This window comes from Camelus dromedarius, chromosome X (genome assembly GCF_036321535.1).
Source record: "Camelus dromedarius isolate mCamDro1 chromosome X, mCamDro1.pat, whole genome shotgun sequence".
NCBI classification, from domain to species: domain Eukaryota; kingdom Metazoa; phylum Chordata; class Mammalia; order Artiodactyla; family Camelidae; genus Camelus; species Camelus dromedarius.
The window spans coordinates 18775904-18836851 of NC_087472.1; the positions used below are offsets into that span (position 1 = coordinate 18775904).

The following is a 60948-nucleotide window of genomic DNA, read 5'->3' on the forward strand; positions in this document are numbered from 1 at the left end:
TCTAGAGTAACTGAAAAAGTCTTCTGAGGAGCCCCGCTCAGGCAATCCAGGTCCCTCTCTTACCCTCTGAACACCCCAGCCTGTGGTGGGAAGGCCAAGGAGGTCACTGACCCACTGCTGGTGTCTCCAGCGCTGTCTGGCCAGAGATGGTGAGCCTTCCCCTAGGAATGGCATGCCATCTGCTTTCTAGCAGGTTTTGGCCCTCAGCCTTTGCCAGGGCCCCTGGGGGCCCTGGCCCCTCTTTTCCAGGGCCCAGGACTTTGCAGAAATATGCAACTTATCGTGTGCCTCATCTGTGAAATGGAATAATAAAAATAATAACACTCACCTCACAGTACATGAGTTAATTCATGTCAGTTGCTTTGCTGTGATGATGAATATTTCTCAGAGCCTGAGACTGAGCCTCAGCAACGATCTAGACACCAGCTTGGGTCTCAAGCTCTCTGCCTTCTGCTCCCTCTCTGGGTCTCCACGTGTCTACTTGAAAAATGAAACAGGAATCACTCCATCTTTTCCATGGGCTAGGAGTGTCTCAGAATGAAGACCTCTGGAGGGTCTGTGGAGCTGGGTGGGCAGTGGGGGAGACCAGTTATCTTCCAGTGACTAATGAACAACAGTTTGCCTGATGTCTCGGGATAAGGGGCTGTGGTCTGCCTGTGACATCAAGATACCCTCCAGAGGCTTCCCACCTAGACCTTCTGCTTTAGCCCCACTTCCTGGCCTCCTTTGAGAGACACACATTTGGGAGGCCCAAGGTGGCCACCTTCTGCCTTCTGTTCAGCCAAGGGGTCCACCTGCTGCAGAATAGCCCCGTCAAACCCAGATTCCTTGCGACACTGGGTTCCACCAGGCATCACTTATCATTCATGTTTCCAACCCGACCACCTGGCCAATGACCTCCTCAGGCAGGGGAAGAATTTCTCAGTCTCTGATGAAGGGCATTTGTCCTGGTTTGAGTGGGAAGTATGAACCCAGCCTTGTTGCTACCCAGCTGCCCCAATGTGGTTTATCAGAGAGCGAACACTAGAATCACACCCAGCATGGGGAGATGCTCAGACAGGGGGACTGAGCCTGAGGGACCAGCACACCCACACTTCCCATGTAGCTCATGTTCATCCTAGGTATGTGCTCGCTGAGAGGTAGGGGGGTGAGATCGCTGCACTGAATAGTCGTTTTTATCTCTTTTTTTGTTCTGAGCACTTTTATGTGAATTCCTGCAAGTTAAATGCCATGTGATACATACTTACCATCAGGGCCAACCTCCAGGTTTGTGGGTGCTGTGTTAAGGGGCTCCAGCCTCCAGTGGGGGGGGGCTCAGACCACCACAGTCTAGAGCAGGGGTAAGAAAACTTTTTCTATAAAGGGCCAAATAGTACATTTTTTAGATTTTACAGCCTCAAGGTCTCTGTCACAGCCATTCAACGCTGCTTTTGCCACCAGAGACAGAAGCAGCCCGAGACAACATGTACAGAAGTGAGCATGACTGTGTTCCAATAAAACTTTTTTTGCAAAAACAGATGATGGGCTGGATTTGACCCTTGGGCCATAGTTTGCCAATCCCTGAGCACAACTGAGACAGAATTTTACAAGACTTATCCAGAGGTGAATTACACATTCGGGCCATAGTTTGCCAACCTCTGAGTACAACTGAGATAGAATCCTGTAAGATTTATCCAGAAGTGAATTACACATTGGTCACAAATATAAGGTCATTGAGAGTCTTCGTGGACATCTTAAATGGGCCTATGTGGCTGGGTAGGTGGGTGGGGCATCTGGCTTGGGTTCCTCAACAGTCTGTCCTGTGCCTGTCCCCACAGAGTTGGCCATCCTGGCATTCAGGGTCTCCTAGACTGTGGCTGGATTAAGTCTGAATCTCAACCAGGGCCACTGCACATAGGTAACTGTCCCTTGACTGTGCCAAACCGTTTGTGTTAACTCACTGCCTGATGCCAAGCACATCGCCAGCCAACCCTGGGCCACCCCTGGCCCTGCCTAAGGAGAGAAGGGACTTGAGTCTTGCCGGGTTAGGATTGTGCTGCCATTCATGGAAGACACAGGAAGAGAAGGTTTTGGGGGAGGACAATGAGTTCGGTTTGGGCTATGTGGATTTTAAGATGACTGCGGGACATCCCGGGGGAGGGATTCCAGCAGGTAATTTTCTACAAGCATTCACATACCTGAATTCAACTCTACTCACGCTGCCAAAGAAAGAGAGAAAACGACAAAGGAAAGAATTCTAGTGAGGCCGCCTACCCTTCGGCCAAGTGAGCACGTGCTCTGGAATGGATGTGAGACTAATAAATGGGTCTAGTGGGTCGGCTGTTTCTTCAGTGGGTCTCAGTTCTTCCACGCCTGTCCTGGTGGGACCATCTCCATGGGCTGAGTATGGGCCATGTATTTACAGACGCCACTGTACTTGGGGTGCGTGTGTGCATGAGCATGCCATGCTTCCTGGGAACATTATTTCACTTTGGGAGTATTTAAGAGATTGTCTGGGTATATTCAATTTTTGCCTAAAGGAACTGACATTCGAATGTAGACCTGAATGGGATATGACACCAGTGTAAATCGAAGTAGAAGATGGCGAGAGCCACACTGCTTCAGAGAGAGTTTTGAGATTCACTAGTGCGCATGTGGCAGACAGAGGCCACTCTGTGGGGTTTACTGAGTGGGAGTAATATGCTGAGTGAGTGGGGTTTGCAGAGCGAGAATACAGAGTAAGAAGAGAAGCATCCTGAGCCGAGGCTGAGGACCTAGGGTGCGCTGTCATTTAGCAGGAGGTCCGGGGATGCAATGCAGCCTGAGACAGACTGATGGGTGAGGTGGGAGGAGAACAGGAGTTTGGGTCCTAGCAGCCTGGGGGAAGGAGTGTTCCCGAAGAAGGGGTGGAATGCTGCTGAAAGGTCGGAGAAGGTGAGGGTTGAGAAATGACCTTTGGCTTTGGCAGCATGGAGGTTGCTGGTGACCTTGGTGAGAGCAGTGTCAGAGGGTCAGGCCAGGAATGGGTCAAGGGGTGAGTGGAGGTGAGAAAGTGGGCATGGGAAGTGAAGATGACTCAAGAAGTGTGCCCATGGGGGGCAGGGGACAGATGGTAGAACAGAAAGGTTTCTATCCTTCAGCTGTGACTCCTTTGTATCAGGTAGTATGGTTCCGGGGGTGAGCTAAGGAATTCTGCCCACTGTTGCCAGCCCCTGGGCGCCTTGCCCACCAGGGCTGCTGTAACACAGTACCCCAGAGTGGGTGGGTTAAACAACAGAAACTTATTCTCTAGCAGTTCTAGGGGGCCAGAAGATCAAGGTCAAGTTTGGCACGGTTGGTTCCTACTGCGGAGCATCTGTTCCAGGCTCTCCCTGGCTTCTGGTGGTCTGCCAGCTGTCTCTGGCCTTCCCTGTCATGGCTGTGTCTAAATTTCCCCTTTTTAGAAGGACATCAGACATGTGTGATGATGGCCCACTCTGCTTCAATATGACCTCATCTCACCTAACTAATTACGTCTGCAATGACTCTGTTTCCAAATAAGGTCACATTTACAGGTACTTGGGGTTAGGATGCTAACATGAGAATATGTGGAGGAGGGAACCCACAATTCAACCTATAACCAGCCCTTAGATCTCTTTTCTTTCCACTTCCTCTCCAGTCGTCTGGCCCGGGATCATCCAGTTTCTCCCTGTGCATGTCTGCGTCTCCCCCTCCTCCAGTGGCCTTGTCACCTCCACCCTCCCTGCCAGCTGACCCCTCTCCAGAGACGATCTCACTCCTTGGCTTTCAGAGGCAAAATCACCTCCCTACTCACAGTGAAAATATCTAAATAACTTGGAAGAGGGATGGTGAAGGGGGCAAGAGGGGAAAATGCGATTTAATGCCACCTGGTTTTCAGCAAAAGTTCGGGCTGAAACCTCTAGGGACTTTAGATGATGACAATCCAATCTTGAAAAAATGTTTTTGTTTTTGTGGATTTTTCAGGCCAGAAGGAAAAGATTGTAAGGAAAATAGCCATCAAATGCCTCAAAATGGAAAGAAATGCTCATGAAAGCAGAAAAGTTACTGCAGCTTTAAACACCCAGTTCACAGCTGGCAAGCATCATTCTCCTCTGCCATCTACTGGCCACTTAAAGAAGCCTTGCTCTTTGGAGCCGGTGCCACCGTTAGAGGTAGAGGAGTGGTCCAGGATTGCTGAATGGCCCTTGCTGGTGTCTTTGTATGTGCATGTGGCTTAGAGCGACAGGTCTCAGTGGAGCCCCGAGGCCCACAGTCAAGATGGGACCTTGGCCGGCTGGGGCACGCCAAGCTACCCTGTGGCGTTCTGGTCTGAAGTGGCAGAAGCCAGAGGGGAGATGGCTGCAGATGCGAAGGACAGTGCAAGCCTGGGCTGCCGGGGAGCGGCGGGCAGTGGGCCTGGCTCCGCGCCCGCCAGGCCCTCTCCAGCCGCCTACGTGCCGCAGCCAGACACTGTGTCCGTTCATTCCAACACACAGATGTTTCTTTCTTTTATGAACTAATGTTTTCTTTAATCTCTTTCTGATATAAAAAGCAATGCAGGCTCATTGTAAAACATTTAGAAAACCAAGCAAATATAAAAGGAAAGCATTGAGGTTGGCCCCAGAGGGTGTCTTGGAGGGCTGTACCGTAATCTCCAGAAGCACCCCAGAGCCCCTCTGAAAGCACACGCAGTTTAAGGACAAGCTCTGCTTGCTGTGCAAAGACAGCTTGCAGCTTCAAGAGAAAGTCCCTAGCCTCCCTTTGAGTGACTTCTAAAGCTTCCTTCATAGATGTTCTGGAGCCCCCCCTGCCCACAGTGCCACCACTGCTGTCTACTGGACACAGCGTTGACCGTCACCATTTTTGTGCCTATGTGTTTATCTTTTTAAAATTTATTTGTATTGTGCTGTAATTAACATATAACTATATTAGTTTTAGGTGTACAAGATAATGATTCACTATCTGTATATATTGTGAAATGATCACCAGAAGAAGTCTAGTTAACACCCTTACCGCACAGCATTGTAAGTTTTTCCCTAGTGATAAATACTTTAAAGACCTCTTCTCTTAGCAGCTTTCAAATATGCAATACAGTGTTGTTAATGATAGCCAGCCCGCATACCTTACATGTCTTAGCTTTATGTATTATCTTTATATCTGATTTATTAAATTTTATGACATTTGGTACATACCTACTTATATCTTGTTTTCCACTCAATGTTACATCTTATTTTTCCCTGTCACCATTCCTCAGCAACATTATTTGTAAAGGCTGCATAATATTTTATCCATACCAATCTGCAATGTGTTGACTCAGCTTCCGGTATGGAAGGCTATGTAGACAGTTTCCAGTTTTTTGTCCTAATGAATGATGCTAGGCTGAGCCTCCGTAGACCTACACCTTTGTGCTCCTCTAGGATCATTTCCTAGCAGCAGAATTACCACTATGAATGCTTCCAGGCTCTCGATACCCATTGCCATATTGCTTCGAGCATGGTGATAACTCATTTACCCTTTGACAAGCGGCAGACACGCCTGCATTCCCCTCACCTTTGCCAACACCAAAGTTTAAGATGACACAGACTACCGGGTGCCAGGCAATAGGCTATGTGCTGGAGACACCATAGTAAGTGAATTTTTAAAAAGATTGTGGTCTCTGCCTCCGCAGAGTTCCTGAGTTGGTGGGAGAGAGTGACCTTGATCAAATAATAAATGTGTAATTAGGAGCTGTGGTGATTGCACTGGATGAGAGGAGAGGGTGTGAGGAGAGCCGAGCACAGGAGGAGTTGGCTCTGTGGGGAGTAGGAGCCGAGAGCAGTCAAGGACAGAAGCCCCACATGGCTGAAGCCAAGAGAATGGGGGTGGCAGGATGTGGGTCTGAGTGTCACTGGAGTCAGTGACACTCAGACCCCTGGGACCTTGTGGGTCCCAGGAAGAATTCCAGAGAGCCACCGAAGGGTTTTAAGCAGGGAGGGTGGTGTGGTCAAATTTGCCTTTTGAGAATCACTAATTTTCATTAAAATTTTTGAAATTGTGGTGAAAAATCTGACATAAAATTTACCACTGCTGGTTCTTTTTTTTTTTTTTTTGCCCTTTTGAATGGTTGATTTTTAAATGCACGATTCAGTAGTGTGCAATAGGTCCCCAAAATGTTTTCATCTGCAAAACTGAAGCTCTGTCCCCATTAAACAACTTCCCATTCCCCCTCCCCCAGCCCGCCGGCAACCACCATTCTGCTTTCCATGTCTATAATCTGACAACTGTCAGTGTCTCGTATAAATCTAATTATGCAGTATTTGTTTTTATGCTTGGCTTACTTCACCTGGAAGAATGTCCTCAAAGTTTGTTCATATTGTACCATGTGTCAGAATTTCCTCATTTTGAAGGCTGAATAATATTCCACTGCACGCATATACTATACTTTGCTTCTCCGTTCATCTGTCAATGGACACTTGGGTTGCTTCTATGTTTTGGCTATTGTGACTGACAGGTGTGCAAATACCTGTTTAAGTCCATTTTCAATTCTTTTGGATCTATACCCAGAAGTGGCATTTTGAAATTTTGGAGGACCTTTGAGAATCACTTTTAGGAAGCAAATTCAGCAAGGCTGGTTTTATTGCCCTACAAAACAATAGAAAATACTACTGGATGGCTGCTAAAAGCTATTATCTTCTTGGACTACATTAATATAATTTACTAAGTACATACACACACACACATGAACTCCTCTAAAGTTAACAGAACTCAATGTGAACAATTAAATGTATATACATTTCATATTTCAGGAACACCTATCATATCCAGACTTATGTATTTAAGTGCTTTGAGGGACAATAGTTGTTAACCAAATATTGTTGAGCATTTGCTCTCTGTGAGGCATTGTGGGGAAACCCAAAATATGCCTAGCTTAGTTTGGGGGAACCCCCCACTCTCATGAAACTTCTGGTCCCAGAGTGGCAACAACACCCTTTGGTGTGCAGTGTGTTAAAATAGTTGTATAAAGGGAAAGTTCTAAGAGTTCATAGGAGGCAGTAGTCCTGGGGAAAGGCTTCCAGGTGGAGGTGACATTGGGTTTGATAGGGTTTGGGCGGGTGGAGTGGTAGGGGCTAGAGGTTCCAGGTGGATGGTACAGACCGAGCCAAAGAGAAGACTATCTGTGAGTTTAGGGGAGGGGAGAGCATGAGAAGGTCAAGAGTGGGAGATCCTGCAGGAGAGACTGAGAGCTTTAATGCCAGACTGAAGCATTGGCACTTTGGTGGTAAGTGGTGGTGAGGGGCCGGAGGGGTTTTGACTTAGGGAATGACATCAAAGCAGTGTGTTGGGAAGATAAGCCTGGGTGTGATGTGTGTAGGATGGACTGAAAGGGAGAGATATTGGCCGCTGACAAATTAGACAGAAAGGGGTTAAGAGGGCTACCCGAAGCCTGAGGTGATGAGGGTTTGAATTCAATGGTGGGGCATGGGAGGTGGGCAGCGGAAAGGCAGGGGGTGGGGGTGTGCTGGATGGAGGGGATTGTGAGTGACTTGACCTTGGCCCCTTTTCTGTGGATATCCCATCACACCTTTTCCCTTTCCCTCACTTCCCCTTCCTGGACGTCCTTCCTTCCCTTTCCTTTCTCCTTCCCTCTTCCTTTTTTTTTTTTTTTTGTTAAATATTATATATACATCTTATGATGACCAGTCTTACTCATTTTGGTTTCCTTCTGAACCTTGCATTGTGGCCTACACTTAGCAAGTGTTTGATTAACACATGTTGGCTTGTCGTTGGTGACTGATTAGAAGTGGGGCAGGAGCCAAAGATAACCAAGGGCTCAAGCCTGGGTGCTGGGAGAGAGGGGGATGCCAGGAGAAGCTGGTCAGGGTCAAAGCCAGGTTGAATCTGAGCTACTGGCAGGTTATCCAGCCGATTTGAAACCTTGGGATATAGCTAGAAGAGAGAGGAATTTTAAGGCACATCCTCACCTTCACCCTCAGTGCAGCTGGGGAGATAGTGGCTGTGTTTAAGAGCACAAATTTTGGTCTGGGATCATATTCTGGCCCACCACTAGCTGAGTACCAAGTTAGGTAGTCTCCCTGAGCCTCAGTTTTTTTCACCTATGAAAGCAGTGTCAATTAGTAGTCTATCAAGTGGTTGTCAAGGCTAAAGGCGAGGTTAAATGTATTTGTACAACTGGGAAAAATGATAGCTACAGGTATTCATTATTATTACTATTATTAAGGGTAGGAGAAGGAGCATGAGTCATGTGACTCCATCCACAGCTTCCTGCTGCAGAGTGAATAAAAGGCAGCCTCCTGCCCCGGGCTCCTACGCGATCAGGTCCCTCCCTGCCTACCTCTCATCCAGCACCAACCTGCACTGTGCTCTGCCTGGCTGTCTGCAAACTCAGCTTTGCTGCCTCAGGGCCTTTGCGTTTGCTCTTTCCTTTGCTTTGAATGTTTCTTTGCTAGATCTTGTGTGGCTAGCTTTTCTCGTGTCTGGGGGTTGGTGTATATACTGTGTAATCATCATTCAAATCAAAATCCAGCATCTTGTGGCTTCCTGAGATTTAAGTCTTAGCTCAAACATCACCTCCTCAAAGTGACCATCCCTGACCAAGTCTCCTTGCCGCACCCTCTGGCACGTCGCCCTGCTTTATTCTCTCCAGAGCACTTGTCATGACCTCCAGTTACCTGTGCACCGTTTATTCTTATGTCTACCCCCCCCCACCGCCCCGACCTCCTAGTGAAAGCTCCGTGACAGCAGCCACTGGACCGTGTTGACTTAATATCCTCAGCATCTTGAACAGCACCCAGTGCACAGGAGACGCAATAAATTCTTGTTGAATGAATGGCTGATGTTTAAGATGCAAAAGGAGAGGTGATGGCGGTGGGGACAAGTCCGGGGAAGGTAGGAAGAGGGAAAGCTGGAGACATTTTGATATGCAGGGTAGGGCTCTGAGAGGGCTGCTTCGGCTGACCGCTTTGACATTTTCACAAAGTAACGGGTGCAGGCACCTGCTGAAAGCTGATGGCAGCAGAAGAGGGGTCTGGGCCTTGAGGCTGGTGGAGGGTTTTGGAATAATTATGCTAGCTGCCATTTATCTAGCATGGCTCCAAGCCCTTTAAACTTATTAGCTGATGTCATCTCATGACAATCCTATGAGGACAGGCATTCTTATTACTTCCATTTTAAAATGTGGAAACTGAGGTCCAGAGAGGTCAATTAACTTTTTCCCAAGGTCAGACATCTAGGACATGGCAGATCTGGAGTTTGAACCCTGGCAGTCTGTCTGTTGGAAACTGTGTGAAGCACCATTGCAATTTCCTGCCTCCCTGGTCCCTGAGGCATGGGTCTATGAAGGGACAGCACAAGATGAGGAGGAGGATTGTGTAATGAGTGGTACATAACAGGCCCTGCGGCAGTCTGTCAGCCAGCATGCTGTGCCAGGAAGCCCAGGAATGGGAGCAAAGAGAGTGAGTGGGACGGGGAGGGGGATGACTCCAGGTTAGGGACGACAAAGACAGAGGCTGAGGCATTCTGAAGTGTGTGAGGAAGGGGGTTTCTGGGCAGAGAGAACAGCATATGCAAAGGCCCTGAGGTGGGGAAAAGCATAGCTCGCTGGGAGGAGTGAAAGTTCAGTGTCAGAGTATAGTGGCAGTGGGCGGGGAAGAGGGACTGGTCGGCATTTGAAGAGTCCAAGGCAGAGCCCAGGCGTTGGTATTTTATTAAGTACCCCAGGTTATGCAGCCAGGGATAAAACTCACTGATTTAGTGTTTTTCTTTTTTTAATGGAGGCACCGGGGATTGAACCCAGGACTTCATGCATGCTAAGCATGCTTGCTACCACTTAGCTATACCCTCCCCCCAAGAAACAGTGATTATGACTGGTTTTCAGGTAATGCCGGTTTGGGGCCAACACGTTGAGAAACGCGCTCCAGATGATTCTAATCAGTACCAAGGCTGAGAAGCACTCATCTGAACTGAAGATGGGGCACAGGACCACGGCTTTGAAGTGTGAGCAAGGAACAGGCAAGGCCCTCGTCTCCTCCAAGGGGACCGGGCACGGGAGCAGCTTCCACAGCACAGAGGCAAGGCAGAGGCAGCACTGGTTGGGAAAGAATCAATTCAGGTGAGGAGCAGCGAAGGTGGCAACTGGAGGGGGGATTTATCTGTGGAGCAGGCAGAAAAAGGAGGACTAGGGCGTAGGAATGAGCAAAAGGAGGCTGACGGGGTTCTTGAGGCTCAAGGTTCGACTGCAGCCGGGTGTCACCTGCTGGTGTTGGCACCTCATTATTCATCCTTTAATTTACACTTCCCCCGCTACTCCCAAAATGATTTGTGGCCAAACTCTGAAATATAGAAGTATGGAAAGTGGTGCGATGGTGTCTGTGGTTGGGGGAAGGAGGGCGGTGGAGCAGGCTGAGCACGGGGTCTGATTTTACCTGGCTGATGAGGTTGCTAACATCAGATGGGAGCCTTAAAGCCTTCGGCAGTGTGGCCAAGACCACGCCATACTGTATGGTGGACAGCAGGGTGTCAGGGGGCAGGGACAGGTTAACATCTACACGATGCGTCAGGTCCCATGAGCCCCACTTCGTTTCTTTCTCATTTAATAATGCAGGACCTGGGGAAGCCTGGATTTTCTTCTTGAATGCACTGGGAAGTCACTGAAGGGTTTTTAAGACGGCAGTGATGAGACTGACGTAGTTGTCATATACGATCAGCGCTATGCCCACTCCACTTTGTAGGCCAGGAGACTAGAGGTTAGCCAGTCCCAGATCACACACAAGGAGGCGGTGGCAGAACCTAGATCTAAAACCAGGCCTCTCTGACATAAGGCAGTTGTGGCAAAATGTTAACAGTTGGTGAGCTCAGGTTAAGGGTATAGGGTGTTTGCTGTATCTTTCTTTCAAAATTTTGTAATAAAAAGTTGGAAAAACAAACTAGGTCTAACGGCAAAGCTTAAGCTCTTTTCTCCACTGTGCCATGCCGTATCACTAACCCGAGTGACATTAAGTCACTCGTTCCCTCTGAGCCCAACTCTGTGCATCAGAACAATGGGATTGGATTAGAGCACCACTCCAGTTCTCTCCCTAACACTGTACGATGGTGTCGCTGTGGCGGTGTGTGGCTTCAGATGACTAGCCTACACCAAGAGCCAGGTCTCCAACTTGTCCTGCGGCCACGAAGGCCCTCAGGGTTGTCCTGTTACAGCAGCGGGGGACAGTTTCTAACCTCAAGGAAGGGGGCTGAGGCCGCTCTGTCACGCTGCCTGCTGCTGTGTAAACACGGTTGCCATCGGTCTCGTCCACTGCGGGGAATCAGGCGCAAAAGGAAATACCTTCCTCTGCCAAGGCTTTGGGTGGGGCTAGAAAAACGGCTCACGACAACACTGAATCAGCACATGCATCAGGGTCAAGCTCACAGTCAGAGGGAACTGGAAGAGGGCCCCGGATGGGAAGAACCCTCCAGCCGAGGCCTCATCCATCTCAAAGGGAAAGGGATTAGAACGCCCAAATTCACACTAGAGGCCGGCAGGGGAGCAGAGGCACCATGCCGAAATGAGGGGTTTCCTCTTAAAGCGTTAGAGTTCAGATGAGAGCCCCCCAAATGTACTAAATTTACGGACTTTGTCACCCCAAGAGGTAATACAAATTCAAAACTGATTTTTCAAAAGTTGCAAAATGAATGACGTGAAAACATTCTTTGGGAGGCAAGGCTAGCATTGAGGCTGTGTTGGCAGGGGCGACTGGGTTCTCCCGAAATGTGTCCAGCAGAGTCTGTCAGATTTCTAGGGCTGCAGCGATCATGGATCTGACCCAGTGTGACATTTATGTGCATTAAGAATCAACATCTTTTCTCCTAACAGTGTTATTTTCTTGTCTGAATCCCCAGGGCTAAAATAAGGATCCTTGGCTGGCCTCCAAAAGCCTTGGGACTTGTTTATTAGCCTTTGAAAACATGTGGCTACTCCTCTCCAAGGGCAAAATACTGAAATTCTTCTGACAGTTCCCTGTGAGGCAGGACAAGACAGCATAGGCGGAGCTGTGGGGACCGCGGCAGTCAAGTGGGTCCCCGTTACACAAGCCCCCTCCTAGGTTCTTCCTAGGATCAGTCACACTTTGAGTTTTCACACAACATACATTTATTCAGAAAAAAATCTGCAATAAATTATAATAAAAAAAAGATGACACGAAATACAGAATCCCACTAGCAGCTTTGCTTAGTGACCAAGACATTTTGGGGAAATATAACAATTACAGAAAAAGAATCAGGAAACAGTGAAAGGGAGACTAACGCCACATCACCACATGGGGCTGAACCATTCTTCCCTAAAATGACAGATGCAGAGTCCTTCCCTACCAGTTGGAGCTGAACTCCTGCCTTCAGAGGAGCTATGAAATGGTACATCAGAGGTACTCAGGACTTAGAGGTTGGGGTGCTGGAGGAGGCACAGGAGGGAAGCAGATTTCATATGTCCGCTCTATTTCTTGTCTCCCTCCCCTAGAGATTGTCTAAAACCCTCAACCCTCTGTACATCTCAGGACCAGAGCTGGAAAAGAGGTTGAGGCAGCAAACCAACCGAGTGCACCTGCCTTAAGAAGAGCGAGCTAGGGTGCTGCCCACAGCCCCCACTAAGCTCCCAGGTGGCAACAGACTGGAAAATGTGTCCAGGACAGGCATTTCCCTGTGTCTGTGTTACAGACTTGCCCAGCTTCTATCATCGGCCTCTCCTGTGATCCCTTTCCAGCCTAGTGGAGACGACAAAAGTGTTCTTCTCAGTCTGCCATTAACTAAGCTCAGCCTCCTGCCCCCGACGTATTACATCGGCAGCTATTTGGCACCAATAACTTGACTCCTACTTCCATAACTCCCAAACAGGAAAGGATTTGACCAGAATATCACAGGATACATATCTTTTCTTACCCCCAAAGAGCTCAATGCATAAGAGATGGGGGAATTGGAGAACTGGTTACTCAGTGGTGGTGTTTCCCTGGCTCTCTCCCTCGATGCTCTAGAAGAGTCAGGAGTCAATGCCCAAGACTGCATAGAGAGCCTATCCATGGGGCTCCTTGGATTTAATGTTAACATGTAAGAATGAGCCAACTCAGGGCGGTTTTGATGAAAGAAAACCAGGAGGAAGCCAACTGCATCAAGCAGTTTTGCAATCATTGGCTGGTGGCTGGTTTCCCAACCAACAGAGATGAATTTTTAAAAAGAGGGCTGCCCCACAGGAGCTTGAGTAAATGACAAGCTCAGAGGGTTGTCTAGGGCGGGAGAGAAAGGTGCTTGGCTCGTCCCACTGCAGTCTCCTTTTCACTGCACTGGGTAGGGTGACTGGGAGCCAAGGGGAGCTGGCTATAGAGCCCAGAGTGGGTCCTGATGAGGGAGGGGGTGACATCTGCCCCCTGGTACTTCCGGAGACCAGAGAGGGGGTTCTCAGGGTGACCCTCGTACCCTTGCTGGGGGAAGGAGCAGCATTTAGAGAGGCACACTTGAGGGACCGACTCCCTGTCTGACTGTGGTACAAGCGCCGCCCCGGAGGTGGAGTTCTAAGCGGGGGGTGGGTTCCCCAGACACCCAGGATTGGTTCTTGTGTAACATTTGAGTAAGAACAGAAAGGGATGGTAGGAAGAAGGACCTGTCGAACATGAATATTCTCACTCCTGCCATACTCATAGTGCTTCCACTCTGACTGTGAGCCTCTCACATCAATGGGATATCATCTCTAATAGTCCTGAATGTTCTGCTACCAAGTGTGGCCTAAGCCAAGAGAATATGGTTCCACCCATCGCAGATCCATAAAAGGCCAATGTTACAGAAATATACAGATGCCACTGTAGTAGCAACACACAAATCCATGTACCGACCACATAGAGATGGTTAACTCACTGCTGGGGACACAAGGAGTCACTAGCCTCACCCAGACTCCCTTTGACATGATAGTATTAGCAAAGTAGCGTGCAAAGGGGTGATCGGAGCGGGGTGGGGCCAAAGTGCATCAGACGCAGGACTACAGACAAGTCTGAGCGACAGCAAGTAGTGCTTGTAGGCCTAGAACGGGGACAGCTCAGAATCTAGGCCTAGGGTGCTGAGGGCAGTCAGGACGGCTGGCCAGGAGGGCAACACACTCATCCCCAGATGTGTCAATACAGAGCTCTTCGCCTTAGAAAGAGAGAACACAAAAACACCAAAATATGGTAACTTTGGCTTGGCAATATAAGTCTAAAAGTATCTTGCTGTGTAGGGTACGGTTAAGGGAGGGATTAGGAAACTCTCTTCCTTTCGCACTAGAAACAACTTTTTCATGCCAACAGCCTCGAAATTCTGCAGCAGACCCTTCCTGTGGCATGACTTTTCCAACCACTATGGAATACTTGGTGCCCAAGATCTTCCGCCTCTAGAATCTCGGAGAGTAGTAAGAGACAAAGGCTTATTGTTAGTCTTCATCGCTCCCAAGCAGAAAACACAGCAGGAACTGGGTAGCACGCTGGCGGTCGCTTGGAGTCTGTCTTGCCATAAGGTTGGGTGGAGGCCTCAGGAGGAGACTAGTGAAGAGTGTAGCTAGACGGCCAGAGAAAGAAAAGGGGAAAACCCTTGGTCAGACACAACCTAAGCAAAGCCTGAGGGGTGGGGGTTGGGGGCCAGGGGATGCAGGCAGTGGGAGGGAGGTGACTACCACACACCAGGACATTAAGGAGGGAATACACTGGGTACCCCGTCCACCGCTGTCCTGACTAACACCCCTACGTGGCCATTCTTATGAAGTACCCTTACCAATCATGTTGGCGTTGACGTTGTTGTATTCAGAGAATTTTAAGAGTTCTCGAAGGAATGCCATCAAGTAACGAAAAACATTTCTATGGCACCCTGGAAGCTGGGAAATCACCTGTTTTTTTGAAAAAAGGGGGGTGGGCAGTGAGGAGAAGACGTGGAGGTAGGGAGTAAGAAGAACTCACAGCTGCCTTACAGGTAACTTATAATCCAACCAATCCAACCCTTCCAGGACCCCATTCATCTGTCACAACCCTCCTTTATTTGCTCCAGATCAACACAATATCTGTCAAATGATAACTTCCAAGGTGAGATTGTCATACCGTTTGGCCCCGTTCACTCAATGAGGAGGCCATGTGATTACCACACATTGACACACCCAGCCCACTTCACAAGCAGGTCGGTGTTAACCTGGTCTTTTCCCATCTTCCCAGACAGGTAGCTGTGGTATCTGCCAAGCAGCTGAATGGTTTTCTCTGCAATGTCATTGAGCACGATGGGGGCTCCTCCCGATACTCACTAGTCTGATTTGGAGGTATTCTCAGCTACTGTGCATCAAAGTCATTTCAAGATTAAAAACAAACAGCAAGGAGACAAAATGAAAGGCTCACGAGTGTCACCCACCCTTCCTGGCAATGTCAGCCAGAATTCCACGTACGATCAGCTTCACTGATCTCACCCCAGAGCAGAGGTAGCCACCCTACTCGAGGGGCCAACTGAACAAGGGTGGCAAATACAACAGGAAATAACACAACTAAAATGTAAGAGTCCCAGCTCTTAATGCTGGTGTCCTGCCATGAACAACAGATCCAGACCCACCCTACCACATGGCTGGCTGCCCATTCGGCTCTGTGAAATCAATGATTTTCTCTGTGAGGGAACCTGCCTCAAATCCATTCTCAGAGCAGCAAAACTCACCTGTCGGCAGATCCGGGGATCCTGAGCAGAGTCGAGGCATCGCTGATACAGCTCATAACAGATGACGGGCTCTGGCAGGGCTTCCAGGAAAATGAGCAGTGCCTCAGCCACGGAGTGATTACTGCCAGCTGGATTGACTTCTGTCAAGGGAAAGAGGCTCCAGGAAAAAGGTCATGCTTAGACCCGATTTGCTCCCTTCCTCAAACTCCTTCAGGGACGGCTTCCTTCCTTTCATTCAGGGTACCCTGATCTGAATTGGGGTTGGCCATCTTTCTGGTCCAGGAATGCTGCAGCTGAGTTGTTATAGACTTGATCAAAACCTCTTGGGAGGTTTGGCCCAACTTGAGAGCCAAGGGACCGTGGCTTGTGGAATGACAGTTCACACTGGAAACTAGTCACCGATGTTTCCCGTCCTCCTCCCTGTCTTTAGGATGGTGCCGGTGCGGTGGGTCCTCTGTTCCATGCCCAGTAAACGTCGTTGTTACCCACCTCTGATTCCTTTCAGTAAGAGCCTGGTACAGAGAGAGGGGTCGAAGCTTCCTGAGGTGAACTGAGACACAACTGTATAGTCAATGACTACTTTATAATAAAAGACAGTTACGAAGAAAATAAAGATGGAAACATGAAAATCAAATGGAAGTGGGAAGAAGTTTGGGCAGGTACACATCCAGCTTCCTAAGCCTTTGTTGGAAAGGATACGGATTGTCTTGGGAATGCTGGTGTCCAGACAATCAATGATCTGCTGCAGCTCCTCCTGCATTCCAGGAGTTTGGAACAGGTCCTCCTACCAAAGAGGTCACAATGAATGGAAGAAGGCAAGATAATCAGCCCTCGGGTTCTGACGAGCACCCAGGGATCAGGAGGGCAGCGGGAAGCAGAGGGAAGGCTGGTATGCATAGTCTTGATGAGGAACGGGGCTGTGAGGGCACCTTTTCCCTTCATCATCTCATCCGTGTGAAACTCTGTTTCAAACTAGAAAATTATCTTCAAAGGTTTCAGCCTGTACCTGATTCAGTGGGGAACTGAACGGCTAGATCGGGAGACCCACTTCCAGCCTCCTGATAGGTAGCAGGCAGAGTCGTAACAGGAGAAGCACATTCAAACCCTGCTCTGCAGAACACTAGGGTGGGAGCAAATGGCATGTCCGCACCAAACCTCGCTTTCAAATTCTATTACTTCTCAGCAGGTAAGACAACATTATCCTTCAATTTAGCCCCAAGAAACTGTTCTTTTTTGGGGGGACTGGGTTGAGGGTAGCAGGTATTTTAGGTAGGATTTAAAAGTCAGGACTAAATTAAAGGAATGGGCTTGAAGTTTGCTTTGGACTTTGACATCTGCAATGCCCACGTGACAGCTAAAGCAGGCAGCACGGGCCCAGGCGCTCAGCGGCGCAGCGAAGGTGTGTGTAGGCAGGAGACAGGTGTGCTCAGTTCGGGCCCCAGCTCCGCCACTACGCTTGTGCTGTGGTCTGAGATAAACCCCCTAGCTTGCACGCTGCAGCTCTCACATCTGTAAACAGGATGCTTCCACCTGCCCTGGCAAAGTGACAGTGAAGTAGCTTGGGAAAGTTAAAAGCACTCTATATACAGATGTAAGGTATTATCATTTCCTGCTGGACTCCCACCTCCCAAAGCTGCAGGGTGGGCAACTCCCACTCACCTGGTGACAAGCGTATCTGAATAAGTGATCGACCAGAAGCCAGATCTCCTTGGGGACCTTAAGAGGTCTCTCACTGGCACCTTCATCCAAGGGAACCATCTGCAGAAGGGATTTCTCCTAAGAGATGACAAGAGGTGAGATCAAAGGGGTCTCAGGAAAAACTTCTGTGTGTAATATAATCTCCAAATTCTGCTTAGGTGGGTACAATCTGATCTTCATCTCTTAGGATTTTTCGTTTTTTTCTCCCTGGGGACACTGTTGGTCAGAAGGCACTCTGACTGATTCCCACGGTTAAACGATCTCCTTTTCTAGATGCTTCACTTAACCGTTAAGCATTCCATTTGCGTTTATTACGTTTATCACGTGGATGCACAGTGTGCTGTAAATCCTTTCAAGGGTGACACAGAACCGGCAATACAGTCACGGTAGAGTCCACACATCGCCGGAGACTCACGGACCATTAAATTACAGTTGTGAGCACAGCACTTTGAGAGGGCAGCACCTAGTTAGGTTTCTGTTGACTTTTAACTTATCTCTCTTTCAGGTCTTACCTCAATCAGAGCTTTCACTGTTGATTTAAATGAGGTTCTCTGGTTCTCAGGAATTAAAGACAATTCTCCACATTAGACCTACACTCATGAATATTTCAGGCTTGGTAAAAAGGTCTAATTTTAAGGCACTAAAACTCACCAGCCTTAAGATCCGGAACTAGTTAAATGAATACAGCACACCAAGAGCCGGAAATACCATGAGAAGTCTCGGCTCTGAGCGCAGAAGTTACTCTTTAGAGTAATAGCTCAGCAGAGATTTCTTGGGGCTTTGACTCCCTTCACCTAACTTTCTGCTCTGTTAGATTCTCCTGAAAGAATCTCAGAGAAAAGCCCAGAAGTGATATAAATTACAGCAGTAACTAAATCTGAACTTGAAAATATCTGGGGAATAACCTCAATTATCTTATGTTTATATAGTCAAATATAAATGATATCAAAAAGATATGTGACGTAGGTTAAAGGACATCTGAAGGCAGCCTTCAGAAAATCCTGGTGACCAGTTTTTGGCATCTTCGTCCTCCTACACCTCCAGCTTAAGGTCATATAATTATGTATGTTCACTTAGGAAATGCTGTAAATTCTGTCCATAACCCTCAGCCATGTTACTTTGAGGGAAAGAAAAGAAGCATTTCACTACTTCCAGAGCCCGTGTTCACTAGAGCAGAGGGCTCTTCTTAACATTTTGTTCTTCAACAAGCATGGGTGACCTTTTAAAGCTGCCTTGCCTTTCTAAGGGAATAAGGAAGAGAAGGCAGCATGATAGTTGGTTACTATTTAAAATCTTCTTCGCATTAATTTTGCTTCCTTTCTCTCTTTCCATGGGATTCTATCACGTAATATTCACAGTCGCTAGAGCGCCCAGAACATCTATCAGTGGTTCATTCACTAACTTCTTTCTGGTTCCAAGTATGAAACCCAGGCATACACACGATACCTGAGCCAAAACACTGTCCACAGTGCACTCTGCTCACCTGCTGGACCAAATGCAACACATGTACAGATTCTTTAGCAGACACCTCCAAACTTACCACATATAAATTATTCAGCACTGATTCATGTACTTAAAAAAAGTCTGACATCCAATTAGCGCTTTTCCTGTACTGAGGCAACACACGGCACCGTTTAGGATGAAAAGACAGAACACGGCCTGCTATTAACAGAGAAGGGCTAGGAAGCAGAGCCATCTCAATCCTCAGTGGTTTAAAAAGGTTAATAAAATGCCGGTAGGTTATATACACCATCCACTATGCATCTGCAAATTCGTGTGATATGAAATGTCATACTTGCGTCTCTGAAGTCTAGAGAAAGATTATGCACAAGAAATAATATTTTTAAGAAGTCCACAAATGATCCTGAACTCTAATATTCAAAGGGAAACCAGGCACACTTTGTCTTCTTGCAATGGGACACATTCAGTGCCCGATAAGCTCACACTGTAACGTCACTGCTAATAACTAAACACAAAACAGGACGTCATCCCCTCCATCATAATGCATTAAACTCCACCAAATGGGGAGGTCATGTTAGAGACTGTGTGAAAGTGCTTTAAGAATGTTTTCCAACTGGATGGCTCTGTGTGGAGCCAGGCACCCTCCAGCATGAAGATGGAGAGGCAGCAAAGCACCACAGGAGGAGGGTTTCATTGGTTCCTTCACTAGGTATCCAGGAGACCCGGGTTCCAGTCCCCTCTGCCCCATTCTCCCGATGTCAGGAGCAGTTTGACTTTAGCGAGTTTTTCAACTGTCCTGGGCCTAGTTGTCTCATCTGTTAGGATGGAGAAAATGAAGACGGGGGCTCTACCACATGACCCCTTATGATCTCATTGGGGTTCTAGTCTACACTCTATTTCTTGACCATATTTCTATATATTCTTTCAGTAATTAATTATTATTATCACTACTCCCAAATCACTCTGGTGTTTTTTTTTTTGTGGTCTCTCTCTTTTTTTATTGAAGTATAGTCAGTTTACAATGTTGCATTTGAAATCACTCTTAATGCAACAGGAATTCACTTCTGGTTTTACTATCATTGGAAATGGAAAACAGCTGAGCCGTACTCGCCTTCATCTTCTGAGCTTTCACATCCATCAAAACAGCTCTTTAATCATTTCTCATTTCAAAAATACAAATCTGGAACCTTGAGTCCTATTGCTTTTACGTACTGGGTCTCAACGACTGGACTGGTGCAGGAGATATCTTTCCTGTACTTCAGACACACTTAAAGACAGCTGGCAGGACTTTGGGGGATTCTCACGGAGTCAGAGGTCTCTGATATGGGAAAGCCTAGGGGGAAATTCCAGGGACCATGGTTAAGTGTGAATCAAGCACAGGGAAACGCATACCTTTTCTAGGAAGCTGTCTTCTTCCTGAGAGCAGAGCAGGAAAAGAAAGTCATTGACAGATAGAAAATGATTAGAATTAATTTACAGAATTAGAAATAGATCAGTATTATTAGAATGCACTAGCTTACTAGATACATACACTTTAAACAGCTTTAAATTCTTCAAATAAGTCATGATTGTTGCAAATGGAACACACATATGCAAAGTTCTCTATTATGCATATTAAATTTTTATGCAGTTTATTGAGACTATCACTCGAGAAACACACATGTGCAGTCCTAAGATGTTTGTGTCATTTGGCAGCTGCCAGCTGACCCAGCCAAATGCCCACTGATGTTTCCTTTCCATGTGCTGCTTAGAGGCAGGCCCTGCGGCTACACAGCATGTGCCTCACTTGAGGGCCACTTCAATGGAAGAACATGGTTGTGAGCCTAACAGTGGCCATTTGGGAGGCAATGGTAGGCTTCTCTCCTGTCCACTGCCTCGCCTCTCACCTTAGCTAGCCTCCTAAGCACTATCCCACACTCCTTTCCATCTGCCTGATCCCACTCCCCTCCTCAAGGGTCCCTAGAGTCCCCAGAAATGGAGGTCTCTCTGAAATGCAAATTCATTTCATTTCAGACCTTTGTGAACCATAAGACTTATCATTATCCCTTACTGTGCTTTTCTATAGGGCGTAAGAGAAAAAAGAGAAGCAGGGCAGAGGGAACAAGGTACCTTTCTAATCGTCTCTGTCTTTTGTGTTATTATTACAGCGCAATGACAACAACAGAACAATAACAACTGCCACCACTTAGAGGGCATCTGCCCTGTAGCATTAACTGTGCAAATGGCTCCTACACAATGTCATTTAGGCTGCACATGTGAGTAAGGTGATATTAGTCCCATTGTACAGATGAGGAAACTGAGGCTCTGGGAGATGAAATTATTTGCCGGCAGTCACACTATTAGGTATTAAGCAGCAGAATCAGGATTAGAACTCTGGTCAGATTGATTCCCCAGTCATTACCACTATGCTCCCTTTTGATAACTCAAAAAGGATAAACTGCTTCCTGGACAGAGAGGCAGGGGAAAGCTGGGAGAATGTATTCTACTCCAGAGCAGGTAAAGACGGTTACAAGGCAGCATGATTAGTGGAAAGAGTACAGACACTGCTGTCAGACAGTCCTGGGGACAAATCTTCATTCTACCTCTTATTACTTTCGTACGGACCTCATGCAAGTTACTAAACTTCATAAAGCCTCAGTTTCTTCATCTCTAAAACAGGGATACTAACCTTTGCCCCACAGGGACAGGGAAGCAGCCTAAAACCCAGGGCAGGTGGGGCAGTGGTGGTGCAGGATGCCAGCAGCAGGCCTGAGTCTCTCAAAGCTCCCCACACCTCCCAACTGGCATCTCCCAATCTGCCGTGGGCCACCAAGAGCGTCAATATAAATCCTACGTCTCGGGCTGGTAGTAAAAGGAGAAATCCCGATCTCACCACCAGAGAAGTGCAGGAGGCTGGACGTGGGGAAGGATGTGTTCCCTCACATTCCAAGTAGTGATGCTGAATGCATTTCCCCTAAATAACTGTTACGTATGATGGGTAGGTTTTTTGGTATTATTAGATACATTATGAATTAAACATGCTTTTGTAGGTTCACCTAGACTTTTAAATACCACATATAAAATGAAATAAAAATAATCAGAGTAATGGTGATTCATAAAGTATACAATATTTATAGTACTGTAATCACTTTTTAATATGAAAGTTAATTCTAAGTGCCAAACATCTAATTTAACTCAGTTTTTTAAGATTTAGGACTACTTACTAACATGTCGAGAATCTGCCTGTCTGACCAACTTCTCTATTCCCCCTCCATGAATACTCGCCACATGATATGATGAGTAACACCAGGCAGAGTCCTTATACACTAACCTGTCAGACCAAGCCCTCGAAAAGGTTTCCTTTGAGCAGTGACCATCTACCATTGCTAGGCACTGGGCCAAATGTCTTTGAGGGGTTGAGGGTGTATGAAAAATGAGGCTACATGGAAGGGAAAGACGTGGTCCTTGACTTGGGTTTCCAACTGAGTTGAGGTAAGGAGGCCCTGAATTTATGGCCTGGTAGTACTCCAATTCACCAATATGAGTTCTTGATAAATGGTTAAAACAAACAAACAAACAAAAACAGGGGCTCAAAGGAAGGAGAGATGGCTTTCAACTGGGGCTGTCAGGGGACTTTTCACAATGGAGACATGACCTAACTAGCCCTTAAAAGAGTCACAGGATTTTAAAGGGTAGAGATGGGGTGGGGATGTTACAAGTGGAAGAGGGCAGAAAGAAACAAAGGTGGAGAGAAGGCAAATCACAAGGTGAGACTAGGGAAAAGCTAGTCATCTGGTTCGTGGGGAGCATGGAGGGATATTGAGAAAAACAGCAGGAAATAAATCTAAAAAGGTACGCTGAAGTCAGACTTTGCGAGACCGTGAATGACAGGTAAAGCAATTTGGAATGTCTTCAGCAGGCATGCGGGAGCCACATGTCTACCTTTAAGCAAGGAAGTGATAGGCCCCAAAGCTCTACTACAGAAAGATCAGTCTGAGAGCCCTGAAGAGGAAAAACAGAAGGCTAGGGAAATTGAGGTGAAGGGAACGGTTAAAAGGCTGCCGAGGTAGGTCAAGCAGGAGAGTAAGCACCTTCACTAATAATGGGAAAACAGCATCTTAAAAAAATGAATGGATACAAGAGAAAACTCTGAATGAAGAATTAAAAGGACTTTGACACTGGTGAAGGAAGGGGCAGCAGATTTACACTGAGAGTTACTTCTCTGGCCCCAGGCAGACAGTAGATGTAAATTATATTTATTTCAACACTAGGTTCAACTCTGAAAATAGAAATATCACTTAGCCCCCACTAATAAAGAGCATTCTCGTGAGGTTGCTACTAATCATTTAGTTCCACTGACTTCCCTACTCTCTGCAAAAGGCTACGTGTTCATCACATTACAAAAGGGCAAGAGTTCAGGATTCTCCAGCAGGGCAATCCTGGCACCTATGAATATGCTGCAAATCATTCTTCACATAACAGCCACCCTGCAAGTTCTCCCAGTAGTAAATGAAGCCAAAATAGTGTATAAAAGAATCATTTGGAGGCAGATTCAAATTTAAAAACAAAAAATAGAAAACTGAATAGATACTGAAGTTCTAGACCTTCCTAGAGGTCATTCATGTGAAATGTAAAAAGAAACAGAAACCATACACCTAACAGGGTAAGAAAATTGTGGTCAGATCAGTAAGACAAAGTAAACATCTAATGGAGGGAATGACTGGGGACAAATTACTCACCAAATTATTTCTGTTATTTCAAATTTTTGATATTGACCTCCTAATAAACATGCCCCCAAGCAAATATAGCTTGTTCCCTCATCCACCTGTCAACTTTTTTCATCTCTGTATTTACAAGCCAAACCTTTAACTAGATCTGGTGGGTCCGAGCCTGGTCACCTCTCCACTAGTCCAGTCTACATGCAAACCAGAATGTTCCTCCAACTGTGCCAACTTACAACCTCACACTATTCATCAAAGACTTCCGATGGTTCTAGATGCCCTCTGGCTCCAGGATAAACTCATCTGTTGACTTTAAGACTCTCTATCCCCTGCTCCCATCCTAGTTCTCCAGCTTCATACACCTTATCCTTCTCCTTTACTCTCCCCAGGGGAATCTTACACTTTTTCATATGTGGTCTTTTCACTTTCACCTTCTAACCTTTATTCATGATGTCCCCATGCCTGGAAGAGCCTGCTCACCTAGTATATTAATACATATTTCTTAAAAACTTGGACTTGACTTAAAATACTTCTATGAGAAACTCCAAATCACTTTCCTAGCTCACTTTATTCTTGTGTGCTGAACTTATTTCTAGTCATGTTAATGCTATATGCATCAAACATTCACTAAAGCCAAAACAGGCTGATTCTGAGATTAATTTTCACAGAGATTAGCTGATCAATCAATAAGCTTTTATAGCATATAAGGGCTTGAGTAAACAGCACAGGAAAGGAATCTATAGTTAATATAAATTATAAGCGCCAAAATTCTTATTCTAAATGACTTTCCAGAATATTGAGTTACCAAACACACTGGACATTAGCCAGTAAAGATGGTTAATGTTTAGATTATCTCTAACCAAACTCTTCATTAACCTTGATTTAGAATTTAGCCATATTGTACATACAAGTAAACTTTCATCACCAATAAATCACAAGAACCCACATAAACTCCATAATACTTCGTATACAATGTACAATGAATACATATTGATGATTATATGCTACTTGATATGCCAGTTAATAAACCAGAAAAATCTATCTTAAATTCTGGAAAAGAACAAAGATAATTACAAACAGATTCTCCTCTGTTTGCCACTTGTGCTAATCCCAACGGTTCTAGTCGTGGCAGTCACTGTCATTGAGCAGGGCAGGAAGAATGAAAAGGACTTATGCCAGTTACTTCACTCTGCACTTGGGAGGAAGAGCATGTAGCACAAGAATCTTCCTGAACCAGAACATGGACAGTCAACACAGGCACTGAACTCATTTCTGGTTTCATCCAAATTTTTCAGTAAATAATACAAAAGAGGACAATAGGTACCATTATGAACAGCATTGTCTCACGGGATCTGAAATATCATCTTGGGGCTTGTAATAAGCATGAACAAACAAACCTAAGAAAGCATTTGAGAAGGCCAAAATCAAGCCAAAAGAGAGTGGGAAGGTATTACAACCTGGGTACAGATAATCTTCAATCTCTTGTTTACTGCCCTGCACTAATGTGGATAATTTCCTCATCAATGAGATACAGGAATTTAATAATAACTAAGTGCAACGGGCTGTGAAAAGAATCAGAACTCTAAATCCTACAAAATAGAAGCTTTAACAGAATAAATGGTGACCACACACATACAATTTAAAAACAACTCAGCAATTCTGTAATGAAAAAATGATCAGGGGTCTACTTTTTTAAACTTTGAATCATTTGTATACAAAAAGAAGAAAAAGGGCTTCCTACAGAGCCACTAACTCCACTAAAATTTTTGGCTACTTCCTATTCATGGTCAAATGTGGCTGAATTACCTGATAATATTTTAAATAAAATAAAATAGTTTATGCTGGTTGAGCCTCCTTCCAGTCACTTTAGTTAATATGGGACAATTACAGTAAAGGGTAGTATAATGCTTCTGCCAACTCTTACCAAGAGGTTCCAGTTTATAGGAAACAAGGTGAGAGGAGGAATCACAAAAAGATAGGTTTAAAAAGTACCAAGAGGAAATAATCAGACAAATTTAGGAAATGGTGGATCCTTGACAGGACAATTGTCCTGGACTTTTTAAAACTCAATGTCATTAAAGGAAAAAAATGAGACAACTGTTCTCTAAAAGAGACTGCAGAGACCTCGCCAAATGTACTGCATGAATCCAGATTGGATCTTGGCTTTAAAAAAGCTATAAAAGAAATGACTGGGATGACTGGTGAAATCTCAATACCGACGGACTAGTTTTCTTAGGTGTCAATAATGGCACTGTGCTTACATAGAAATGATACTTCTTCTTAAGAGAGGCAGGTCGAAGTGTTCACTGGTGGAGTGACACATCACCACTTAATTTCAAATGGCACAGCAAAAAAAAAAGTATACGTTTGTATATGTGTGTAAGGCATGTGGGTGTTGACGTACTGTTCTCTCAATTCTTCTGCACATCTGCCATTTTCATAATGAAAGTCGGGAAACGGAAAGCTGGGAAATTATGCTTGGGATGGAGGGAAGGGGAAAACAACTTCATTTAGAAAATATTCTAAAAGGTGAAATAGTAAATTTAAAAGATTGGAATATGGTGGTAGAAGGAAAAATAAGTGTCATGAAAAATAACAGAATGTCAGGATATGAATTTCTGAAGAAATTGGTCCTCTCAACCAGAGGTAATATGCTCAGTCATAATTCCAAGAAAGAATGCTGGGACTGAACTCAAGGGTTTTAATCTGCCATCTGAGTCATCGCTAAAACAATTCCATGGCAACAGAACAGATCACACTCCGACAAGCCAGCAGCCTGCCTGCCGGTCTAGCCCTCCCCGCAAGATGACACCATCACCGCTCGGCTAGGCTGAAAGGACCAACGTCAATGCTAACGGGGATGATAACACAGGGCTGTCACGTCAGCTAAGTTTATTTGGTAAAAGGCCAAGAATATACTTTGATAGCCCAAAGGGGTCTGCACACAAAACCGATAATATTTTCTTTTAGAAGAAAGGTTCTTCATAGGATGAATTTATTACTAAATAAATTTACATTCCTGAAGATACGAAGCATTTCCTCCACAAGAACATTGATATTATAGCTTGGTGCTGGGGAAGGGAAATCCTCTTCCTTTCTTTTCTTAAGGGAGTCACATTAAACTTGTATCAAACTTCAATGCACATTATAATCATCTGGAATGCTGATAAAATGCAGATCCCCAGGTCTCACGACCTGGGATTCTGATTCTGTTGCCAGAGGTGAGTGGTGGAGGGGCCTGTGCTTGTGTAAGGACCCCTGGGGGTCCTGGGACAGGTACTCTGAGGTTCACTTATGATCTAGGCTCCAACAAGCAGCCAAGTTTGACTTGGATTAGGCAGGATGATGCTGTGAGGAGCTCTGGACTGGGAGTCAGAAAATCTGGGTGACAGATTCATAACTAACGTATTCCACTTTGGGCAAGTTATTTTCTCTGTGCCTCAGTTTTCTCATACGCTTAATGAGGATAACACCGCCCTGCTCCACTTCCTGGACCTCACCTACATGCTAATTTATACAAAAATGACTTGAAAGTATGAGGAGAGTAACAAGTAAGCATTATCTTTTTGAAAAGGGAGGCTGTAATCTAATTCAGTGAACTTCGTATTATTATATTATATTCCTGACAAGAGCCAATTACAGATTACCCTCTCCTCTTTCTTTTTAGGCTTAATCCAGTGAAAGGCGTGCTAGAGTAAAGTGACATTCTTATTCTTATTTATCACTTGCCATCCATCCCCTCCCCTAGCCCTGACAAAAGAGAAAGCACAGAGACAAGGAGGACGGCACTTAAGTACTGCGAAAATTCTGTCCTAAAGGAGATTCATGTCTTAGCATGCTCTTACCAAGTCTATGAGTTTGGTAACAGGAACTTCTCGGATTGGCCTTTTCATGCGGCACAAAGCCTCTAAGGATGTACCAAAACAACTTGGGAGGTAATTTCCACTGATGGTCAAGAAGTAATCTTTGCCTCGATCCAGGTGAAGGACAAGGATATCTTCAATCTTATCTTCCCCTGAGTTCAGGATGGTCACAGAGTCTTTGCTGACATACACATCAAGGGAGATGTCCACGGTCTCATCTGAAATGTAAGAGATGCCACATGGTACCAGAAACTTCCAGTGGAAAAGCAAAAAGGGGACGAGAACCCACAGAAGACGTGTCCTCTAAAAAAACCATCAAGTGATGAAGGAGAGATGGGATACCCCAAAGAGGGAGCCCCGATATAATAACAGTGAAGGTAAGAGACGTGTGGTTAGAAAACAAGAAGTTAAAGGGAGGGGATGGGAGATGGTACATCGCAAGCAGAGACAATGGTAAAGGGAACACTCACTTGGCTCCAAGTAGCCCTCAAAAGGTTCAGCCCGAAGCCATGGCTTGCAGTACTGGCTGTCATTAAGCTTAGGGATGAAAGAAAAATGGCAGGGAACCTGTCCATTGTTGCTGATCTGGAACTTCTCCTTTTGCAGTTGCCGAAACTTCACATTCTCAAACACAAACTGGGGAATAACAGACAGACACAACCATGCATCACTAGTAGGGGAGGTAAGTCAGTTGGATTATTCCATAGAGAATATGAATAAAGAATAAGGTCATTATCAACCAGGTGTACGCATTCACCAACGAGCCAGCTGTCCACCATCGCCTCTCACGTACTATAGACTCACGACGGCAGAGGAGGAGTTAGGCAGCTTTTGCTACTTCTCTAGGCTACTCTGCTCCTGGGATCCTAAGAGGATAACCCAACCTCGGGTCAGGGCATTCATCCCATGACCAAGTCCTGGTTCCTGAGACAGGAATTAACCAGCAACTCTGAAACATTAAATACGAGTGGCTAACATCTGAGGGCTTACTTTGTGCCAGGTGCTGTCTGAAGAGCTTCACAGGTACTGACTCGGGTAATCCTCCCAACCACCCCTGTATCCAGGAAAAGAAAGTGTGCCTCTGGAGGGTAAGACACCTGCCCGTGGTCACACATCTACTAGACGGCAGTGCTGGGACTGGGACAGAGGCAGTCTGCCTCGGGCTCACACAGCCCTCATCACTTCGCTGTGCCGCCTTCTCCTACTAACATGGTGTCTCCTGTGCTCACCACGATGGCCAGCAGACAGGTGGCCGCGTATTTCTGCTCACCTCCCTCCTGCTGAGTTCCAAGGAAGGAAGGAAGTCATTTTCCATTCTGTCCATGATGCGTACAATGTCTTCAAACACTTTCCGATACCTCCGTTCATCCACAACCTTCACCTGAAAGAAAACGAGCCCTCTTTTCAGTCTTACGTGCTCCAAGCTCATCTTCCTTTGAGATTACCTAACAGTTTAAAACCAGTCATTCTAGAAACGATTTCAAATAAACTGTGGTTCAAACAACATCCTCAAACACTTCCTGAAATCTCGTCCATCTACAAATTTTTACCTGAAAAAACCAAACAGATCCTTATTTTAGTCTTATGTACTCTCAATGTATATATTTCTAAGAGCCTAACCATTTTTAAAAGGTCATTAAAACAGACATAAATTAAACTAAGCATGACAGAATCACACACCTGAAGATAAAGATAAAGTTAACTGGTTAACTTTTTGGAAAAGTTAAATCTCTGTGCTAAGAAGCTTGGCAATAATAAATTTTGGGGAAGAATATTTTCTTGTTCCATTGTTATTTGGTGGTGGAGAAAATGTGACGTATGTGCTAAAAATTATTTCCTGCGCTGCACAAATTGACAGTGTCAAAACCTACCTATGACTGTTTCTAACAATGATCATAAAAGTTCTGAAACAGCAGAAAAAAATGAGTAATAGATTTAACTCTATTAGCTGTTACGTACACTGCCAAGAATCATAATATCAATGTTCAGGTTATATAATGATAAAGGTCTGCTAGTAAATAAACCCTACGGCCATTTTAGAAAACAGCTGATACAAAATGTCCCAGATTAGAGTAAAAGCATGACAACAGACAAACAAGCCAACCTGACTAACAGATCAAAAAAACCTCCCATCTGACACAGCATGCTCAGCTTCCTGATACAGCTGTGTTTTTTTAACTATTAAAGCTTTATGCAAATCGATGCCCCAAATGAACATAATTAACATAGCATTTTCACTTATTAACATCCCAGTTTCTTTTGAGAATACAAAACTTCACAAAATCAACTTTAAGAAAAGACTGATGCATGCAGTAGAGGCTGGAAAGCCAGTGCAGAAAATAAGAACAGCAAAGCTGAGGCCAGCGCCTCACGGACTGGGGCGTTTTTCACATGTCTGTACCACAATGCTGCGGGAGCTGAGCGGCAAGCAACCCCGAGCATGTCCGGGTCCCTGCTGCAGTGTTAGCTTGGAAGGAATTTTGTACTTTTTAAAATACTTTCACAACACTTTGCAACTCTTTATTTCAAAAAGTATTTTACATAAGCCATCTTATTTTCACAACAACCTGTGAGAATACCAAAGCAAGGGTTATTCTTCTCATAGTGGAGAATATTGAGATACAAAAAGATTGACTAAGCTGCCCACGGCCACAGTTAAGAGCAGAGGTGATATGTGGACCTCTAGCATTTAAGACCTTTTCCAAAACACCAGGTACGCAACAGGACCAACTTGGGCAGGTCTTAAAAACAAAGAAGCCCCGACCCACTCATCACAATCTGCAGGGGGTGGGGTCCATGCATCTGCATTTCTTAAAGCTCTTTCGGCAATTTTATGTCCACCAAAGTCTGAGGACCAATACAACAGATCCCACCCACAAGTGCAGTGGTGGGAACCCCATCTCAGCTCAATCTCAGCCAGCCCACAGCAAGTCTTCTGAAGTTAACTGGTCACCAAGCACTTGGTCCCTTTTGTTAACAGTCACTGATGCAAATAGTGGTAAAAATATAACATGGTTCTTAAAGCCTCCAATCATAGCAAGCCCAACAGTCCAAAATTTGGAGTGGTTACCCAATAAAATCAAAGCTTTTCTCAGTGGGTTATCATGATCATAACCCTTAATGCACATTAAAAATAATAAAGGGGATGTCATACTAAGTGAAGTAAGCCAGAGAGAGAAAGGAAAATACCATATGATACCACTCATATAAGGAATCTAAAAAAATGACACAAATGAACTTATTTATAAAACAGAAGCAGACTCACAGACATAGAAAACGAACTTATGATTACCGGGGAGGAAGCAGGGAGTGGAAAGATAAACTGGGAGTTTGGGATTTGAAGATACTAACTACTATACATAAAATAGATAAACAGCAGTGTCCTACTGTATAGCACAGGGAACTACATTCAATCTCTTGGAGCAACCTATAATGAAAAAGAATATGGAAAAGAACATATACATATAATATATATATATTATATATAAAACTGAATCACTATGCTGTATGCCAGAAATTAACATAACATTGTAAACCAACTATAGGTCAATAAAAATATTTCAAGATGGACAAAAGTCATGATTGCCTCAATAAAATTTAGAATCTATTCTAAGAGCAAGAACTAACTTTGTACATAAAGGAAATGCCCCAAAGTCATTCCCCTTTAAGACAGTAGTAGGATAAGACATAATGGTGATAACCTATCTCAGAAGCCAAGAAAATCAGCATATATACAGAGGAAAGAAATTTACCCTGCTATGCTCTTTGCATGTCTTACCTCATTAATCCTCATAAGTAGGTACCATTGTTATCCCCATTTTATAGAGAAGGAAACTGAGGGACAGGGAGATGTTACATACATTTTTCATGGTTACAGTTTAAAAGTGGTTGAGCTGGGACGCAAACTTAAGCAGTCTAGCTATAAAATCCATTCTGTCAAGCACTGCACTATATAGATTTTGACAGATTACATGACCACAGGTCTGGAAAACTTACAAGAAATAATCTGAATATACTAGCTTTAATAAACTGAATCAACAAGATCCCAAGATAAAACCTGCATACTAATAACACGCAGTTAGAAAACACAACGTGAAAACAAAAACTTTACTCACAACAGAGACAAAAATTTAACTAACTGGCCATTAATACAGCCCAGGATGCAATCGAATAAAAGAAAATTTTCAAACCTGTGCTCCTGGAGGGGAAGACTTTACTATCTAGTTAAGTTAGTAGGACTAACAATATGCTCTTAAGGTAATAGATAATGCTGTATTCTGACCAGTCTGAGCCACTGCCGTACCCACCCCTCCACCTGGACCTCTCTTTTGGGGCTTCCCCTCCTTACTATCTATCTGGTAAGAAGCTACATCCTTGAAGATCTAGCCTAGAACTCTTCTTTACGTATAATGACTTTAGAAGGCTAAGGTTACTCCCCAGCCGCTATGCAGCATGAGAAACGTCTAGTCAGTAAAAGGCCTAGAGTGTTAAGAGCCATATGGATAGCATTTAGGAGGGCCGAGGGCACTAACTTCTCAATGCTGCAAATGATTATTTGGTTACGGAAACATTTATGGCCCACTGAATTACTGATCTGTTCTGAGCCTAAATAATGCTCTCAGAATAGATACTTACTACACAAACCAATGAATGAATGAACAAACAAGTGTTTACCCCAATATGGAAGAGGGCGCTAACAGGCTTGTGGTCACTGGTTTTCAGTTCCATGTGACTCCGGTAATGAAGCTGATTGACATTAATTCCTCTCCAAAGAATTCGGTCACACCAGGCTGGAACCCGACATTTCCCACTGCAAATTAAAGAGAAGGAATTAGAAGGAGGCTATACCACACAAGAACGTGATGCCTACCACACTGGGTCTGACCAGAGTTAGGCCCTCTTGTTGTATGCTTCTCCTTCTCTAATGGCCCCAACTGTCATCTTCCCCACCACACCACAAGCTCCGTGAAGGGACTGTGCCTGCTTGTTCACCACTGAATTCCCATCCCCTAACACAGTATCTGGTGCAAAGCAGGTGCTCAGTGAATAGTTATCTAATGAATGAATAAATTCATTAAACCTTCTTAAAACACCCTCTGAAGGTCAGGATTATATTCAGAACACTTCTTCTTCATTTGCTTGATCAAATGCAATGACAGATAGACAATTAATAAAATCTAAAAACCCAATCTTTCATTCCTAAACTGGGCTTAATCACTGGAGATGGGTAATGGTAGAGATTTCTTTAAACCTGGACTTCTATGGACAAGTCTAGCTTCTTCTAATCGAGCTGAACTAACATCTAAGCATGCAAGTCTGAATATTTAACAGTCCATAAGAATACCAAGGGGAAGGGAGAAGCCTATTTATCACTCTATTAAAAAAGCAACACCTGTACACCTGATCCAGATGGTGACACTAAGTTCTTATCAGTAGCTGAATTCAGTTGACTCTCAAGTCAGGTGAGTGGAAGAAACAAGGCGAAGTGTACAAGATCTGTCAGAGTCACTTTTCACTTGCTGAGCATCTCCCTCAGAGGACAGGGATACAGACTCCTCCCCACCCCACCCTAGTTCTCTCTGAGGCTAAAGAAGCTTAATATGTCCAGGGATTCTTTTTCTCTCAGACTTCTGGGCTCAGTCAGCTAGGAAACCATAGGAAACAAAGAAATAGTAGGGAGAAGACCAGGCGTGTACTGTCAGGGGCACTTTACTAGGGGTGATCAGGAAGTCTCAGGGCCCCTTAGACAGTGGTTCTCAGCTTTCTTCAGCAGCCGTGGAGGTCGAGCCCAGGCACCGCTGTTTTTAAAAGTTCCCCAAGAGATTCTAATGTGTACTCAGGACTGAGAACCGCTGTGCTGGAAGAATCCTTAATGGCGCTTTGTTTTCACCTCTGGTACCCTGAGATAGAGTTGAAAAACAGTTTGGGCAACTCTGCTGAGGTGATAAAAATAAGGCACTGCAGGTGGCCCAGAAAACTTCGACAGCCTGACAGAGCAGTTAATACTGCCCTGTGTTAAGCTCACCTGTGAGTACACACGAATTAAAAAGTCTTCTGTAACAGCACTGAGACATTATGTTTTTATATCTGCTTCTGGTGAGACCTAAACATTCCCCAGCTCTTCATCAACACAGACAGATGGAAATAAGATCAGGTCTTAACCTATCTCATGAGGAGCTTCTCATTATCTTACCTGGAATCCCATCGGTCTGTTTTAGAGTCATACTTATAAGTGGGGATAAACTTGATGTCCCCTTCCATGAAGTCTGCAAAAGCCTTTTTCTGTGTGCGCTGAATATTTAGCTAGAGATAGAAAAAAAGTATCACATAAGCAGGGTAACACCATCTTAATATAGGTGATAATCAGGTTGATCAGCCATTTCTAAGTATCTAGGTTCCATATCTTTTGCAACTGTCAGAGTACATACATAAAATTTCTGCGCCTTATGAAGTACATTTTGACATTCCCACAGCACTTAAACTTACCCACAGAAAGGATGCTTATTTGAGTACATTACTAACTTTTCATTGCTAACAGTGGTCAGAGTAAAATGAAAAAACAAAACCTGAATAATCATAAGTTCCCTGAAGTTAGCACAATTTTAATTTAAAAAAAAAAGCACACAACTGTTGAATGGATAATTCCAAAAGCCAAATTCAGTGAATAGTTAGAAATCATTTTGAAAGTTACCCTCACTCAAATATTTTAGCAGTATTACATAAGATTCAGAACTTACTCCAACTGTACCCACTTTGGAGGCAGGACTGAGGAAGAAATGCAAAGAAGTTGGCCAGCCAACCTCAATGTGAAGGTACACACAGCCAAGAAGGGCTCACTGTAAAAACCATTCTACTGCAAAACTTCAGGATTTTGACTATGTCTGAAGATCAAAAGTCTCACATTAGGATTTAAAGATTCCAATCAAGTGGAGACATTTTCTTCCCTCAGTAAGAAGCATTCAGTTTTAGCAGCCAGTATCCATATGCTGAAGTAAAAATTCAAGTCATGTGCCAGGTTCCAAGGCAAATTTACAGAATACTAGGTTCCTGAATATCAAGTTTTATATAAATGTTACCAAATCAATGCTTCTCCCACAGGTTTTAACATCTATAAACCAGCTAACCCCAGCTTCTCAATCAGTTCCCATTAGACCACTGTGTGTGCTATTTTTCCCAGACAAACTTCTCTTCTGTGCTTCCCAAGCCCCACACAGGGCCTCCCTCTTTTACCTCCAAGCTGTTGCTAAGCCTGCCAAGTAATCATAGAGCAGCTTTCCCTGCTCCATCTGCCAAACCACATCAACATAGCTGAAGGTCCACTTCCTCCAGGAAGTGTTCTCCAATTAACCCCACCCGTTCTCCAACTCATTTATACAGATCTCCAAAATCTCTTCTTGATAAAGACTTAATGAAGAAACATTATATTTACTTTCATCACTAACGGTATCTCTTCTCCTCCCATCTGAGCGTGTAATAAAAGCACTGCCTACTTTGTGTGTATTCACTGCATCACCAGTCACAATGTTTTCCCCAGACAATGAGACCTTTCCGTCTACTTCTAGAGTAAGATACACCTCCCATGGGTCTACCTCATCCACCTAACAACTGTATCTGCTATCAAGGAAAGTACCTATAAAATAAAAATTTACTGACCTGGTCAAATTTCAAGAGTCTCTGAAGGTCATTCTTGTTAATAAGACTCTTCACTTCATTGGCATCAGGCATGCAAAGTCTATAGTTCAAATCTCCCAACCAGATGACAACACTGGGGATCAAGAAATATATGAATAGAAGCAGCAGTAATGAGCATAAAAGTCAACCAGAGGAGAATGGAGAGAAGAAAAATGGGCAGATTACCGATAAGCATTCGTTTATCACTATCTGACGAGGGGTTTAAGCTATAACTATCCTTTGGGGACAAGCACTGCCAACACCTGAAAGGGACTAGGGATTACAGACAGGCAGGAGGGCGGGCAGTCCACACATGGAAAACAAAGCCAGGGAAATACAGTGTATGTGTGGGGTTCAGAAGCCAAGGAGTTAACTGCCTGAGAGAAGCGTGTAGTTTGTTTGCTGGACTAGCTTCAAAATTTTGCCTGGCTGCTTGCCAGGTCTCTAGGGGAAGAGAATCTGAACGTTTGCGGCCTCTCCGAGCCCTGATGTTCCGCAGGCTCTCCAGTAAACTCTGCATGGTCTAAGTGACAGCTCGCTCAGGCAGGGCTCACTCGCAAATGTTGGTCCAGGGCTTTCTCCTGCAGCCGAGATGTTTATCCCTGCCCAGATCCACAGTCCGAGTCCCAGGCAGGATGGGGAAGGGCGTGCCACGGGAGCCTCGGGCCCCCAATCACAGCAACAGGCCTTTAGGTGTGCTGAGAGCCCCACAGAGGAGACCTGAAATTACCACAGCAAGATGGGTTGTCTTGTGAGCTGTCTCAAGTTCTAGATGGGTCTCTCTTTGCCAGTCTTAAATGCAACATGAAGTTTATGGAATCCTGGGGAAATAAATTTACGGAATTCCAGGGCAACTTTATGACCACTGATGTCAAGGCCTTGTTTGACCACTGTGAAACAGAATTCCGTATGATCCTAATTGTTGAGACAACATGGAAACAGGCCAACATCGCTACCTTTCCCTACTCTTTCCTCAATTACTCCACTCTCTACTGATTCTAATACCCCTAAATTATCTTTTGTTTTCCTACTAATTCACATCTCAAACCACTTGTTCCAAATCTCATCACTCTCTCAGGGTTTCAATTACTAGTATTAATTTCCTTACAACTAATTATTTTCTACTAACAATCCATTCCTCAACTGATTTCTGTTTCTACCCTTATTAAGTCCCATTCTTCACTAATCTTTCATATTATCCATTGGTGTCTTTAAGTCTCCACCACCTCTACTCTTATTGATTCACAGCCAGTAAAAAGAATAATGTAGATCTATATTTACTGGCTTGGAAAGAGATTCACAATAAATAGGATAATACGGTCCTATATAATGAGTATGTGTGTGTTTGGATGTGCATGGAGAAAAGTCTAGAACAGCACTATTCAGAAGAAATATGATGCACATCACAAATTTAATTTTAAATTTTCTAGTAGCTGCATGTAAAGAAGTAAAAGAAACAAGCGAGAACTCAGTATATCCAAACTACTGTCATTTCAACAAGTAATCAATATTTTAAAATTGAGACATTTTACAATTTGTCCCTACTAAAATCAGTGTATAGTTTTCGCTTACAGCACATCTCCATTTGGACTACCTACTTTCAAGTGCCCAACAGCCACCTATGGCTACTGGCTGTCATCCTGGACAGCACAGATCTAGAAGGAAACACACAGAATTGTTGATGATGGTTTTCTTTGGAGAGAGTGACTAGCTGGGGAGAGTAGAGATAAGAAATGAAGGAGTTTTACTTTTACTTTTTATTACATTTATGAACATTTCTATTTTATAATAAAAAATAATAAAAATTGACTCCAGTTGACAGACCTCCCCCATCATTACTCTATATGCCCACTAATGGAACTAACCTTTCCTCTGATAATAAATCTAATTTCTCAGACTCAATGCATCTGCTATTCTTCAACCCCACCCACCTCACCTTTGTGACCTCAACCCCTAAACAGTAATCTCTCACTTTTCACATTTCTGTAGTTTCATATCACCTTTAATTTCTTCTCAGCCCCACTACTCAAAGGTAAAGGAGAGGGGGAGGGTATAGCTCAGTATGGTAGAGTGTGTGCTTACAGTGCATTAGGTCCTGGGTTCAATCCCCAGTACCTCCATTAAAATAAATTATAAACAAATAAACCTAATTACCTCCCCCCACCAAAAAAAAAATAAATAAAACCAACCAAACAAAGGCTAAAGGAGACTTCACCACTCACTCATGTTTCATGATGTTCAGCTGTGGGAGGGTCTGATTTGGGACCACAAAACTCATTCGTGCGCAAATGTCCTTATAATCTTGATTCCTTCTCTCAAAGTCCTCCACATGGGCAGCCAGATGGGAATTGACAATGCAAAAGGTAGTGTTGTGAAATACAAATCTCACAGCTACCCCACCTTTGTTTCCCTGTTAGCAAGAGTAATTATTCACAGTTAGTACAAAGACACAACTAGCACCTGAACTTCACATGGACATAAATCATAATCCAGCTCATTTTCAAAGTAACTCACCATCTTCCCCATGATTCCAGTTCCAACTGTTTCTGTAGCAACATCACGGATGTATCGCCACTGATCCTTTCTGGCAAATATCAGGAGCATCATCCCAACAAGGCGGACTAGTTGAACCTATGAGTTCCAGGGAGTTAGAAAAGGTTCTTGTTGATACTACTCTTTGCCACATAGCTAACTTCCCACAACTAATTTTCCACCAAGAAGATACAATCATGCCCTAATCTGAATTCAAATCCTCTAATTTCCCACTGGACTCCATAACGAGAAAACAGTATTTTTCTGGGAAAGCTCTAATCTGTCTCTGACCAGTAAAAAGTCTTCAGGGACAATGAGTACACTCAGCTCTAATCATTATTTTAATCACTTTTTAGGCTACCATGAGTAGGCAGCATTAAAAATTCAAATAATAAAGATAAAGCCTCTATCTCAGTGTGTTCCTTTTGTTTCTCCTTCCTAATTTCTAATTTACAATATCCTAAGGAATTAACATTTATAAAATAGCAATCCTTTTTACTTTGATTATTATTACTCTGTGAACTAGGACTAGAAATATGTCTAAAATCTGTATTAGGCAAGCACGTATATGAGAGGAATAACATTGTCAGGAGTCTTATTACCTACATCAGCTATAAGAGGATGTAGACGAAAATTATTTAGACAGACAATTCCTTTTAAAGGGCTTAGTATGGTAGCCTTGTACTTAAAATAACTCTTCTGGTAGCCTCCATGTGCTTTCTAAAGTCCAACAAATTGGCCCACCTTGCTAAAGTCAACTCTACTCTTGACTTACAACCAAGTTTAGAGCTCATTTAAATTCCACAACACTTCTGTTCTTGCTCCAGTTCCAAAGCTTACCCTATGCACCCACATGCTTCAAACTGCTTTCCTGGAAAGCATCCAGTTCTGACCGTGTCAGTGAGCAATTTCAATCTTCATCTCTTATTACACAAATCATTTACCTTATATGTAATCATTTTGACTTAATTATGGTTATGTGAACAATAAAATTCTTTTTTTTCTCCAAAAAGCTACCTAAGCAATGAAACTATAGGATCAGGAAGCTTAGGGAAATTTTTTTCTATGAAATAGGAGTAAAAATGATTAGTGTGTCCTATTCTAGTATTACATATACATGGGGAAGAATTCAATTAAACCATTCTTTTGGAACAAGCTATAGATAACAGAATAACTTGCAGTGAATTCTATTTAGTCGTATACAAAAAAAAAGATAATTAAATTCAGCTTACTTTCTTATACTTGGCTTTGGAATGCAAACTCCTCTCCACAGCCAAGGACCACTCTTGTTCCTTCACAGATTCAAAGTAGAAAAAAGCTTCTGTGCTCAAGTCCAGCTCTTGGAATCTGAGAAAACAAGAGGATGTGATGTCTATACACATCCCATAATTATTTCTGACTACCTCCTGTTCCATTTTCTGGGCCATTAGGTGAAAAAAGGAATGGGAGAGAGATGAATTTTATGGAACTGCTCTGCTGAGTCAGGTGATCAGTAAGGACAAGTAGCTTTCTTTTCGAAAAACTCCCCCACAAGTATACACAGAGGCTATGTAAAATACAAACCAAAGAACACCTCCAAAAGGGATAATAGCAGACCTTTGCTTATCTATCCCAGCAATAGCCATTGTTGGAATTAACCTCGAGTCTCAGTTTCTGTGAAGAATATAGTTTTCTATGGATTTCAAGAGGATTAGATGCTTCGTTACATCATTTTAGGTCTGTTCCTTTCTGATCTCACAAATCTGACCCACAAGTTAACTCTCACATAAAGTCTACAGTAGGTTTTTACACATAGTTAAAAAAAAAAAAAGGAAGGCAAAATATCACGTAAACTAACACCAAACGTATAGCCAAAATGAAATTCCCGACATGTATTTTACCCAATGCAGTAGATATCAGGAGGATTCGGATCACAGTTCAGCCAAGGTTCTAACCCACTATCTGGAGACTGGCCATTCACGTTCCAAGTTCCAATAAAAAATCTAATAGATAATACCAAAACATAATTTAAAAACAAAGGTCAAGTGTGAACCAATGGAAGTTCTATACAAGGGTATGTTCACAATAAGCCAACATAATTTCTCAAACTGTTTTGCCACATACACATAAAAACCCCTTGCACATAGAAAGAAAAGGCAGGGGGCTTATTCTAAGTTTTACATCAGGTAAACCTACAGAAAGGAACCAAGTTTCTACTTTAAAAACACAAATTTAATTGCTCTACCACATTTCCTTTCAATGAAACTCCATCCAAATTTATACTTGAAGAGAGAGCTTGTGGATGGGAAAGAGGTATCTTCATGCTGTAAGGATACCTAATACGGATAACTGTTCCATAAGGAGCTGCAGTTAAATCCAAAAACTTACTTCCCAAAGGATTACAAAGACATCTGTGTAGGAAATTCTGCTGAGACAGATACAGTATTAAGGGGGAAAGCAGAAGGGAAAACTCATGACTGTCTTTACTGTTTACATACAAATATAAGCATCGTGGGGAATATGAAGAACTGGAGGTTTCAGCACAGGGATGTAGTTATGACTGAGTTAGAAGAAATGAGGCATAATGGGATAGCAGATGGGACTGGAATCTTGGACTAAAAGGGTGCATGCTGTTAGCAAATAACAAAGAACAGTGTTGCTGCTTTGTACATCAGGATACATACCACACACAGTGGGTCCAGAAAAGAGGATATCAACAAGCAAAGATGAAGTGAAAAATATAATAGAGGAAAGAATCCAAGACAGATCTCCTAATCAAGAGGATTGGGTGAAACTTCCTTTAGTTAACTTTCCAAAGCAGGTAGGTTAAGATCTAGTGGTAATGGTGGACTTTGCCAGCAAGCCGGCTAGATAAACACACTTGCTTATGGAATGTGCTAGGAGACAATTCCCTAGTACCCGTGAGCTTGTTTTGGTTCTCTAAGAGTAGACAGAAACATGAGTAGATGTGATATCATTAGTAATGAGAAAATCCAAGGGAAAATGTAGAATTTGCATTATCATGGATGTGTATATTATTGACCAGCATAGACAGGGGCCTGAAACAGCTCACCATTCCTTTTTACTATGCTTTCTTTTTTTAAATCGACATATAGTCAATTTACAATGTTGCATTAATTTCTGGTGTACAGCATAATGATTCAGTTGTACATACTATGCTTTGATTCTTAGTTAAGCTAATTAAATTAATACCTTAAATACCAAAAGACCACTTTCTGCTATACCTACTAACTTTTAGCCTCAGTAAGTAGAAAAGAGACTAACTTGAACGTCTGGATGTTGACATATTCTTTCTCTCGCTTTGCCAGGATATGTTTGATGAGACCCTCTCGTTGCCCAGACTGGGTGTTTGGTACAAAGAGCTTCCGCATGGTGTTGGTCACCTTGGGCTGTTCCTTGTTAGAAACTTCTTTTTCACGTGGAAGCCTAGCAAATAAATGAGGAATTCAAAAGTGAAATAGCCTTAAATAGAAAAGTCTCCCACGTGGGAAATATGTTTCAACACAGGACTTACATTCTATTCACGGAAGAGGGTGGAGGTGGAGGTTCCCGATGAACCCCTGTAGGCTGATTCTGCAAATTTGTTTTCTTGTCCACATTCATAGATGAAAAATTATCCTCAAATCCAAGAAGCCCTGAAGGACACAGAACCCAGAGTCAAAGGAGGGGGAAAAGACAACATTCAACTTATCTAGGTAGACAGGACTTTGCTTTGATCAGCAGTTTTGACTTGATCAATATTTGCTTAGCAGCGTTACCAAACAGAAAGGTATAAGGGTAGCAATAACTTAGACTGGGGGGAGAAGCACATCTCTCCCTGAAGCACTGACATATTAACTAGACCACAGTCAGTCACATTAATTTGGAAACTGAATAATAAGAGCTAGTATTTATAGAAGACTCAGCACAATCCCTGGTTGATAGTAAGGGATTATATATTATCTTACTTAATCTTCACGAAGACCCCACAAGGCAGGTACTATTAAAATGCTTCCTATGTTACAGAAAAAGAAACAAAAGCTCAGAGTTGTCAAGTAACTTGACCAAGGTCAGTAAGTCGGAGAACTAGGATTTCAATCAAGGTAGTCTCGCTCCGGAGTCTGCACCCCTCTGCCAAGCTGGCTCCTGAACAGCTAACGTGCCATTTAAAGGATCAGGAGTGAACATTAGTCAGTGGCCATAGACTTGATACAACCACTCCAGAGGAGAAGGTATCTGACATTGACATTAATCCACATTATTTTATCCATTCAGATAAAATCTATTGACTCTGCAAGGATCATAGCAATCAGGGAAAAAAAGAATCTTTTCAGTACCTGAAAAAACAGAAGATTTATCCTTAGTGTCTAATTTCTGGTACCAGCTGGACGAGTCCTTTTGCTCCGGAACAAGAAGTTGTGACTGAGCTGAAGAGATAAGGATCATGGTCAGAAATTGAGGTGCCCTTCATTGAATGGAATTTACCATAACCAAAGGCCGTTCACTCAGCACTCCTTAAGTGTAGGGGCTAGCACCATTCTTGAATACAAAGGAAGAAACTAAGAAAACGCGGGTAGCTCTGGGATCATCTGGGACCAGAGGAGGATTATAGTCTGCAGTAAACTGTCCAAGACATGGCGCTGAAGATTCTGGAAATTGACTCAGTGTTCTTAAAGCCGAAAAGACTTATTCCCTAACCTATCCCTGGGTTCATTCCTGAAGAAAAAAAAATTGCCTATCAAGGTTCAAGGGGTGAGGTACTTTGCTAATGGCCACTTGCCTCTGTATAGCATGTCCTGTTCAAATGGTAGAAAGAAAACTGCCAAGTCTTGAGTTACCTTCCTGAGCAGCAAGGACCTCTGAGAGGAACTTCAAGCAGTGTTCCTCATCGGGGATTTCAAAGCGGCGCTCTCTGGTCCAGTCCCCCTGAACCCGAATTTTGCAGCCACCTAAAAAGAATGGAAATCCACACACATATTCTATTCTGTAGCTATGTGGGACCATATTTTCAACTTACCAATTTAATAGGAGAAAGTCCAGATCACAAATATTCCAGACCTCTAATGTACGAAGCATGCCTGTAATATCACGGGATTTGGTGAGGTGGTGGTGGTGGGGTGATGCAGAGAGGGAAATCTAAGACACTGATGAACTGTGCAAATGAGCAGTCCAATATAGTGCTATGATGCATACAAAAATCATACTTTCTTACATTCTGATATATTGCTCAGATGTCAATGTAAGAACCTCCAAATTCTAGCAGAAGACTAATTCCTCAACCACCATCCTCCCCTCACCTAGTTGAAATTCCTACCATTTCAAAATCTGAATTATGTAGTAAGAGTCTTGGAAGCGTGAAGGGAATAAAGGAACTAGGGTGGTTTGTTCCCAGGTACAGATTGTACCCAGGCAATTGAATTTACAAACTAATTAAAAAAGAAAAGAATAATGAGATTGGTTTGAATCATTCTGAAAAGAAGCATCTATCCCTCATTTACCTCAAGTGAAAAACGTATGTCTTGAATAAACTCACAAAAGCAATATAATGACCTATGTCCAGGAGTGGTCTGGTTCAAGTATAGCCAATTGGAAAACTGTGTAATTAGAAGCCAAGTTATTTAGGACTTCAGCTTCTTCTGTATATAACATACAGTCTCCCCTTTTCTAATGCCCTATAGTTATCATCTGTATCAACTGTCTGGATATGGTGACCTAGGAAACCTACGTACTTGTTTATTTCTTATTTTAACTGATTTATTACATATATTGCTTTCTCACATGGCAACTTGCAGGCAAGAGGCAGGCTGCACATATGGGTTATCCAACACAACACTGCCGATGGTCTTCCGGGGTTGTCTGGGACTGAGGGGCTTCTCAGGATTCAGGATATTCAAAGCTAAGATCGGGAAAGTCCCAGGCAAACCAGGATTGCAGGTCACTTTCTTGATAACAGTGACGTCAGACTTCAGAGACAGAAGGCATTTAATGACTCTAGAACTGGACTCTTTCACACTTGTAAATTAGAAATGAGAAAATAAAATGAAAACCCTAGTTTCTTGGGGTAGAAATCCACTTCTGAGCCTTTGGATCTTTTTTCCCTTTGCATTTCCTTATGTTTCTATCTTCACAGATTTAGTGATCAGAAAAAATGAGGTAAAAATAGAAAATGAGGGAAAAAGTGAAAAAGAACGCACCCAAGAGACCAGAGATAAGAAAATTAATGAGGGTACTGGTGCAAGATGGAGAAAAAAAAAGGGGGCATGAATAAGAACTGTCAATTAGCACAGCCTTGAATATACAGAGAAAACCTCCTTCAGGGCACAAGGAGTCCTCTCCTTCTCAGATAATTTATATTAAAAAGAGAAGAAAAGAGCAGTTTCTATCTGATAGAACAAGAACACATATCCTCTCTCTCCCACAATCCTTGAAAGATATACTTTAGCAAATATAAAAACTAAACTGACCCATTTAACAAACAGAAGATTCCAGAAATTGCTTACAAAGTAACACTAGATGCTCTCTCAGCATGTTTCATGGGAAAGAGGACAAATCAGCCCCGCAACCCAACCTTTCTACTCTCCTCCCTTCTTCCAAGCCCCTCTGGCCTCTCTGTGATCAGCAAACACTCCTTTATCTTCAACTTCTCCCCTGAACACTCCCTGCATCTCTCAGTAGCTCTCAAGGATAGCTGCATTAGAATCTACCGGAGGCACTTTCAGAAAATACTGACATTTGGGCCCCCCATCCCATGCCGATAAAACAGAAGCTCTGGGGGTGAACCCCAGGCCCTGGTAGTTTTAAAAGCACTCCCTCAAGTGATTCTAGTGCATCCAGACTGAAAATCAGAGTCACCTGCAAACTGGCCGGCCCCTGAGAGCAGCGCTCCCTGAGTGACCCTCTGAAGTAGAGGCTATTTATAAGTCCCCCACACCCTATGTAATTTAAGACTGGTGTCCTTATTTCTCCTCATGGCCATCTTCAGACCATGCCCTCTTCTCCCTCAGAAAAAAATCCTTTCTCCTTTGAGGCTCACCCACTGGGCTTCCCTTCCTTTCTCCACGAGATCATGTACCATCCTCCCAGAAACTTCTGAATCCAGGATTCATTACCTGACTTATAAGACTTCCTTTCCTCTCAAACTCCTGGGTCCCTTCAAAATTAGCACCAGCCAACACTTTTGACTTCCTCATCCAACAACCCTGCCCCTCCATCTCAGCCACCTACCCTCCAGTCCCTGGACCTTTCTTTCATCATAGAAACACCACCACCTCTTAAATCTCTAATTCAAATGTCCCACTCTGAACTGTTACTCATTCTAGCTTCCTTGCTCCTATGGGAACCTCCAGCCCACTGATCCCTCCGCTTTTTCAGTATCCATTTGCTCCCTCCTGCTTTCACTTCCATTTTTTAAATCAAACAGATGTCATCATTAAATTCTGTTGCAAAAACCCAGAACTGCCTCACCGCTCTGTTCTTCCACAACACCTACCTGGCTAACTTCCAACCCTTACAAATCCAACTAACTTGCCTTTTCTGTATTTATGTCTGAGCAACAAGAGGGATTAAACACACACACACACACACACACACACACACACACACACACACACACACACACACACACACACCCCCCATTATGAATTGATTGCTAACCTCAACTGGGCCCTCTATGATAGGAAGCGATCTAAGTTTCCATAGTCAACTAGTCTCCTGCTACTATCTGGAACAACTATTCACACCTTCTCCTCAATCTTTCTTTTTTTTAATTTTTGGGAGTCCTTGATTTTTAAAATTTTTTATTTATTTACATATTTATGTATTTATTTATTCATTCATTTTTTAATGGAGGTACTAGGGACTGAACCCAGGACCTCGTGCATGCTAAGCATGCGCTCTACCACCGAGCTATACCCACTGCTTCCATATTTTTCCTCAATCTCTGGATCCCCCTCTTCTCAAGCTCTCTCCTTCCAAGCAGACTGCTTTACCTCATACTGCAGAGAAAACGGAAGCTACACATGGAAACCTACCTGTATTTGTACGCATCTTCTCCTTTCCCCTCTGACACAAGGAGGAAAAGTTCTCTTGATCAAAGGCCACCTTCTCCTTGAATTATAACCCCTCTGATTTTCTCAGGAATCCTAACTTTACAATCATTCCCTAGACACCATCCCCGAATATCTTTAGCCTCTCCCTCACACAGGCTCCCTCCCATCAGCATTAAAATAAACCATGTTCTAAATCCTCCTCATTTAAAAAACAAAAAAAAGTTCCTGAACCCCATATCTCCCTCTAACTTGTCCATCTCTATATTCTCCTCCACAGTCAAGCTTTAAAAAGCATACAGTTGCTATTTGCTCCCCTCCCGTCTCTCTCCTTAATCCACCCCAATATGACTGTGGCTCCCATCGCCCTTCTGAAATTGCTTTGTTAAGGTCTCCAATAATCTCCATGTCGCTAAATCCAATCGATACTCTTCAGTCATCTTATCAGACCTATCAGCAGAAATCAACAGTTGACCACTCCTTGAAATAATCTCTTCCAAAGGCTTCCATGACACCATAGTCATCTAGTTTGTCTCTCTGTCTTTGGTCACACATTTTTAGTGCCCTTTGAGGTACCTCCTCCTCTATCTGAACTTTAAAAAGTAGAGTTCCTTAGAGTTCAATCCTGAACCTTTTTCTCACTCTGTATCAGCACTGTCCGCAGGACTTTCTGTGATGATGGACATGTTCTCTAACCTCACTGTCCAATATGGTAACTAATGACCACATGTGGCTGATGAGTACTTGAAATGTGACTAGGGCAAATGAGGAACTGATTTTCTAATTTTGTTCTAATTAATTTAAATAGGCACATGTGACTGTATCTGATAGCACAACTCTATATGTAATCACTTCGTCTCTCATAGTTTCAAATACCATCTATGTGCTAGTGACCCTGACCTTACTTCTGAGCTTCAGACGCATACATTCAGCTGCCAATTTATCATCTACACTAGAATGTCTCAAAGAAATCTCAAACTAAACACAGGCAAAAATTGAATTCATGACCACTCCTAAGGAAAACTCATTCCTCCTGCAATGTTCTTATTTCTGCAAATGATACCATCATCCACATTCATGCCAGAAACCTGGGATTCATCCTTGACATGTCTCTTCAACTCAGCCCCTATACCCACACTAACTTCTGTTGATTTAACTTCCAAAAACACTTATCAGATCTGTCCACTTCTCTCCATTTCTACTGACACCATACTCTCCAGCTTGAACTGCTAAAACAGCCTCCTAACTGGCTGCCATGCAAATGATGACACCCTGGCATAAAATCCTTCATATTCTTCCAATTTTTTAAATTAAAAAATCCAGATTCCTTATCATGGCTTACAAGATCCTATTAGGTTTGGTCCTAGCCTGTCCTACCTTGGCGCCTAAGCCTTATTTCAGGCACCCTGGCCCTCTTTAACTTCAAACAAAGTGTCAAGCTACTTCCCAATTTGGGGTCTTTACACATGTGGTTCCTTTTACCTGGAATACTCTTCTCTCTCCCATTTTCACCTGTCTCTTACTTATCCCCTCTGGTCTCAGTTTAAATGTCACTTCTTCAAAGAGGCATTCTCTAAGCACCCTGCCTAATTTAGTTAGCACTCTTATACACTCTCTGTATTTCTCCTTGATAACATTTATCAAAACAGCCATTATGTGACTGTATCTTATCAGTTTAAAGTCTGTTTCCTGCACTAAGTTTCATGAAGTACCATGACCATATTGTTTTCTGCTATATCCCTAGAGCACAATGCCTGGCACATGAAAGGTATTCATATTTTTATGGAATGCATTAATGGATTATAGGCATCTATGTGATACTAGTACCAAATAGCACAGAAGCAAGAACCAAAGCAGGAGCAGCAACCTTATCTATGTTGTTCTCTACCGATTGTGCAGCACTTAGAGCAGTGCCTGGCAAGTAGAAGGCACTCAACAAACATCTGTTGAATAATGAATCAAAGAGGGTTTAACATTAGGAAACTAGTATAATATAGTCCATCAACAGGTCAAATAAGGAAGACCAATATAACCTCTCTATAAATAATGAAAAGACATTTGATAAAATTCATATACAGTCACGATTTTACAAACCACACAAACTTGAAATAAATGCAGTTACCTAGTATGGTTTTAAAAACTCAATCAAATAAACAGGCAATAATGTCCTCAATAGTGAAGCACCACTTGAGACATTCTCACTGAAATCAGGAGCTAACCATAAATCATTATCATTATTTAACATAGGTCTCAAAATTCTTGTTGGTGTAATGAGACATGAAGCCAAACTAATAGTTACAGCTGCTAGAAAGGACACAAAAGCATTACCTGCAGATAACCAGGACTGTCTATCAAAACCAAAAAACAAAATAAACAGCCCCCTCAAATCAAAAATAAATTTCTGTGAAGTGGCTGGATAAAAGATAAATATCTAAAACTCAACAGCCTGCTCTGTATACTAGTGATAAGAAATTAGGAGATAAGAGAAAAAAGGTTCCACTGACAATAGCAGCAAACAAATAAAATCCACCATAAAATACTTAACTCATAAATGTATGATATATATGAAGAAACTACAAAATGTTACTGAGAGATATAAAGAGAACCTGAACAGGTAGAGATATACCATGTACCTGGACAGTGAGTTAATTTTATAAAGGAGTAAATTTAATAAAACTTGGCACACATCTATGGTGCTATATTAGCCATTAAAATTATGTTTTTAAGTAATTTTAAATTACATGAGAAAAGGTCACAATATAATGTTAAATGAAAATGCAGGATTAAAACCACATATGAGGATTCTAATTATGTAAAAACATAAATAAAAGACTGGAAGGAGATATATAAAAATGTTCATTATAGTGGTGATCACTAGGTTGCAGGAGCATAATTTTAATTTGATACTTTGAACTTTTCTGAATTTTCCAAATTGTACATAATGAAGATGTATTACCTCTATAATTGAAAAAAAAATTTTTTAATGTTTAATACCAACATCCAGACAGCAGGAAAATACATAGTTACATTAAAATCAGGCCTTCCTAACAAACCCAAGGTCTCCCTCCGGCAACATACTGTGTGTTCTGAAGGTTTATATATGAAGTCCAAGGATCAAGAGAAAATCTGGTTTCACTGCAAATATTAATAAACAGGTAGAAATAACAAAGGATTTTATTCAAGTGGTTACTTAACTACTTCCCATCTATGATTCAGTAACTTGAACTGCAGATAGAGTAACACATGGCTAACTTCTATGCAGGAGAGGCCAACAAAACGAATGCCATAAATTAGGTGCTTATAAGATAAAAAGGCACAGCTCAGTTTACTTTTCAGCTTTGGATCAAATACCTATCTCTACACCAAGAACAGGACATTTAGGTATCTTATTTCAGCAGCAACATCAGTCACTGCTGAACTGCTTTTGCTCAAATTTTGCTTTTTTAGTGTTATTTTTGCCTTCTCCTTTTAAAGCATAATAAGACATAGATATTATGCTATTTGCTTTCTTGGATATCTGCAGTAAAAGCCAGAAGCTGGGTTTACTTAGCCTTTCAGTAAACAGCCCTTAAGACTTCCAAAATACGTGACCAAAGGAAAAAAAAATTAAACCCAAACCAGAAAAAGCCTGTTTAAACTGTTCAATACTAAATAATGGTGCCAAGGCCAGGGACTGTGTCTAAGCAAAACTATGTATAAACCCACAGCCCCAAGCTGAGGGTCAAGCCCCATTCATCCAAGGTCTCAACCATGAGATAAGGCAACTCATTTGATTTAGATTCATGTGATCACTTACTGTTTTCCATAGCAACCACAGAGTAGTCATGGTAGCATTAAAGTGCCCATTTTCTCCTCCCCATGTGAACATAGTACAATTAGATGATAAATGGAGAACAACTTGCACAGAGAATCAGTGATGATTTGCTTCAAACATATAAAAATGAGATGGAAAGAGTGAGAAGGAAGACCACATTCTCTCTGATAAAGAATGCCTTGAGGGGAGGGAAGGATATAGCTCAAGTGGTAGAGCCCATGTTCAGCATGCAAGAGGTCCTGAGTTCAATCCCCAGTACCTCTTCCAAGCAGAAATCAATGAATAAACCGAATTACCTTCTCCTCAGAAAAAACCAAGCAATACAAGAATGCCTTGAGAGGATGAGACTTAAACAAAAGGCCAAAATTATTTTAAGAAAAAAAATATCCCTGGTAAAAGAGGGACTCTGTAGCCTCCCAAAATAATATAACAAATAAAGGAAAACATTATGATTTAACATGTAAAAATAAAAAGTGGGTGGGGGAAAAAAAGCTTAAAACATAACAGCAGTTTAAAAAAAAAACACTCATAAACCTTATGTGCTTTAAATATTTTCCAGCCCTTCCTACAATATTCAATTCCACAGCAATGACTTAACTGAGAGCAACAATACTGGTAGCTCAAAGAAGTTCAGCATTAGAAAAGCAGATGATCAGATTTTCAACTTTTTAAAGATTCTTACCAGCCACCTGTTTTTTTCTTAAGCTTAGGCTAAATGTTTTTGGAAGGCAGTGCTAATATGTATGGCTCCCTTAAGAAAATGGAGAATACAGGATAAGATGATAAGATAAAAGATATGTAAAAAGGGTATCTTAAATACAGTGGGTATTCAAGTAAGTATATGTTGAATGAAAATCAACTCCATTCAGAAAGATACTCACTGTTTGAAGCTATGTCAATCAAAAGAGTTTCTTCCGCTTCTGAAGGAAAAGAAAAAAGAACAGGATCAGGGGAGAAAAACCTGTTCATTACAACCAAAAGAAGTAGACAGCTAACTAAATAACTGCCTATCTCAACCACCACTCTTAGATTTTAGAACACATTAAAAAATCCTTTGTTTTTTTGTTTACCATTTTTTAAAAAGGTTTTTAATAGCACTAGGTTCTAAAGATTGTGAGCAATTCAACTAAAAGAAAAAAGAACTGAACAAGTAACCAAATGGAATGCCTCAAAGCAAATCAAGCAATGACGACAGCAGGGAATATAACATGCTAATCCAAGGGAAGGTGAGTTTAATTCCCCTCAACTATAACATACTAATTTAAAATAATCTGACTCTGTCATTTAGATAATTCTTATAAAAAGCCAACAAAGTGACCCCAAAGGCCTAGAGGCCTTTCTGAACTGAAATGTAGTCTCTGAAAATTCCCCAGTGATCTCATTTCTTCCACCGCTGCCCCATACAGAAGCAGAGAAAACTTGAAGTTCTTTCTCTTCAGGCTACCATTAACATCCGTGGGTCCAAGGCTTACCACACCCAACAAGGAAGTATAAAATGGGGCAAAGGACAGCCTGCAAGTTCAGAGTTCTCCTTCCTCTCCATGGCTCGCCCGGATTTCCCTCCTAACCTTTAGTGTCTAGGCCCAACCCATCTCTTCCTCTCTGACTTTCCAGGATTTGGCCAACAGCACCTGCTAGACCCTTTTGGCTATTTAAACTCTGGGTACTGACCCCTTAGGATTAGTTTGGATGTACCTTGGCCAGATGGAGCAGTCTCAGCCTTTTCTAGCTGCTTCACAAGCCTGGATTGTATATTTGGCTCCATCATTCAGGCACAACAGAAGTAACTGGTAAGGAACTAGGTTGTCTAATAACAGAGAACAGTCTCAATGCTCTCACTAGCATGATGAATGAAGCAAGCGACAATAGTGCATCAGGACATAGGCATTATATGTCCACCACTGCTCTTCAGTAACTTTAATTCTTTAAAATCTAAGCACTTACAGACTTTTCAAAATAGATGTACAGGTCAGGAAACAAAAAGGATGTGAAAACTCGAGGAGGTCACTGTTCCTTTTGTTGTGAGGAACTACTGTGTGCACGCACACATATTTTCCTAGATTCCAATCTAACCATCTCCCACCTATTTCTTATTAAAAACAATACTAAGAGAAACAGGGTAAAAGAAACTCTAGAAGCAATACAAAAAGATACAGATTTGATAGGATACTAAAGCCATGTTCTTTGGCTTTTCTCCTCCTTAAAGAGCTGAGGAGGTAACAAAGGGCACTACACCATGAAAAGTGAGGTCAGCACAGTGACTTACTACCACATGCAGGTGACCCGTTCAGTATGTCTCTCTCACACAGGGCAGGTTAAATGGCTAAATAAAAGACTTCATTCTTCTATACAATGTGGATGTTATTTTTGTGGGATTTTTGATTCTTAATACACGCTCTCTTAAAAAGTCATGCTCACTTAGTATTTCTACTTACAGGAATAAATCCTAAGGAAATAAGAGACGTGCAGGAAGTTTTATTACTTATTTATCCTAATGAAAAATAACCCAAATGTCAAATACAGGGAATAATTATGTTATAGACCATTAAATGGAATAGTATACAGTATTAACAGCATGGAAAAAGCATACATAACGTGATGGCATGTGGAACAGACAAAAAACTATATACAGTATGAGTCCCACTCACCCTGAAAGTTACATGTGTAGAAAGAAGAGAAATGTTAGATATTTATCTCCAAAGATTGTGAATTTACTCATTTTCTTTATACTTTTCTGTTCTTACCAAACTTTTTACAGTATACATATGTTACTTTCATGATCATAAAAGTTGAATATAGTTTAAGAAAAGAATTCACACAAGGTAGGATTCGAGTTTTCTGAGAAGCTACGGCTGATATAGAATGCCTATTTGATGAAGCCAACAGACCTCCCAGAAACATAATGCATTTTTTTCTCTAATCATCAATTTCCTTTCTGGAGCAGTGCGAGATGACAGAAGCAACACCTCCCACACAAACCTCCCAATTTTTGAGTCTCTTTGTAGCAGATGAAACAACAGATTTTCTGTTCTCTTTCCCCAAATTTGAGGGCAGGAAGCCAAATATTTCCTCCCCAGAGTCGATTTGCTTATGAGTCACCAATGTCAAGGTTTGAGAATCAGCACAATTAAGTGTAAGGTATTACAATGTTTTAACTTCAAATAGTGTGGGGGGAAAGTGCTGAATGCGTGTGAATCCAAGTGACCTTGATAACTTTACAATGAGCAGTGTCACTTAAACCCAAGAATGTGATTTAAATCCATATACAGGTCCATCAGCAATAAAGGACTACCTACATAGATAACAGACTACATACATCTCTAACCCCAGCCAGGGGTGTAGGTGAGAATATGTATCTTTCAATATAGTCCTTCAGCACTTTTAGACGAAGCATTTATCATCTTTTCAATGGTAGATAAGTAATGTTATCTTTCTACATAAAGAGTAATACATTTCATTTTATGTGCAGTGACAAATTTCAATATATATTACACAATGCAATAATGACCAAGGGAAAACATTATAAAGCTAGCTAAGCAATTAAAGTTAGTACCTTGAACACATCTAAAGTGGCTATTTATAGGAATGATATCTTGAACATGCTGTTCCTTCTTGTGCAACCGGATTATTAGCCTAGGAAACAGAAGAATGCATCAACGAAGAGCTACTGAAAAACTCAAACATTTAACAATAAAATATATTGCTGTCCTGTTATACAAATCTAGTCTGTATTTATTAGACTTGCTGTATCTTGTTCCCTGGATCTGAGCATCATGATAGCTACATATTGCTCTAGGTCTAAAAGGATATTAGTGGTGATCAATATCTGAATGCCCACACTGTTCCATGCTATCAAGGACATAAAATAGTCTATGTCTTAAAAACAGTTTACCATTTTAAGAGCGTGAATTACAGTGCACACACCTTCAGAGCATGCATACCAGAGGGAGGAACTAATAGCCAGGTGTGAAGTCCACCAGGGCAAGGACTATGGCTGTCTTTCCACCACAGTATTTCCAACACCAAGTACTGTGCCTGGCACATCGCAGTCATTCAAGTTCGTTGAATAAATGAATTAGAAATTTCATTAATTAGCTTTCTGATTATATTCCCATGGTTTTTACCAAAGAATGATTCTATCTCTTCAAACAAGTATATAGGTTCATGGAGAAGTAAGAGAAGTTGCCCAGCCAGCTGGATCAGTCAAAATAATCCCAGTGACCAATAAGGCGTAGATATCACAACCAGATTGCCTTTATATTCCTTGTGTTTTAACCCTGATTTCCAATTTCATGTTGGTATTTCTAAGTAAACATGACTGAACTCGGCCCCCCAGTACCAAATGGCAAGACTTCTATATTCCTATGTGCTCCTGAAATACTAATTTTCTTTCTTTAACATTTTTTATTGATTTATAATCATTTTACAGTGTTGTGTCAAATTCCAGTGTAGAGCACAATTTTTCAGTTATACATGAACATACATATATTCATTGTCATATTTTTTTTCTCTGTGAGCTACCGTAAGATCTTGTGTATATTTCCCTGTGCTTTACAGTATAATCTTGCTTATCTATTCTACAAATTTAAAATCCCGTCTATCCCTTCCCTGAAATACTAATTTTCATTTACTACTTGTCCTTAGTGGCCCAGAATCAAGGTATAACCTACTGGTAAATGGCCATTCTGAACATCTCCTACCTTTCCCCAAGTCATTCGTCAGGTGGGTCTTTTTGCCAGGAACACACTTCTCTTCTTCCCGAGACCTAGCTCAAATATTACTTCCTCTGTGAAGCCCCTCCCGATACCCCCAAGCAGAACTAGGGGCCTCATGCCCTTGGCTTGCCCCTCAAATAGAGCACTTAACACACTCCATTATAGTTACATTTATTTCCCTCACTGATTTGACCTCCTTGAAAGCAAAGACTTTATCCTATACAGTTGTGTCTCCTAATAGATGCTCAATAAATATTGGTTGAATAAACAAACTTCAGCTATAAACAGAGATGAATTTCTAAATGTACTTGTTCAAATTCTGATGTTAAAAATGTAATTGTTTTGAAGGGTTTGAGTTCTATTTTGTTGTCTTTTGGGGGCTTGTTGTTTTAGCTTTTTGAATTTCCTTTCAAGGAGATAACATGGGGAAAGGAACTGCTTAGACAAAACTAAGGGAAATAAACATATTAATGCTGTCTTTCTGCTCTGATCCGGCTTGCCTACTGTGCAGGGGTTTATACTGTAAGGTGACTAGAGGAATAAAGGGCAGGCCCTTTTCAGCCTGCAAAGTTCATGAGTCGAGCAGAGTCCTATAAACCCAGATGGAGACCAGAAACTAGACAAGGCTGACAAAGCAAGGGTCAAAGAGGAAGAGCTTATTTTCAGTCAAATGAACACAAACCAATATAATCTCCAAGTAACATAGACTAGAAATGGTGTTAAACATTAGCAGGAAAGCTTCAACTGGACTTCACTGTGATTGTTAAAAACCATCACAAAACAGACAACACGGACAGACCTTGAGGGTATTACGTTAAGTGAAATAAGTCAGACAAAGACAAATGATCTCACTTATGGGTGAAATCTAAAAACAAAAACCAAAAAAACTGAATTCACAGAGAACAGATTGGTAGTTGTCAGAGGCAGGGGGTGAGAAGTGGGTCAAATGGTTAAGGGGGTCAAAAGGTATAAACATCCAGCTATGAAACACATGTCATGGGGATGTAAAGTAGAGCATGATGACTATAGTTAATAATAGTGTATTGTGTATTTGAAAGTTGCTAAGAGAGCAAATCTTAAAAGTTCTCATCACAGGAAAAAAACTGTTAACTATGTGTGGTGATGAATGTTAACAAGACGAACTGTGGTGATCATTTTACAATATATACAAATATCAAATCATTATGTTGTTCACCTGAAACTAATATACTGTTATATCTCAATTTAAAAAAAGAAGTGCAAACTTTCCCCAAAAATCCATCACCAAACAAAGACAAACTGGGAATTTAAGTCAATTCCACAAATATTTAACATCTACTATGTGTTAGTCACTAAATAAATTATAGCAAGAGAGTAGAGCTAGAAATAAATATAAAAATTCTACTTAGGTATAATCATTCCTAACAACACAGAAAGATGAAAAATAATAGGTACATGGCAAAACAACAGAAATCAGAATTTGGTAGCTGGAAACAGAAAAGAGTAACAAATTGTTAATGCAGATTCAGCACCATCCCTAGGAAATACTTTGATTTGTTCAAGGAAGGTTAAAGATGAAACAATAGGTTGCCTCATAATCCATTTGCCTTGAAAATATGAGTGTCAGTGTTTGATTCCTTGCGTGCCAAAAAATTTAGTCTCTAAAGTAAATTTCTCCTACTGTTGATAGCAGGAACTATAGGACTAAAGATTACAATCGGCTCCAAGTTCTAGGATAAAAAAGGCCCAAAGTAAAAATAAAAGTTCTGGACACCCAAGTCAGAGAAGACACCCACAGGACAAGAACTTAAGGACAATGGATGAGATGACTGTATTAGATGTCTCCAATATATAATTTCAAAAGAGACTTCTCAGTGTAATTCTGAGATATATTACAGGGATTCAAATTTCAGCTATGCTACTTCCCAACTGTGAACAAGTGACTTAACCTCTCTGCGCCTCAATTTCTCTATCTGGAAAAGGGGAATGATGATGATAATACTACGAATTCGCAGTAACCTTCACATGAAGGTTAAATGAACTAATTCATGAAAGTGCTCAGATGAGTACCCGGCGCATACCAAGCCACTGAGTGTTAGCTGTGCGATGCTCATAGCTTATATACAACTGGAACACAGAATTTGATTTCTCTACAGGGAAGACACAAATAGTCAGGAGAGCTACCACTGCAAGTTTAAAAATTCTTCTAAAACAAGAGACCAGATAGAATGAGGCATTTATCTCAAGGCCAGCTGCTCACTCCCTTATCAGCTGAAGAGAGTTCCAAACCTACTGAACCAAGGGACCAGATCCTGGGCTGTGGTCATGTCAACAATGTAGCTATTTTATTTAACCTTCCTAATTTTGTTTTTAAGAAGAGGAAACCGATTTGTCCAAGGCTGGTATCTTCCCACCCTATTCTTGCCTTTGAAAGTGGCAGTTGTGTTTCACTTTCCAATTCACTTTTCTGTTGAATTTACTTTTTATTAAACTCGTCTTTCGGGGTTTGCTGAAATCTGGGAAAAATAAAATGAATTTTTCACATCAGCAGAACTGACCAAGGAGGACCTAGGGAAGAGCTACTTCATAGAACCAGCTGACGTCCAGTTAGAGTGGCACCAGGAGTCTCAGAAAAGGGCAGGCTAGGCCAGTGGGAATTTCTTCTATGTAAATTGGACAGCATAGATACAGACTGAGTCTGGACAATCTAAAACCAGGACTGAGAAAAACTCTACTTTTAGGCAGAATCCAATGTTGGGAGATGGCAGGTTTTAAGTGATCAACAATTTTTAAAGTCTGATGTCAAGAAACCAGTGAACTAAGGGAGGTGGCATGGGCACACAGGGACAGGGACTTGTGATATGTGATGGTCACCAGGGATTCTCTTAAGATGAGGGATTAGTGGCAAGGGAGTGAGATCAGCAGCTGTAGTGATGGCTTCTCAAAAATCTTTTGATCAGTCAACAGGCTTTACTGAGTTCCTATGTGCAAGGCAGAATGGAAGGTAACCCAAGCGTCGTCTACATTTCTACGCATTTCATTACTTTTTCTAACAGTCAAGTCAATAAGGGAGGCAGTTACTGGCCTACACAAAATCATTACTGAATTAATGAATATGCCTTCAAGCAAATGGAATAAGGGGGTGGGGAGACTGGAGGAACCAGTTGAATGAGGTTAAGAAAAGGCACTTCTGTAAGGTTAACAATGAAGCGTTTCTATGGTACTTTTACTTTATGTAAACCACTTTCACATTTATTAGTCTCCCAGTTAAAACTCCAAAGGCTATAAGGTAAGGCAGTTACTGTTTTTATTTAACTGATGAGGACACTAAGGCCCAGAGAGCTTTATTGCAAGATTACACAACACATGTCAGTTGCAGGGGCAGGAACCAAGAACCCAGGCTTCCTGCTTCCCCGCCCATTGAGTCCTTCCACTGAGCCACACGGCCAGAAGCAATCAATCTACCAGCTTGGAAGTTGGGGACAAAGCCCGCTGGTTAGAGCACTGGCACTTCACACCTGAGCCCGAACCTGTTGCCTGCGAGGCCTCAGTGGGAGGAGGATGGGTGGCTGGTCGCGGTTTGGGGTTGGGAGGTAATGGCAGGCTCCCCTCCTCTGTGGGTATCAGGTGGTTACTTACTCATATTGCCCGTTCCTCTGGACTAGGGTCAGGGCGCAGGGCTCCCGGAGAGGACCCTTCATCTCCATACCCTCGATAGTATGCGGGCGCCAGTCAAGGGTCTCCTCTAGAAGCGCGGCCACGGAGTGGACTCGCGGTGCGGGGTGTAGGGAGGCCCCCGCCACTCTGCCCACCCTCCGTCCCCGGCGTCCGAGGCATCAGCTCCCGCGTCGGCCCCCCTCCCCCGCTCGGCTCGGCCTAGAGGCCTGACCGCCCCCCACCCCGCCCCTCCGCCGCGCTCCGCAGTCCCGCGGACCCCCGCCCCCGCCCTGCGCGGCCTCCCCTCCCCCTTCTCTCAGGCGGATACGGCAAGGGGCTGGGCTCCGACCGGGAGCCGCGGCTCCATCCCGGCGGCTTCCAGGCTCAGCGGGGCTGCGGACTGCGGGCGGATCCGACGACACTGCCTCCCGCGTCCTCACACCCCCTCGCCTCGGCTGCGCGTCTTTCGGGTAACGGCTCCGTGCCGGGCGCCGGGCGCCGGGAGCCGGAGCCGGAGCCGGGAGCCGAGAGCCGAGAGCCGGGAGCCGGGAACCGGGAGCCTGACCCGAGAGAGAGCGGCGCCTCCCGCCCCCGCCAGTTTTCCAGGCCGCCGCAGATTCCGCCCCCTGCGGCCAACCTGCGGAACTGCAGGAAGAGACCCGACGGACCGGGGGCGTCACCACCACGTCCAGCAAGTAATACGTTTTCAGTGCGGCCTGTGACACCAGAATTGTTCTGGGGACTTTGAAGATTGCCATGTAAACAAAGCAGTCATACCTATGCGGGAACTCAAAGGTGTTGGGGCTAGTAGGACCCACGTCATCCATTCAAAAATCCTTAGTATGGTTAATCGAATGCACCGTGCTGGCTACCTCTCCGATGTGCCCCCCCCCTCCTTCCATCCCGTAAATTGGAAAAATCCCCAAAGCTCAAGCCTTTGCTCTTTCTTTGGCCCTCTCAAGGTCACCTCTAAGCAAGCAAAGGCCATATATATCCCTGGCCCAGATCCCTTGCCTAATATAACCCATTGTTACCCCAGCACTGAATGACAAGACTAACTCATCGTTATTTCATACAGCGACCCAGGCTTGAAACTTCAAAGCCATATGCTTCCTTCCTCTCTTCTAATTTCTCTGTATCCAATCAGCCAACATGTCTTGTTAATATCTTCTTTGGAATGACTTTTAGATTCCTTGTTTTCCCGCCATTTGCACTGCCATCACTTTACTGTAAGCCCTTGTGATATCTCCTTTGACCATTTTACTCTCTTGACAGTCATAAGAATATTCTTCCCAGAGTAATGTTTCAGTTGTGTTTCATTTGCTCAAGAATCTACAATGGACTATATATCAAGACAGATTTTAAAGCTATAGTAATTAAGACAGTGTGGTATGCAGGTAAACAAACCAATAGAACCAAACTGATCCATATGTGTATGGAAAGTTGGTTTGCAGCATATGTGACATTTCAAATCAGTGGGGGAAAATGGATTATCTACTAAATGGTGCTGGGACTATTGATAATCCATGTGGAAAATTATACAATTAGATCCCTACCTCACACCATAGAGAAAAAAATAATTTCAGGTGGATTAAAGATGTAAGTGTGAAAAGCAAATCTTGACAATTTTCAGAAGAAAATAGCAGAATATCATTATGACTTTGGAATAGGGAATGAGAATGATTACTTAAGACACTAAAAAGCAAAAACAATAAGGGAATTGATTGACACAATTAACTACATTAAATTTCAAAATACATGCACTTCAAGACAACTTAAACAAGTTGAAAGACAAGCCACAGACTGCTAGAAGTTATTTTCAATGCATATAACTGACAAGGGCTAATTTGAGGTTCTACACATCTAATTGTCATCACCTTTGTGATTTCCTCTCCCACCACTCTTTCCAACCCACTCTGCTTAATCCACTGCTTGTTGCTATTCCTATGACTTTCCAGGCACACTCTTGCCTCAGGGCCTTTGCACATGCTGCTCACTCTGCCTGCACTCTCACCTCCTTCAGGTCTTTGCTCAAATGACACTTTCTCAGTGAGTTCTTCCTAGACAATTTTCTTAAAATTGCAGTTCAACAATCTCCTTTCCCACTCCCATACACACATGCTCCCTATCCCTCCTCCCTGCTAATTTTTCTCCAGAGGATTTATCACTTGCCATTATTCTATCTATTTTACTTATTGATTTTGTTTCTTGTTTACCATCCCCCACTAGAATGTAAGTTCTATGAGGGCAGGGATTTTTGTCTGGTTCATTCCTGCATTCCCAGTGCCTAGAACCATTCCTGGAACAGAGTAGATGCTGGAAAAATATTGATTAAGTGAATGAATGAATGAATTCATATCCAGAATGTATAAGAACCCCTACAAATCAGTGAGAAAAAAAAGAAGCCTAGTAGAAAAACTGACAAAATATATAAATAAGCAATTCATAGTCAAAGAAACTCAGATGGCCCATAAAGACATGAAAGGATGCTTTACTTCATTACTATTCATGGAAATTGAAAATTAAAACCATGGGATACTATTACACATGGTTTGACAAACACTTAAAAATTCAGACAACACCAAGTGTTGTTGAGAATGTAGAACAGATAGAACTCTGATCACTGCTAGGAAGAGCAATTTGACATTGTATAATAAAGTTGTATAGGTAATACCCAGAAATTCCATTTCTAGCTACAGACCAGGGCAAAATTCTAACCTTTGTGCACGAGGACACATGTAAAAGAATGTTCATTGCAGCATTATTGTTAATCTAAAAAAATGGAAGCAAATTAAATGTCCATCAGTAGGTGAATGAATAAATAAATCATGGTGTTCATGAAGTTGAATACTATTTTGAAATTACAATGAATAACTCAAGTTATATGCATAAACAGAGTTAAAACTCAAAATATAATGTTGAGCTTAAAGAGAAAATTATAAAACATGCACAGTAGACCCTTTAAATAAAGTCTGAAAATATTATATGTTGCTTATGGCTACATAGATATAATAGTAATAATATATAAAACCTGAAAGAGCACGATCATCACCAAATCCAAGAGGACTGAGACTGGGGAAGGTCGTACAGGGAGTATCAATTCCATCTGTAATATTTATTTCTTTAAACACAATTGAAAGTTGACGTGGCCAGATTTGATAGATCTGAGTGGAGGGTACAGAT

The 60948-nt window shown here is 42.7% G+C and overlaps 1 protein-coding gene and 1 non-coding gene across 4 annotated transcripts; one reads left to right on the forward strand and one right to left on the reverse strand.

The window, feature by feature from the left end:
- Nucleotides 1-12079: 12079 nt before the first annotated feature.
- Nucleotides 12080-58280, reverse strand: OCRL (OCRL inositol polyphosphate-5-phosphatase). 3 transcript variants are annotated; one of them, XM_031445713.2, is made up of 24 exons: nucleotides 58094-58280; nucleotides 57748-57818; nucleotides 52968-53047; nucleotides 50296-50334; nucleotides 42394-42504; nucleotides 41893-41982; nucleotides 41091-41211; nucleotides 40841-41002; nucleotides 39457-39558; nucleotides 38809-38923; nucleotides 37559-37675; nucleotides 37267-37454; nucleotides 35027-35138; nucleotides 33567-33676; nucleotides 32048-32183; nucleotides 28644-28754; nucleotides 27844-28009; nucleotides 27356-27591; nucleotides 20203-20226; nucleotides 17311-17427; nucleotides 16351-16435; nucleotides 15652-15779; nucleotides 14737-14848; nucleotides 12080-14523 (listed from the first exon to the last, which is right to left on the reverse strand). In XM_031445713.2, the coding sequence occupies exons 1-24, from the start codon at nucleotides 58130-58132 to the stop codon at nucleotides 14399-14401; spliced, it is 2697 nt and encodes an 898-aa protein (XP_031301573.2). In that variant the 5' UTR covers nucleotides 58133-58280; the 3' UTR covers nucleotides 12080-14398. The 3 variants fall into 3 exon arrangements, with proteins under 3 accessions (XP_031301573.2, XP_031301572.2, XP_031301574.2); XM_031445712.2 differs by having other exon boundaries at nucleotides 57748-57827; XM_031445714.2 differs by lacking the exon at nucleotides 20203-20226 and having other exon boundaries at nucleotides 57748-57827.
- TRNAC-ACA (transfer RNA cysteine (anticodon ACA)) lies at nucleotides 37090-37164 on the forward strand. Its single transcript has one exon. It is a non-coding gene; the product is annotated as a tRNA-Cys (tRNA).
- Nucleotides 58281-60948: the final 2668 nt, after the last annotated feature.

Coding starts and splice junctions, on each gene's coding strand:
- OCRL (XM_031445712.2), bottom strand. CDS start 58,132: ATGGAGCCGCGGCTCCCGGTCGGAGCCCAGCCCCTTGCC. Junction 42,505..50,295: donor GATTGACATAGCTTCAAACA/GTGAGTATCTTT, acceptor CATTCTTTTTAG/GTGGCTGCAAAATTCGGGTT. Junction 37,455..37,558: donor CTGGAATCATGGGGAAGATG/GTGAGTTACTTT, acceptor TCTTGCTAACAG/GGAAACAAAGGTGGGGTAGC.